At 35.3% G+C, this 72089-nt stretch overlaps 1 protein-coding gene across 2 annotated transcripts; it reads right to left on the bottom strand.

Moving 5' to 3' along the window:
* Positions 1-52685: 52685 nt before the first annotated feature.
* Positions 52686-58588, bottom strand: LOC120068536 (protein C2-DOMAIN ABA-RELATED 7-like). Of its 2 annotated transcripts, XM_039020348.2 has the most exons (5): positions 58451-58588; positions 58198-58325; positions 56959-57054; positions 55829-56163; positions 52686-52923 (listed from the first exon to the last, which is right to left on the bottom strand). In XM_039020348.2, exons 2-4 carry the CDS (start codon positions 58306-58308, stop codon positions 55849-55851), a joined length of 522 nt encoding a protein of 173 aa, XP_038876276.1. In that variant the 5' UTR covers positions 58309-58325; positions 58451-58588; the 3' UTR covers positions 52686-52923; positions 55829-55848. The 2 variants fall into 2 exon arrangements, with proteins under 2 accessions (XP_038876276.1, XP_038876275.1); XM_039020347.2 differs by lacking the exon at positions 58451-58588 and having other exon boundaries at positions 58198-58444.
* Between the last annotated feature and the right edge of the window lie 13501 nt (positions 58589-72089).

Raw genomic sequence — 72089 nt, 5'->3', positions numbered from 1 at the left:
GGGTAAATAGATAGATTGCTCCCGTAAGGGCTGATCCCGGGGTTTGAATGTCGTGGTGCCACACACTTTCTCATGATTCGAGAGGTGTCCACACATAGTAGGACTATGCTGTATTTTGAAAAAGTTAAATAACATGCAGTGGACGTATCAAGGATTCATATGCATTCAAATTCTCTAATTTTGGCAGAAACTAAAGTATGATTTTTTAAAAAGAGGGTTTTAAGATCATACCTTTGAAGAACTCTCCAAGAACTCGAATGTACAGTAGCAGCCTTCCCCAGAGATCATCGTGAACCACCTCAAAGTCTCCTCTACTATCTTCTTGGAGCTTTGGATAGAGATTTGGCACTCAAGAAAAGCTTGTAATGGTGAAGAACAGTGAAGAACACACAGCAGCCGAATGGAAAAACACTTTTCTTCTCATAGAGATTTTCTCTCAAAATTTCTGCTTTAGTTCTTCTCAAATGATTCCAAACTTCTTTATATATTGTAGATGAACATGCAAAGAAGTGAATTTCATGGCTTACAGCTCATGCTTGGAGAGAAGTTAATGGCTTTTGTATGAGGAAGAAGATGAAGATAATGAAAAAAATGCATTCTCCATTTTGTTCAACATGCAAATCCGATTTTCATTTTTCTTTTAAAAACACAAAATGATTTCAAAACCATTTTGATTAATAAAATTGAAAATTAATTTTCTAAAATTAATTTAAAAAATATTAATTTAATATCAAATATTAAATCAAATTTTACACAATAATCATCTGCATATATTTAAATCATATTTAAATATATATTCTCTTGTTCCGTTTAATTTGAACGTTTAAAATTAATTTCTCAAGCTACTTTAAAGCTTATCCATTTACGAGCTAGTAGGGGGACCTCGCAGATCTACAGATCATGGGCTCCAACGATTTGAGATTAATCGGCTAAACTTATTAGTTCGATCTAACCCCCATTCGTTAACTAATGGTACACTCCACTATAGCCCATAGTTGAACTCCCCTTACTGTAGATATATTATGTCTACTTAATAATCATAATCAATAAATAGATCCTTCACAGGTTTGTAATCATAATTAGGTCAAAAATACCGTTTTACCCCTGTGAATATATCTTGTTCCTTAAGTTCCTACTAATCCTCTAATGAACAATTCTGATTCATAATATTTATGAATCAAATCCTTTCTCTATCATGAGAAGGCGGGGTTCGGATTGTTCAAGAACTGGAATCAATATTTAAGAGAACAACCTATCTGCTAACCCTAAATAGGGAAGGAGTGAATTCCATCTTGCAAGACTATGTCCTCAGCTATTTATCCGGTCTTATCCCCAAAATGGTAAGCTTATTGAGTAGTGTTGCTGGACTACTCTCATCATTTGCAGATCAAAGGATAATCTCGAACAAACAGGAGTTCGTAGCTAGCTTAAGATTAAGATCGAGTTAACCTAGGTTATATAATAAATGAAATAGTTCGTTTTAACAGTAAACACTCGTTATAAAGAAAAGTGACTATTTTCGTGGTCCAGTCTATATGAAAACTCATTGTATAGGATGCCGCCACTCTCATGTTTCAACATGAACGATTTGTGGATCACATCGTTTGAAGCACCTTACAATTTCTTGTAACAACTACAGAGTGGGCCACATCCAATAGTGTTATCAGGATGAGATACCCAATTTCATCCATATACTTATTAGACCATTTAGACTATATACTATCAACTTGATCCTGTTTACGTCACTACATAAAGTTACAGTATTCAGACTATAGCAAAGGATGCGTTTATTGGATTTCTATAATAAGATGCAAAATCAACAAGCCATTATTATTGATAAAATAGAATGTTTAACACGAACTGCGAGTTCTAGGACATTTCCAACAATATTGTTCATTAGAGGGATCAGTGATACTTATGGAGTTAGATGTAACTATAGGGGAAAAAATGGTAAATTGGCCCAGTTGTACTTACGAGCATCTGTGAAGGGTTATCGTATTGTTGATTGGTTATATCCAATGGACATAGAAATATATCTATGGTAAGGAGAGTTCAACTGTCGGTCTTTAGTGGAATACCTGGCAGTTAACAGATGGTGGATCTCGTGGCTAAAGAATTTAGTCACCTATTCACGTACCGTTGGAGCTTCGAGCTATAGGTCCATAAGGTCCCCTTGGTAGCTCAATGGATTCAAGTTGAGAATCAGTTTTTGGGTTAGTTTGAAATGTTCAAATTGACAAGAGAGAGTTCGATTATATATGATATGATTGAATTGATTAATTATATATGATATGATTGACTTTATGTATGAGATACATTCATTGGAAGAAAATGGATATAAATATGATTTATATCTAGTGGAGGAGAAAACACTATGGTTGATATATGATATTAAACTATAAGTTAATGAATATAATATGATTATATTTATTATTATTAGTTGGATAATTATAGGATAATTGGCCGCCGTTTTCTCCGTAACTGTGCGTTAGTGGGAAGTTCTATTCGGTTTTCGTAACTAAAGAATAAAACGAAAATTGTTTTCATTTTGCAAAGATCATGGTTATTTGCTCAAGAGTAATGTGCTGTCTATCACTTAGTAAAATTAGAGACTATACGATAGCCCGAATTTATTACATGATCGCATACACGCACGTGCAATCTTCTAAATGATCGTTTACCTTTTTCTAAACGATCGTCTAGCGCTAAGCATTTACTAAACGATCGTATAGACGATCGGTGCCCTTTTACTATACAATCGGGTACTTCACCTAAACGATCAAGTATTTTGTCTATACGATAGATGTAGTCTTCTCCCATTTGCTTGATCGTCGTATACAATCTTTTTCCTCCTCCCTCTCTACTAAATCCGAACAGATCCCACTTTTTGGATTCTCACACTGAGAATACTAAGGGTTCCAAGTTCTGATGTCGTCCTCATCTCGTCTGTTCATGTGGAGACTGTTTGTGGTAGACGACCGGAGTTTGGGTGCACAATAGCTTGACGTTCCAGCGAGAGCGAGAGCACCTGTTCCTTGGAGAGAACGAGTTTTGCCGAGAAGAAAGAGTCTTCAACTGGTAAGTTTACTTGTTCTCTTGTTTGTTATTTTTAAAGCATGCCGGTAATTTTACAGTATGATGCATATCTGTTTTTTTGAATGTGAATATGGTAATTCTGTCACAACGTCTTTGGAAAGATCTGCTTCTGCTCAGAGGAACTCCTGTATAAGAGTTCCTTCACTAAATTCCTCATACCCTCTACCAAATCCTACAAAGCCTACAACCCTAGATTCTCACTCTGAAAATACCGAGGTAGCCTTCTGGTGGTGTCTACTTCCTGTTCGAGAGTTGAGTGAGATTTGTTCTTGTTCTAAGAGATAGCTAAGGCGTGATGTTCGTGTTGGTGAACGATCGTGCAGTAAGATTGAGGGAACTTGAAGAAAAGTTCTTCAAGGGTGAGTTCTCTTGATCCTTAGTATTTTCCTTTTGTAGCATTGTAATTTAGAGTTTTGCATAACTATTAGTGCTTGATTGTAAATGTGTATATTTTGTCACAATGGGGTTTGGAACAGTCTTGTTTTCCCTCACTGATCTCTTGTTAAGAGTTCCTTCACAATTATCCCAAAATTATCCATCAACAGTATCCACAAACACACTTAACATTTAAACGCATTGCAAAATACTTAAAAACCCACCAAGACTGAAAATGACATTCAATACAACAATGGAATTTGGAATATTAGAACAACCTAGCTCTGATACCAATCGAAGGAAGTCTAAATTAGAGTACCTATGAGCAGAAGTGGATCGTTGCAAACTCTATTGTGAAAGAATAGAAACATTTACAATCATACAGAAACTATTATGCATTAAAGATAAATTACAACATGCTTCTAATAAAAAATAAAGGGTAAGAGATAAAATAATTTTAAAGAACTCTTTCTTCACGTATTTCCCTAGATCAGTCACCAACGCGTCGAACAACATGAATGCAATGATCAACTAGAACATCCTCGAACATCGACGAGTAAAACTTGATCCTCGAATAGAACTAGACACCACCACAAGATTACCTTGGTATTCTCGGTGATAGAATCTAGGAGTTGTGGGCTTTGGTTGATTTTGGATAGAAGGAAGGAAGTGAAGGAGGAAACGATCGAGTAGACGATCAAGTAAGCGATCACACAATTGTGAAGTAGATGAAGTCTATTGTATAGACTCGACACTTGATCGTTTAGGCTTTGAAAAGCTATCATGTAGTAAAACTCTTTTTACTCGATAGTTTATCTGATAACGCGTAATCATGGAATGAATTTGATTTTTTTTTTTCATTTTATCCTCTTTTATAACTGTGTAGAACCACCCACTAAGGTCGGTTATTTAGAAAAAGAAATATCAATTATCATATAATTAATAAATTATAAATAAATACAATAACTAAGTTATCATATTGTATTTATAACCTATAGTTTTAATTTGAACATTTCAAACTAACCCAAAAACTGATTCTCAACTTGAATCCATTGAGCTACCAATGGGACCTTATGAACCTGTAACTTGAAGTTCCAACAGTACATGAATAATTGACTAAACTTTTTAATCACGATATCCACCATCCGTCAACTGTCGGCACTCCACTAAAGACCGACAACTGCACTCTTTGTACTACAGATATATTTCTGTATCCATTGGATATAACCAATCAACAATACAATGTTCTTTCGCAAAGCTTTCTTAAGTATAACTAAGCCAAATTACCATTTTGTTCCTGTAGTTACATTTAACTCCTAAAATACCACTGGTTCCTCTATTGAACAATAGATCATAGTTCCACCATGACTAAACCCTTCTCGGGGCAAAAGAAGGTGTGGTGCCACATTGTTCAAGCCTCGGAATCAGCCCTTAAGGGAGAAATTTATCTACTTACCCCTACGTCGTGGAAGAAGTGAATTCCATCTTGTGTAGCTGAGTTCCCAACTCCCCAATCAGACGAATCCCCAAAGTGGTAGACTTGTTGAGTCAGCGATCTGGCCAGTTTCACCTGTGCAAATCAAATGATCGCCCTCATAGGCAGGAGTTTACAACTCGCTCAGGGTTAAGGTCATGTTACCTATGGTCATCCTAGTGAAACGAAAGTCTCAATTATGAACGACGTTATATAACGAGACTAAACATCTCGTGGTCCGGTCTTATACAAACTCTTTTGTAAAGAATATCCCCGCTTACATGTCTAATACATGAATGATTAGAATTAGACCATTTGTAGCAATTTACAACATTTGTAACACCTACAAAGCGGGTCACATTCGTAGTGTCACAAGGATAATATATCCTTCCTTTATCCATATACTACAGACCATTTAGGTTATTCACTTCAGTCTATGAAATATGAGATATTTTAGTTGCATTAACCACAAACCAATAAACTAAGATCACTGGTTATCGTTTAACTTAAGCATGTATGTGGAGACATACAAGTGGATCGAGTTACAACGATAACCAGAGATCTTATTTTATTGGTTTGTGGTTAATATAACTAAAATATCTCATATTTCCTAGACTGAAGTGAATAAAATATCATATATTATAAATCATAAAATGTTTGTTCATACAAGTGTTTACAAGCTATAGGACCCTATGAGATTTAGGGCATCAACCCCAACACTTTGCTTATGCACAATGTTGTATGGACTGAAACTACTCAATGAAAAATTTATTTTTTTCTTATGTTTAAATTTTCAAGTGGGGGATTTTTGGGTGAATATTTAACTTTGTTTTTTAAAAGGAAAAAACTAAAGAGAACCAACATTTGGTTGAGAATCCCACATTGGTAAAATTTAAAAGGGAGTCTCCTTTTTGTACTCCAACCTTGGATTGTGGGTTTGGGTCCCAAGGGGTACCCATGTTTTGGAGGGAGTGAGAAGACCCACCAATATGGATTCGGTGGACGTCCGACACGTGCGCCACCGTCCGGTCGGATGGGCATGGCGTGGAAAGCGTGTGTGTGATTATTTTACAATAAAAATATTATTTATTTATTTATTTTTGTTTATTTTTTATTAAAAAGAAAAAAAATTGTTAGCCATTAACCTACTCGGTCTTCCGTCCGCACGTTCAGAGGTTGAATGCTTTTTCCTCTCTCGCGGGAGTTCAGGTCTGAAGGCCCATAAAAGGCTCGTCTCTCAGTAGTTCTCAAACACAACATTCATTTCATTCTCGATCGCTCTCCTATGTTTTTTCTTTCCTCGTTTTCGTTTTTCGAACATTCAATCAGAAAGGTGTGTGTTTTGATCGGTAATGGTGCATTTTCGATCGAGTTTTTTCTTTGGGATGTTTTATCCTGGGGACAATGTAACAGTAATTCCTGACCTGCTTGCATACCTTGGCAAAAATGTGAAAAGTCTTAAAGAGAGCGAGCTCTGCGACTCAGCCTCTAACGAGCTTTTCTTTTGTAGGTTCTGTTTCAGACCGTTTGCTGCTTCTTGTGGGTGTTGCCATTTCCAATAATTGATATTAAAACCAATTCATCAAAATTCCTCCTTGATTACTTAACAACAAGTGGATCGAAAGGAAAATTGATAGGTTCTTTGTGGATCGATCTATTACTACCTTAATACTACGAATTATAGTAGAAAATGGAATAATAATTGATTGAGTCGAAAGTCTTACAACTTTTGATTCATCAAGTTTCACTTTTGAAATTTTATGGACTAAAAGACACCAACTTCAAAGATTGAAAATATATTTTACTTAACCTAGAATTACTAATAATGAAAGAAAAAGGGGTAACGATTTTATTTTACTTTTATTAGTAAATAAACTTTGTAATATCGATTATTCAAACATTATTATGTTTTATGAATTATTAATAAAATAAAATTTGGAAATAGTTAATATAAATATTAATTCAAATAAAAAAACATTATTAATTGGATTGAAATATTTTCAAACATAATCTTTGTCAACAAATCAAAGTCATAATAAATTGATAATATTAACCAAATTTAATCTAACGATAAAAATAATCAATCATAATTAAGCATATTTTTGTCAATTTATGTTGATCGTTAATTAAAATCGGAATAAATAAATTAAAAAAAATTGGGCTAAAAAATTCGCCCATTTGTCTAATTGAAAAGCCCACTTTTATCGGGTTTTGGGTTTACACTTTCATTTGAGGGAAATTCAAGCATATAAACACATTTAAAACTTAATGCCGGCAAAAAATAAATAAAAAAGTTTAAATGTTATCATGCGCTTATTTTACAGAAGGTGCATTTCAAATATGTTTAAATCCCATAAATTTGATCATTTCTAGAAATAAATTTTTAAAAAATCCCATAAATTCGAATCTGATCTCTTTCTTCTAAATAAAATCTAAATATATGAGTTTGTTACTTTGTTTCGATGAAATTTCATATCCAATCCTATTCCAAGAACCAGAATCCATAGCTTTTTTTGTGTCCAATTTCGAACATAACATTTATCTTAGTATCGTAATGCAAAGTATAATGTACTCGAAGTTACACTAAATCCTTGCAAAGTCTGACAAATGAAAAAGAAAACGATGATTTAGTTTAATTAACAAAGTTACTTCTTCCAGGAGAATTGGATGGGTTTGAGTTTTCAAGATTTTCGATTTAATTTGATGTAATCTTCTTTATAGGGAAATTATATAATTATAGTAACGTATCAAACTTTCATAAATGAAACAGAAATGATAAGGTAAAATCAAGAATAATGTACCAACGGTCTCTCTCTCTCTCTTTTTTTTTTTTTTTTTTTTTAAATAATTTGAAAACTATATAGAATGAATTGAATTAGGTCCTAAAAAGCATAATACATTCTGTGTGTTCCTAAAATAAATGAAAGCAAATTACCTAATTTGACCACCACCAATTTCCGGCCTCCAATGAACATTTTCACATCAGCCAAACCAAACAAACAATATCAAAAGTTGTATGAATAAGTAGGTAGCTTGAAATGATATGAGATGGCTATACTCCCGATCAAGAGATCATATTTTTAAATCCTCCGCTCTTAAATTTTTCTCTTATTATTTTATTTTTCCTTATTAGTTACACTCCCATAATATATCAAGGTTACACTTTTTGAAATTCGTTTAAGTGTGATTATGATCAACTAGTTCTAGTCGTCCTTTAACTGAGCACATATACAAAATAGAATTTCACACAGATGTGGTGCTTTGTCCAACACCTTTGATGCTTAAGTTAGTAACTATCCAAAGTGATGTTGAACTTAGTACGATATATAGTTGGATTGTATATCTTTGAAAAGTGAAGGTGTTTCGTTCATTTCTTTAGCATATGTACAGCTTGTTCGTTGGCTGGGGACGTCTTTACCTTTTGTATTGGCTCGAGATTTTAGTAGGAGAGATGTAAGATATTAGTTTAAATTTATTATTTTAATTATTTCAATATAGTCAAGTTAATTTTTTTTATTTTTCTTATTGTTTAAATATAGCTAAATTTATAACTGAAGTTATGTTTATTATATTTTGTTATTTTATATTGACTAACTTAATTAGGTAAAGAAACGATTAACTTAACAACAAATGTAGATTTTTTTAAAGAAAATACTATTGATGAGTGTTATAAGTACAAACTCTTTAGAAAGTAAGTCAACTTCAATATGCGAGTATAATAACTATTCAATCATGATTCTGCTCAAAGTATGAGGGTTGTCTATATTACACCTTTTATGCTCTAAACTCTTTAGAAAAAAATTGTCTAAGTATTGATAGGGAAAGGTGGGAATGCAAAAGTTGGAAGCATAGTATACTAAAGTTAGAATTTGGTTAAGTGACCAAACTATGCTTTGGATAAAAGTTGCGATATTTAGGAAATTTGAGGAGTGGAGTGTGCATTGAGACTAGGAGGGGAAGAGAAGCCGGAGTAAAATTGGTTAAGTGTTAGTAGGGAAGGAGTAGGACTTAGTCTCTATTGGGAGCGTGAATAAGTTCAACTCATCATCCTAAAGTTGGAAGCATGGTTGATGTAATTAGACTTATACTTTGTAGACAAAGGAAATACTCATCTAAGGAACATGTGCCTATGCAACACGTTACCTCAAGGAACATTTTAGATCTTTGAGTTCATGCTTTAGTCAAGAAGAAAACTACCTGGACGCATGCTAGGTCAAGAGACAATCTTGGATGTATCTAGGGAGCTTGGTTAGACATATGAGGGGAAATTAGGGTTGGAATGTTAAGGGTTGAGAGCTGGATAAGTATTGGGCACATGGTAGGGTATCTGGATGTATGGAACAATATGTAGGATGCATAGTTGAGTACTTTGAAGAACATAACCTCAAAAGGTTGGTTTTGGATATTTCATCTGAAGGAAGGATGTGTTGGGAACATAGTTGATGCATAATAGGAGTGTTGTGGATGCATGGTTGATTAATGATGAAAATTTGGCTAGGTGTTGGGCAACCAAGAGTAGGTTCAACTCGTTTCTTTGAAAATACTTAAAGGACTATGTAGTACAACATTGGACGCATGAAAGAGGTAGTTTAGACGCATAGAAGGTTATTTTCAACACTATTTTGGGCACATGAGAGGTATAAACAAATATAGAACATTTATCTTGAGGTGAACTGCACCAAGTAACCCTAGGAAGAACACTTGGACGCATTGGGTGCATACAGGAGATGAAGGAGGGTGGCATTGGATATATACCTTAAGAGTTGCATTGGATGCATGACCTCAAGGAGTTAGCTTTAGTACATCTTGGACACATAAAGACATCTTAAACGCATAGGGAGACTGTGCTTGGACGCATGCTTGAAGAATAAAAAGGATGAGTGTGCTTGAACACTTAAGAAAAGTAAACAAGGGAGAAACCACGTGTTGAGAAGGAGGCAAAAACCAAGAAAAGAAGAAAAAGGTAGAGGTTGGATGCATGGATGAGGTTAGGCATCCAATTGAAGCAAGCTAGGAGTCGAAGCCACATAAATAGGGGTTAGAAGTAAGAGGTGGCACAAGGAGAAGAAACATTGACTAAGTATAGAGCGGACTTTGAGGTGAAGAAACATTAAGAGTTGACACTTAGAAGCATGAGTTGGTGCATGCAGATGAAGTGGCTAATTCTGAGGTGAGAATGCTTTAGGAGTTGACACTTAAACAAAATTGAAGTAGGAGCCGTCAACCAAAGATGTGAGGTAACAGTGACAAGGATGGCTTGGAAAAGTTTATAAATTCTAGAGGAGGCACTCATTTTACTTCATTATTTTGTTAAGCTCTCAAGTAAATTCAAGAGGGAAGTGTGAGAGGAAGGACTTAGGAAGTTGAGGCGAGAAAGAGGAGGTCAATCGTCGTCGACATTATTTGTCTACAAACTATGGCATCCAATTGTTGTTAGGGAGGTGTCCAACAAGCTAAGTAAGTGCTGAGGAGACCATCTTCGGGTCCAATTTTAGGGGCTATGTGCCCAACAGGTTTGGAGAAGACTGTCTCTGCACCCATTGCTGTCTTTGATTGACAAAAGCTTGGTTTTGCACTTGTTGGAGTTGGGGGAAATAGGTGATCCAAGAAGAGGCTAGGAAGCTAGGAAGGCTTGGAGAAAGAGCAATCCTTTCCGGTGAATTGTGAATGATTTATTTTCAAATATTTTGGTTAATATACTATATATGGTATTATATAAGTACGGTTTGGAAACTTAACATGTTCTTTTTAAGTGATTTATTTGGAATTAATTAGAAATTATTCGTTTTCTATTGGCTATGATTTTGAATTTAGATAAATATATTTTATCTATGGTTTGCATAAAAGCATGTTTTATATTGGAACTTATTTACTATTTTCCATGGAAATAATGATTTCATGGTTTGGATTGAAATCTCTGGTTTTGGTCGGGAAACTCAATTTTTATTGTGGCTTGAATGGAAATGGATTTCGAACCACTGGAACTAGATAATGTACCCTGGGTGTGTTTGTTGGGGTTGATGCCCTAAATCTCATTGGGTCTTGTAGTTTGTAATTGTAATGTACAAATAATTTATTTATTTAATAAAATATGAGATGTCTTATTTGACATTTAGTAGCATTAAACCCACAAACAATAAACTAACATCCAAGGTTATCATATGTAGCTTAAACATGTATGTAGAGACATACAAGTGGATTATGTTTAAGTGATAACTCAAATGGTATGTAGTAGATTCATAAGGCTGGGTACCTTATCCTGGTGATACTACGAATATGACCCGCTTTATAGATGTTACAATTATTGTAAAGTGCTGCAAATGATCTGATCCTAATCATTCATGTAGAGGCATGTGAGTGGGGATATTATATACAAAGGAGTTAGTGGGGATATTATATACAAAGAAGTTTGTATAAGACCGGACCACGAAATGACTAGTCTCATTATATAACGCATTTCAGATTAAAGACTTACATTTCATCAGGATGACCACAAGTGACATGAATTGAATCCTGAGTGAGTTGTTAACTCCTACCTATGAAGGCGACCCTTTGATTTGTATGGTGAGAGTAGCCAGATCGCCGACTCAATAAGCCTACCATTTTGGGAATTTTTCTGATTGGGGAGTAGGGAACACAACCACACAAGACGAAATTCACTCATTTTTCGACGTCAGGGTAAGTAGATAAATTGCTCTCTTAAGAGTTGATTCCGGGGCTTGAACAATGTGGTGCCATACCTTCTTTTGGCCAGAGAGTGGTTTGGTCATAGTTGGACTATGACTTATTGTTCATTAGAGAGATCAGTGGTACTTAAAGAGTTAGATGTAACTACTGGGCCAAAATGGTAATTTTGATCTAGCTATACTTACGAGCAATTTGTGAAAAGATCATCGCCTTGTTGACTGATTATATCCAATGGACACATAAATATATCTGTAGTGCGAAGGGTGCAGCTGTCGGTCTTTGGTAGAGTGTCCGATAGTTAATGAATGTTGAATAAATTAATTAAAGAAGTATAATTAATTATTCAAGTACAATTGAAGCTTCAATCTATAGGTCCATTAGGCCCTTTTGTATCTCAATAGGGATTTAATAATAATCAATTTTGGATTAATTTTAATTGTTCAAATTAAATGAGGGAATTAATTATATGTGATATAATTAATTTAATTTAATTATATGTGATATAATTAATTTAATTTAATTATATATGATATAATTACTATAATGTATTTGATACCTTATAATATAAAGTTTAGTTGAGAAGAAAAAAATATTTGAATATGATTTAAATATTAATTATGTGAATTGCATTCATATAATTGAATTTAATATAAATGAGATTTATATTAAATACCATTGAAGAGAGAAATAAAACTATAGGTTATATTGTATATGATACAATATTAAACCATAAGTTATATTTTATATATGATATAACATATAGTTATACATATATATATATATATATATATATATATATAGTTAGTTAGTTAGTTAGTTATTATATATATGTATATAATGGTTTTATTTTTAAATTAAAAGTAATTTATTAATTAATTAATTTTAATCTTGAATTTTAGGGAGGGAAATAACTTCCCTTCCCTGATTTCTCTCAACTCACGTAAAGAATGAGAGGTTACGTGAGATTTTTGTGTAGTTTTCTTTTTACAGGAGAAATTACATAGAGATTGAATCAAGAAGCATTCTCTGAAAACAAAAAAAAAAACCAAAAACTTTCTCTCCTCTCAATCTTTCCCTCTACCAAAATTCATAGAGCCCACCACCCCTATAATTCTCATCCCAAGAGAATACAAAAGGCTTCTTGTGGTGGTGTCCATAGTTTAAGGGTTTCAAGTTCGTGACAGTATGTGGCCATCAAAGATTGTTTTTTTTTTTTTCGTGATAATTTGGAAGAGGGTCTTCGTGAACAGTTTGTACGAACGCTTGTGTTGTATAATCTATGATATTTACTTCACATTTTGTTTTTTGCTCGGTTAATTGTTTTATTTGCTTTACCACAAACCAATAAACATAAATCCCTGGTTATCTGTATATGACTCAAGCATGTATATGGTGACATATAAGTGGATCATGTCTTGACTGATAACCAAAATGGTCTGTAATATATGGATATAGGAGGGAAACCTTGTCCTGGTAACGCTATGGTTGCGACCCGCTTGTGGAATGGTCGCAAGTATTGTGACTTGTCACAGATGGTCTGATCCTAATCATTCGTGTTGGGGACATGCGAGCAGGGGCGTCCTATACAAAGAGTTTGTATAAGTCCTGACCACGAAGTGTTAATGTCTCGTTATATAACACCGTTCATGTTAGAGACTTCACTTCACTAGGATGACCATAGGTAACATTACCTCAATCCTGAGTGAGTTATGAACTCCTGCCATTGAGGGTGATCCTTTAATTTGTATGGGTATGAGTGGCCAGGTCGCCGATTCGAACTTACCATTTTGGGGATTCGTCTGATTTGGGAGGTGAGAACTCAGCTGCACAAGATGGAATTCACTTCTTCCCTAAGGTAGGGGTTAATAGATAGATGGCTCCCTTAAGGGCTGATTCCGGGGCTTGAACGATGTGACGCCACACACCTTCTCCTGGCCCGAGAGGTGTTCACACATAATTGGACTATGTTGTATTGTTCATTATAGGAATCAGTGGTACTTAAGGAGTGAGATGTAACTACAGGGGAAAAATGGTAAATTGGCCCAGCGCTACTTACGAGCATATGTAAAGGGTCATTGTACTCATGATTGGTTATATCCGATGGACACAGAAATATATCCGTGGTAAGAAGAGTTCAGCTGTTGGTCTTTAGTGGAATGCATGACAGTTAACGGATGGTGGATCTCGTGGCTAAAGAGTTTAGTCAGCTATTTATGTATCATTGGAGCTTCGAGCTACAGGTCCATTAGGTCCCCTGGGTAGCTTGTATAAAGTTGAGAACCAGTATTTCGGTTAATTTGAAATGTCTAAATTGACAAGAAGAAGTTTAGTTATATATGATATAATTGGACTGGTTAATTATACATGATATAATTGGCAAATGTATGATAACCGATATAAGTATGATTTATATCAAGTAGAGGAGAAAATACTATAGTAGATTTGTGATATCAAACTATAGGATATAAATATAATATGATTATATTTATTTATTTATTAATTGATTAATTATATGATAATTAATCCTAATATCACATTTGGACATGGGTTAGTGGGCAACGTCGGTTATGGTAACTGATGGGTTAAAATGAAAATAGTTTTCATTTTTGAATCGTGCAATCAATACCCCGTCAATTCGCCCAAAAGAATTGTGAAGCGCGCGTTGGTGAAAGAAAATGATCGCTCGAGAGCCTATACGATAGTTGCTTCTCCGTTTAAACGATCGTCTATCTCGCGCTAAATGATCGCACACTCTCACTTACACGGTCTGATAGCTTCTCTAAACGATCGTATAGTGTGTCGATTTAACTAAAAAATCATACACCTTTTCCTAAACGATCGTTCAGTAAATCCTACACGATCGTGTAACTCCTCTATGCGATAAGCACTTCTGCTATACGATAGCGTTGTTTTCTCTTCCACTTGCTTATCGCCTACACGACTTGTTTTTCCTGCGTCCTTTACCAAATTCACGAAAGCCCACCCTTTGGGTTTTCACTTCGAGAATACCCGGGGCTCATTAGTGGTGGTGTCGTCCCCGTTGCAGCCGTAAGTTCGCATTGATCGTGCTGCTGCAGTCGACGTTCCCGCCGGGCGTTGGTAGATCACTGGGAAGGTTTCTGCTGCGTTGGAGTTCCAGAGTGTGAAGATAGTCTTCAACTGGTATGGAACTCTATCCCTTATGATTTTGTTTGTTTTTAGCATGCCGTTAATTAAGTTTTGATTGCATAACTTTATGTGTTGAATGTATAATGATATACTTCGGTCACAGTGAGATCCGAGTGATCCGAACACGTTCATGGAACTCTCGGTATGAGATCCTTCAAATCCATGTTGTAGTTTTGTGTTATTGCATAATAATTTAATTTTGTAATTTTGAATTCTGTGAAATATTAAAAATTAGGACGATCCACGTTTCTGCTCAGGGCCTTCAGAGGTTCCTTCAGTGTTAGCATGTCTTGAGTACGTCTAAAGGGATATTGTTGACATGTGCACATAGGACGGGTTGTATTGGGTACATAGATTTGTTTCGAGAGTTGGATGTGGTTTATTTGGAATTTTGTGATCAAGCCAATTTTTTAGATGATTTACCTGTCATGCTCATGTTTCAGACATTAATTGAATATTTCGATATTCTGGTGTTAGATTTCATTTAAAGTGATTTTATAAATGTTTTCAAACGAAAATCTATCTTGATATTAAAATGCCACTCACTGGACTTCCCAGCTCATGTTTTCCAAATGTTTTGTTCCCATTCCCCTCTAGGTAGTAGAAAGAGTTGAGTTCCAGGGTGCCGCTTAAAGACGAGGTCTGCCACATTACAAGATTAATTCTTTGTCTTAGTTGTTTGAGGATTTTGGAAGTTCGGTTGTATGTATTTGAGTTGGTAGTTTGTAAATATAATTTGTATAAACATTAAAATTTGTTATAATAATAAATTATTTTTAAGTTGAGTTGTCTACTTGGTTCATAAGTTGTGATCAAAACAGGTCAAGATGGGTAGTAAGTATAAAAAAAGGGTGATATTTGCTGTCTTCACGCATTTTTCCAAGTGAAAGAGGTAAGTCTGAGAGGGGGTGTGATAGAGAGATTGACTCAAGGCATCATTATATTGCATTTTCCAACATTTCTTTTAGTTTCTCCTTGCATTTTTCTATCTTATTTACTTTCATCCATTGAACATTTATCTTGTAATCATGATTTATGATTGATGACTTGTAGAAATAAAAATTATTATTACTTCTTAATTAGAATAATTATGAAAATTCAGTGGAAAATAACTTGAGAAGAAAATCATGCAAAAAATACCATCCTTGCGTTTAGTACATGGAAAACTAATCATTCTAAAATATTACAATTCATAACCTTTAAAAGTGCAGGTATTTGAATACAAAATTAAGAACTTATTGATAAATCTTATGATGAATGCACAAGAAGTCGGGAAAACATAATCATGCAATAAAAACAAAATCATTCACCAAAATGTAGTATACAACACAGAAGATCACAAATGCAAGGGTGGTGATATGTCCAATCAAAGTGCAAGTGAGAAGCTGATTTGAAAGAGATATGACAGAACCACTAAACTAATGAGTTGAGAAAAAGTGGCGGAGCAGGGTATGAAACTAAATGTAAAGTGTATCAGAAAATCATTAGAGAGAGCTTTGATGAATGATCAATTAAAGCTATAAATAGCTCAAATCTCACATACTATGGATTTCTACTATTCTTCTTCTTTAGTCCCTTCGACTGGGCAGTTCTTCTTCTCTCTTGGTTCTGAGGAGAAACTCTTGAGCTTTCAAGTTAGCAAAAGAGGAAGACAAGAGAGAGATCAATCTTTCATTCTCCAGCACAAGTATAGTTAGTTTAATCACGAGAGCCAAAGGAAGTAGGAAACTGTGATCAGGGGCTTGACATCTTCTTTTTCTGACCAAATTTCTTTCATCTATTTTTATTTTTCTCTTTCGAATTTATATGAAGATATTGGAAGTAACTTTGCACTTCAATTTTAATATAAATCATAAGCTTTATCATCTTTTATTCATCTATATGTTTATGTTCTCTAGAATGAATAGCTAAGTCTTTAATAGGTTGGGAAGAATAAATCAACATTCTCATAAGTTTTTGCAAAGTAGAAGTTCATTTTGTTTAATGTGTGCTTAACTCCATTGCTTGGATCCGTCTGATCAATTGGTTTAAGTAGAAATACATAACTACTTGAGAGAGTAAGTGGATATAGAAATTGTTACAATTATGGTATTGGAGAAAAATATATTTATATAAGTTCCTGACATTAACTTCTTATGTTTTCAAGAGTTGTCTCTGGTGGTATCTGTCCCAGAGGTTGTTCTTCAAGTTGCCAAATCTACAGAATATCTTTTTTCCTTATTTAACTTATTCTACAGAATATTTTATTTGGGATGTTTGCCTTTTTGGTGCTCTGCAATTTTATGTGGGTTTATTTTCCTTCATTTTGCTGGGTTATTTAAGCTTAAGTTCTCCTCCTGATAGTGTTGCAAAACATATTATTTTATGAGATCGTTGAGTACGTTTGACAAAAAATCTACTGCGTTACATCGAATTTAAGAAGAAGGTTTTGTGCTTTGTTTGTGGCGGTGTGTTCTTTACTTGCTCTTACAGTGAGCGTTTGCAGCAATGAAGGTTGTCCGGTCTTTGGGGAATCTAAGACATTGATTGAGAAGACATTCTCACGCCTTAGATGGAGCCTAAGGTATTAGTCATCGAGAAGGGAGTTCCGAAAACTTAGAGAGAGCTTTGTTAGTAACATCTCATCTTATGAACATCCTGAGTTTTTTGTGTTCATAGAAAGTGAAAATACTAAGAATAATCCTATGTCATCTGATCCCTCATATCAAACATTATTTAACAAGTGGCAAGATGACTTGAAGGTTCTTGATGTTAAAAAAGAGAGGAGTGAATCTCTAATGGCCGACAATCATCGACTTATGTCTAGAATTGCATATTGAAAACGTGAACTAAATCTAAAAAAAGCAGAGAAAGACATCAACAACCAAGTCAGTTAGAATTCCAAACTAAGGCACTAAAACTCTAGACCAAATTTTCTCAATAGGAAAAGTTTCCAATGACCATGTAGGGATAGGATTCTCAAAAAAGGGAATCAAGGATATTCAACCATCCAAACTCAAGGGGAAACAACAAATTGAGTTTGTAAGAGCATAGCTTCCTAAATCATATGGCTTACTAGAAGCTTTTTCTAGCAGTGTAGAAGACACAATTATCAGTTTAAGCAAATGTGAATATGTCACCACTGTGGAAAAAGAGGTCATAAAAGACCTTTATGTTTTCAACTGTATAGAACCCCATATAGATTCCTAAACTCTTCTTACATGCCTTCATCTTCCAGAAATAGGATTCATTGTATTCCTCGAATGAAACAAGGATGGTGAATCAAATATGTGCAGCATAAATGTAATGTCCTATTAACTTCCCTCAAGTCTTCTACTAAGGAAGATTGGTACTTTCCTAGTGGCACTTTTAGACACATGATCGAAGAAAAGAGCTATATTTCATATCCGAAACCAGTCAGCTTAGGATGAGTTACTTTTGGTGATGGGACTACCGGAAGAGTTATTGAAAAGGGGAAACTTAACTTTTCTGGTTTTCATTCTTTCAGCGATGTGATGTTAGTTGTATGGGTATTTAATGCAAAATATATGGGTATTTAATGCCCTAGTTTATTGTATTTATACTTTTTATTCTCTCAGTGTAACTTAACATTGTAAATATTGATCCATTGGAGTTTTAGTCCAAGTGGGAGTATTGTTGGGTTTTATGTCCTAAAGCTCGCTGTTTGTAAAATATAAACATATTCTATAGTCAATAAACTTATTATTGATTCTATAAATTGTATACGTAAAATTCTAAATCCAATAAACTAAGATCCACATCAATTATATGAATACTTGAACTTTATGTGGAGACATAGAGATGGATCAAGTTCGAGTAAATAACAAAAATGATCTATAGTACATGATTAGTTGGGTACCTTATTCTGTTAACACTATTGGATGCGACCTACTCTGTAGCTGTTACAAGTTATTGTAAAGATACTACAAACGAAGTGATCCAGATTCGTTGATGTACTGACATGAGGAGTGGGGGTGTCCTATGCAATGAGTTTGCATAAGATCAGACCAAGAAATAAGTCACTCTTACTTTATAATGCTGTTTACTGTATAAGACTGACTATTTCACTTAGATGACCTAGGTAACTCTATCTTAATCCAGAGCTAACTATGAACTCTTGTATAAGACTAACTATAGCTGGGGACATAGGGTGCAAGACAGAATTCACGTCTACCCGATTTAGGGATCGGAGAAATATTGTTCTCTTATATACTGAATCCAGGTCTTGAACATAGGGCCCCATCATCTCACTAGGATGAGAGGGATCTGGTTTAGTGACTGGATCACAAACCAATTGTTCATTAGAGAATCAATAGGAACTTAAGGAACAAGACGTAATCTCGGGGGTAAAACAGACATTTGACCTAGTCATTATTACGAACAACCTGTGAAGAGTCGACTTACTAATTATGGTTAAATCATGTGGACATAGTATATCAATAGTGAGGGGAGTGCAACTATGGGCTTTACAACTCTCCTTGATGCTTCTCCACACAACAACTCCTTCATTTAGAGTGAACACTGACCCCGAAGTTGATTTTCTAGAATCAATATCGGTTTGAAGTCAGATCAGATCAGTGAAATCCTCATCACTATATATAATCTCTCGTTCTCCAAAGATACTTGAGAATGTTCTTAACAGTAGTCCAATGATCATATTCAAGATTGGACTGAAATCTGCTGACTATTCACACGACATAGCATATATCGGGATGAGTACACAACATTGCATACATTAAACTCCCTACTACTGATGCATATGGAATTCGTTTCATATCCTCAACATTGCATACATTAAACTCCTTAGACAGATGAATTCCATGTCTAAAAGGCAACATTCCTTTCTTGGAATTCTGCATTTTATACCTAGTCAACATCTTGTCTATATAAGATGCTTGAGATAGTGTTAATGTTCTGTTCTTGAGATTTCGAACTATTTGGATCCCAAGAACTTACTGTGCTTCTCCCAAATCTTTCATTTGGAATTGTGTAGCCAGCCATCTCTTATCGTCAGCTAGAAATTCTATTTTATTCTCAATGAGTAGAATATCATCAACATATAACACCAGAAAGGCGACAGTATTGTTAACGATTATCATCAACATACATGAAAAGAATATCATCAATATACAAGAAAATCGTTATGTCCCAAGCTATCTACCCGGTCTTACCCCTAAATTGGGTAGACGTGAATTCTATCTTGCTCCCTATGTCCCAAGCTATCTACCCGGTCTTACCCCGAAAATGGGAGGTTTATTGAGCCGGTGCTGTTGAGCCAACCTACACCTATGCAAATCTAAGGATAATCCCGAATAAACAAGAGTTCATAGTTAGTTCAAGTTTAAGATCGAGCTACCTACGTCATCTAAGTGAAATAGTTAGTCTTATACAGTAAACAACATTATAAGGTAAGAGTGACTTATTTCTTGGTTTGATCTTATGCAAACTCATTACATAGGATGCCCCCACTCCTCATGTAAGTACTGTTAGGGTTGATACCCTAAAGTCTCGTGTCCTCTAGTTTGTAAACAGTTTGTACGAACGTTTGTGATGTATAATTTATGATATTTTACTTTACTTCTTGTTTTTGGTCAGCTGAATGCTTTATTTGCTTTACACAAACCAATAAACTTAAATCTCTGGTTATCTTTATGTAACTTAAGCATGTATGGGGTGATATACATGTGGATCATGTCTTAAGGGATAACCAAAAGAGTCTATAGTATATGGATATAGGAGCGAAACCTTATCCTGGGTGCGAGTGGCCAGTTCACCATCTCAAACCTACCACTTTGAGGATTCTTCTGATTTAGGATCTAGGAACTCAACTACATAAGATGGAATTCACTCCTTCCCCGAAGTAGGGGCAAGTAGATAGATAGTTCCCTTAAGTTATGATTTAGTCAGTTATTCATGTATTGTTGGATCTTCGAACCATAGGTCCATAAGGTCCCCTTGGTAGCTTGGATAAAGTTGAGAATCAGTTTTTGGATCAATTTGAAATGTTGAAATTGACAAGAGGGAGTTCAATTGAACTGGTTAATTATATATGATATGATTGACTAAATGTATAAGATATATTATTTTGGAGGAAATTGGAAATAAATATGATTTATATTAAGTAGAGGAGAAAACATTATAGTAGATATATGATATTAAACTATAGGTTAAGAATATAATATGATTATATTCATTAATTAATTAATTCGGCGGTTATGTGATAATTGGCCGAGTTTTTCTTTGGATTCATGCGAAAGTGGGAAGTTCGAATTCAATTCTTGTAAATGAAGAATAAAATGAAAATTGTTTTCATTTTTCAATGGGTAGAAAAGATATCCAAAAAATCGCTCACGGTGAAAATATACTATCGCTTAGCGTTGAGAGCCTATACGATAGTGTCTGTCTTTCTAAACGATTGCACACTCGCATACTAAATGATCGCTTGTGATTTCTAAACGATCGCACACCCGCATACTAAACGATCATCCGCGATTTCTAAACAATCGCTTAGCGCGACGAGCAGAACTAAACGATTGCTTATCATTTGATAGATGATCATTTAGCTAATTCTACACGATCGTGTACCCCGATCTAAACGATCAAGCACACCCGACTATATGATAGTCTTCTACTATCTCCCACTTGCTTGTTCGTTCTACACGACTGTGTTTCCTTCTTCTCTCTATCAATTCCATCAAAGTTCACCCTTTAGATTCTCACTCTGAGAATACCGAGGGCTTCGAGTGGTAGGCTCGTCCTCGATTGTTGTTTGGTCGTGCACTACTGATCGTGTTGACGACTATGGTGCTGCTAGGTGATTGCTTGCTGGGCGATAAGAAGCGTGAGGAGTTCGCTTCCGTTGGACTAAGTTTTACTGAATATTATATTCAACTGGTAAGTCTCTCGGTCTTTTATACTTTATTTGTTAAAGCATGCCGGTAATTAGTCTTATAATGCATATCTGTATGTTAGAATGTTTGTGTGGTAATTCTATCACAATGAAGTCGGAAAGATCCGCTTCCGCTCATGGGTACTCTTGTTTAAGAGTTCCTTCAAGTACATGAATGAATCTGGATCACTTCGTTTGTAGTATCTTTACTATAACTTGTAACAGCTACAGAGTAGGCCACATCCAATAGTGTTACTAGAATAAGGTACCCAACCTTAATCATATACTATAGATCATTTAAACTATTTACTCGAACTTGATCCATCTCTATGTTCTACATAATGTTCAAGTATTCATATAATAACCATGGCTCTTAGTTGATTAGATTTAGACTTTTATGTATGCAATTTATAGAATCAATAATAAGTTTATTGACTATAGAATATGTTTATCTTTTACAATCTACAAGCTTTTGGACATAAAACCCAACATGAAGGGCTTACAACTAATCTTATCAATATTAGTCAATTCTGTTATCAAGGGTTGAATGTCAATTTTACTAGGGACAGATGCATTATTACAGATGCCAAAATATTTATTATGACAGGTACTCGTTCTTCTGATAACTGTTATTTATGGTCTCCTAATGATTCTTCTCAAATTTGTCACCTATCTCTTCAAGAGGAGAAAATTTGTGGCATTAACGATAGGGTCATATAAGCATAAAGACAATTAAACAACTTGTGTAAAAAAGACTATAACTGGCCTCCCTCATTTGCAAGCCACCAGTAGCACTATTTGTGGTGATTATCAAGCTTGTAAACAGGTTCATGTGTCTCATAAACAGGTATCTCATACTACCTCAAATCATATTTCGTAACTACTTCATTTGAACCTTATGGATTCTATGTAAACTGAAAGCCTTGGTGGAAAAAGGTACATTGTTGTGTATGTTGATGATTACTTGAGATACACTTTTGTGCAATTTCTTTGTGACAAATCTAAAACCTTCTCTATTTTTCAAGCCTTGTGTATTCAAGTTTAAACAGAAAAAAAAAATTAAATGTGATTTTCATTAGAAGTGATCACGGTCGAGAATTTGAAAATTCTCAGTTCAATGAGTTCTTCACTTCTGCCGGTATTCATCATGAGTTCTTAGCCCCCATTACTCCTTAGCAAAATGGAGTTGTTGAATAGAACAAATGAACTCTTCAAGAGATCGCTAGATCCATGCTCCATGCCAAAAATCTGTCATTTCACTTCTTGACTAAGGCTTACCACATTCACAACCGTGTTGCTCTACTTCCAGGTTTCGTTAGCACGAATTATGAAATACAAAGGGGAGGAAACCTAATGTCAAATATTTTCATATATTCAACAACACGTGGTATATCTTAGTAGACAAGGACACCGGAAGAAAATGAGAGTCCAAATCTAATGAAGGTATATTTTTTGGCTACTCTACTAGTAGTATGGCCTATCGCCTTTACACGAACACACATATTGTGTTATGGAATCTATTAACATTGTGATTGATGATGTCTTAGATGGTTATTCTATCATCCTTGAGGAAGAAGAAAATAGCATGTTACCTCTTGTTAGTTCAAATGTCCTCGATAAGTTCTCTGATAAGTGCTCTAAAAGGCAAAATGAAAATAGCGAGGACATTATTGAAGAACATGAAGAGTGAGTAGTAACCTCAAAAAGGGTTCGTGAAAATTATCCTTCCATCAATATAATTGGAAGTCTAGAAGAAGGGATCTCCATAAGGAGGAAAGATAAAGTGAATTATCTTGAGATGATAAGATGTATATGTTTTACCTCCTCTATTGAACCAAAGAATGTTAAGGAGGCTCTTATTGATGTTAGATAAATGCAATGCAGGTGGAGCTCAGTCAATTTGTGAGGAATGATATCTAAACTTTTATTCCCCATCCAGAAAATGTGAATGTTATAGGGACAAAATGGATTTTTAGAAACAAATCTAATGAAAATGGAAATGTTATAGAAAATAAAGCTCGGTTGCTCAGAGGTATACTAAAATAGACTGAGTAGATTTTTATGAAACATTTGCCCATGTGGCTCAGCTCGAAGCTATCAGATTACTTCTAGATGTTTCGTGCTTACTAAAACTCAATCTGTTTTAGATCGATGTGAAAAGTGTCTTCTTAAATGGATACTTGAATGAGGAAGTATATGTTGAACAACGTAAAGGATTTATTGATCTCACTTATCTTAATTATGTGTTCAAGCTTGAAAAGACTCTTTATGCCCTTAAGCAGACTTTAAGGGCTTGGTATGAACGGTTGACTCAGTTTCCTATTAAGAATGCCTATAGAAGAGAAGGAGTTGATAAGACTCTCATTATATATATAAAAAAAAATCTAATAAGGATTTTTTCATTGTTTAGATCTATGTTGATGATACTATCTTCGTGGGATGCCTCAGAAGCTGGTTGATTTTTTTGTAGAACAAATGGAGAAAAAGTTTGAGATGAGTATGGTAGATGAACTGACCTACTTTTTGGTGTCTCAAATAAAAAAAAACTTGAAGAAGGCATATTTGTTTCTCAAAGTAAATATGCTAGAAGCATTGTGAAGAAATTTGGGCTTGAAAGGCAAAAGTCAAATGAACTCCAGCTCCCATTCACTTTAAACTAGCCAAACATGCAAATGGAAATAATGTTGATGAAAGCTTATATAGAAGCATAATTGAAAGCTTGTTATACCTCACTACCAGTAGATCGGATATTGCATTCGCAATTTAAGTTTGTGCTCGATATTAATCTTGTCCCAAATCCAATCATCTCCTTAGGGATAAAAGAATAATTAAGTATATCAATTAGACAGTTGATGATGGATTGTTGTATACCTTTTATACAAGTAGTTCCCTTATTAGCTATTATGATGCTGATTGGGCAGAGAGTTTTGAGGATAGAAAGAGCACATCTGAAGGTTATTTCTTTCTTGGAAATAATCTTATATCATGCTTGAACAAGAAACAAAGTTGTATATCTCTATCTATTGTAGAAACTCAATACATTGTAGTAGGTAGTAGTTGTACTCAATTGAAATGGATGAAACAAATGTTAAAAGAACATGATGTTCCACAGGAAGCCGTGGCTCTTTATTGTGACAACCTCAGTTCAATCAACATTTCAAAGAATCTAGTTCATCACAGTCAATCTAAACATATTGATATTCGAAATCATTTCATTTGTGATCTAGTTGAAAATAAGCAAATTATGCTAAAACATGTTTGAACTAAAGATCAACGTGCAAAATTTTTACGAAAGCCTTGGATGCACCTCAATTTGAAGCTTTAAGAGCTTGTTTGGGCCTTTACAAAATTAATTTATAGCTAATGATTATTTATTGTTGTTTGCTGGATTCGACCGTGATTGAAACGTCCAATATTGAGAATTTACTAACGACCCACATGGACTCTAATAATGTGATTATTTTAAATTTGAAATTACATTAATTGAGGCGCTAACTCATCTCAACGTGGTTGGTCATCTTATTTTCTCATGTTTCTTAAACTATCTGTGTGCTTTGTTCTGAAGAGTGTATCTGCATGATGGTGAATACTCGAAAGAGAAATTATGTTCCTCATCAGAAAATGGCCCGTTTAAACGAGAAAGCAAATTGAAAGAAGATCGTTGAAGCTGATGTTCCTATAACAAAAACCAATGAAAATGAAGTTTGCATGCAAAGGTTACATTCTCCTTCAAAAGATAATCTTGCTGCTTCTCGTTCCGTTAAGCAGAAGAGATTGAATGTCGCTTCTTCTATCCCTACTAAGAGGAAAATTTCAAGGTACTTGTATTAAATAGATCCATGAGCGTAAGCGGATCGTCCAAATTCAATTAACTATTGAAACCTAAATTTACGGTAAACATACAAGATATGTTGGAAGGTACCAATGCGAAGTGGAAGAAACCAGGATCCATAAGCGCTTTAATTCATTAATTTCGGTATAAAAGAAAACATACTTCAATAGAAATTAAATGGGTTTCCTGACATACTTTTGAAGAACTTCCTCTAAGCTTTAATTCAGTTGCAAATCTCCACAGAATCTTGTAGTAGACCACCCCAAGATCTTCCCTACTATCCTTTTGGAGCTCAAGATTGAGTAGTGGGACTCAAAATAAGCTGGAATTAAGGGAGTTTGGAGAAGCTCATAGCAGCAACCAAGTAGAAGAACAACCTTCTTCTCTTGAATTTTTCTCAAAAATTTTGTTTGGTTGCCAGCCTCTCAAAACACTCTAATTTCTTAAATATATTGCAGACATTCATGCAAAGAAATTTGTTGCATGAGATGCAGCTCATGTTTAGAGCTAATGAAGAGTTAATGTGGGTGGTTGGTGAGCTAGTAGTAGAAGACAATGGAAAATCTATTTTCCAATTTTTGTGTTTTTCTTTTCTTTTTCAATTTTATCTAAATTGACTTCATAAATCAATTTTATTTAATTAAACTGGATATATTATTAATTTTAAAAAATTAATTTTATAAATAAATTTTCTTAATAAATAATTCTTTAAACAATTTAAATAATTCTAATTAATTTAATATCAAATATTAAATTAATTTTTACATAATTCCATCTTCAAATATTTAATCATATTTAAAAATTATTTCTCCAAATTCATTCAATTCTAATTTGAAGACTGTAAATTAACTTATCACGTTATTCTAGAGCTTATCCATTTACGAGCTAGTAAGGGGACCTCGCGTACTTACAGATCATGGGCTCCAATGATCCGAGATTAATTAGCTAAACTCATTAGACCAATCTAACCCCTATTCGTTAACTAATGGGTGATTCCACTAAATCCCATAGCTGAACTCCCTCCACTATAGATATATTATGTCTACTCGATATAACCATGATTAGTAAGTTAACCCTTCACAGGTTGCTTGTAATAATGGCTGGGTCGAATCTCTATTTTGCCCTCGAAATTACCTCTTGTTCCTTAAGTTCTACTGATCCTCTAATGAACAATTGATTTATGATCCAATCAACAAATCGAATCCCTCTCAGGACAATGAGAGGGTGAGACCTCTTGTTCAAGACCCAAAATCAGCACTTAAAAGGAACAACCTCTCTACTAACCCTAATCGAGTAAGAGTGAATTCCCTCTTGCAACCTATGTTTCCAGCTATTCATCTGGTCTTATCCCAAAATGGTAAGCTTATTGAGCAGAGGCAATTGGTCTACTCTCACCGTTTACAGATAAAAAGATAATCCCGAACAAACAGGAGTTCATAGCTAGCTCAGGATTAAGGTTAAGTTACCTAAGTCATCGCTTTGAAATAGTCAGTCTTAAATAGTAAACAACGTTATAAAGTAAGAGTGACTGATTTCGTGGTCCGATCTTGCACAAAACTCATTTACACAGGGTAATCCCACTCCTCATGTCCGAACATGCATAAATTAGGATCACTTCATATGTAGCACTTTACAACTCTTTGTAACAACTACAAAGTAGGCTTCATCCAATAGTGTTACCAAAATAAGATACCTAACCTTATTCATATACTATAGATCATTTTGACTATTTACTCGAACCTAGTCCATTTGTATGTCTCCACATAAAGTTCAAGTACTCATATAATAGTCAAGGGACTTAGGTTTATTGGATTTCTAAAAAACAATTATTCAATAACAACTTTATTGAATTCTCAGAATAAGTTCTAATGTTTACAAACCACGAGTATTAGGATATAAAACCCAACAAGATATGCATTCAAAGTTAAACTACAACATGCTTTTACAAGAACTAAAGGGTTCAAGATACATTACCCTGGAAGAACCTTTCTTCACATACAACTCCATCGAACAGTCACGAGCCTCGAATAGAAAGAAAAAATTTTGAAGACCTTCTTCAAAGTACCTTGTATCAGACAAAGTAGACACTACCACAATGAGCCTTTGGTATTCTCGGGGTGAGAACCTAGGAGTTGTGGGCTCTGAATATTTTGGTTAGAAAGGATAGTTTGAGTGTGGAGAAAGAAGGTTGAAGAACACATAGAACCTTTTTGTAAACTCAATCATTTTTACAAATTATCAATCGTTGAGGAAGAAGAAGAACTTTTTTGTAAACTCAATCATTTTGTAAACTCAATTATTCCTCTTGCCACATAATCAATAACCACCCACTTGGGTGGTTGGAGAGAAAGAGGGAAGTTATTATTCAAATAATAATAATATAAATAAATATGATAATTAACTTATTATATTATATTTATATTAAATTATCTGTTATATCAAACAAGTTTTAATATTGTATCATATACAATATAAACTATAGTTTCTTTTCTCTATTTTATGGCATTTAATATAAATTATATTTATATTAAATTTAGCACTATGAATCACATTCATGGAAAATATATTTGAATCTCATTCAAATATTTATTTCCTCCAATTAAACTATAATGTATCAAATACATTATACAATTATATCATATATAATTGAAATAATTTAATTATATTATATATAATTAAATCCCTCTTTATTAATTTGAACAATTCAAATTACCAAAAAACTAATTCTCAACTAAATTCTTTTGAGCTACCAAGGGGATCTTATGGACCTGTAACTTGAAGCTCTAACTGTTCATGAATAATTAATTAAACTCATTAATTACATTGTCCACCATCCGCTAATTTTCGGTCATTCCACTGACTGGTAGTTGCACTCTTTGCACTGCAGATATATTTTTTTGTCCATTGGATATAACCAATCAACAGTACGATGACCCTTCACAAATTTCTCGTAGCTAGGCCAAATTACGTTTTACTGCTGTAGTTACATCTAACTCCTTAAGTACCATTGATCCCTCTAATGAATAATAGATCATAGTTCTACTATGACTAAACCCCTCTCGGGCCAGGAGAGAGTGTGGCACCACATTGTTCAAGACCCAGAATCAGCCCTCAAGGGAGCAATTTATCTACTTATCCCTGTTTTGGGGTTCCCTAAAGTCTCGTATCCTGTAGTTTGTAAACAACTTTGTACGAACACTAATGATGTATAATATATATGATATTTACTTCACTTCTTGACTTTCCACATTTAGATGTTTTTTTATTTTACCACAAACCAATAAACTTAATATTCCTTGTTGTCTTTATGTAACTTAAGCATGTATGTAGTGACATACGAGTGGATCATGTCTTAAGTGACAACCAAAATAGTCTGTAGTATATGGATATAGGAGGAAAACCTTATCCTGGTAACACTACGAACGTGGCCCACTTTGTGGAATTGTTGCAAATGTTGTGACTTGTCACAATTGGTCTGATTCTGATCATTCGTGTAGTGGGGCGTCTTATACAAAGAGTTTGTATAAGACCTGACCTCAAAGTGTTAATGTCTTGTCATATAACTCTGTTCATGATTGAGACTTCACTTCACTAGGATGACCATAGGTAACATGACCTCAATCCTGAGTGAGTTGGGAACTTCTGCCATTGAGAGCGATCCTTTGATTTGCATGGGTGCGAGTGGCTAGAGCACCGACTTAAACCTACCATTTTGGAGATTTGTCTGATTTTAGAGCTGGGAACTCAGCTTCAGAAGATGGAGTTCACTCTTTCCCCAAAGCAGGGGTAAATAGATAGATAACTCTCTTAAGGGCTGATCCCGAGGCTTAAACGATGTGGTGCCACACATCTTCTCATGGACCAAGAGGTGTTCAAACATAGAAGGACTATGTTGTATTGTTCATTAGAGGGATCAGTGGTACTTAAGGAGAAAGATGTAATTGCAGAGGCAAAATGGTAAATTGGCCTGTTGTAATTACGAGCATCTGTGAAGGGTCATCATACTGATAATTAGTTATATCCAATGGACATAGAAATATATCTACGACAATAAGAGTTCAACTGTTGATCTTTAATTGAATGCCTAGCAGTTAACGGATGGTGGATATCATGACTAAAGAGTTTATTCAGCTATTCACGTACCATTGGAGCTTCGAGCCATAGGTCTATAAGGTCCCTTTGGTAACTTGGATACAAGTTGAGAGTTAGTTTTTGGGTCAATTTGAAATGTTCAAATTGACAAGAGGGAGTTCGATTGTATATGATATAATTGAACGAGTTTATTAAATATGATATAATTAAGTTTATGTATGAGATACATTAATTTGGAGAAAAATGGGTATAAATATGATTTATATTTAGTGAAGGAAAATATTATAATTAATATATGATATTAATTTATGTGTTATGAATATGATGAGATCATCTTCATTGGACGATGATAAAGGAAATGGGACGGTTTCTCTTCTATTCTAATAACGGATGAATGTATTGAAAGATCACTTTGAGATGCAAAAATAGCTGACGGTGTGTTAAGCAGACGAACATTGTGTTAAAAAAAGTGTCATTGCTTAGAAAATCAGTGCCTATACAATAGTGCCTGCACGATCGCTTACATATACGACATTGCAAAGCGATCACTTATGGATTACACCTTCGTGTGCTATTAACTAAACGATCGTTTAGCTTTTCCTAAGCGATTGTTTAGCTCCTGATATTTACTAAACAATCGTATAGATGATCGCTTAGTTTTTCCTACACGATCGTTTAGACAATTGCTCACCCCATTCCTACACAATTGTTTACCGTTTCCTACAAGACCGTTTAGATGAACTCTTACTTTATCCTACACGATCATATACTTCACCTAAACGATTAAGCATATTGTCTATCCGATGGACGATCTCATCTCCCATTTACTTGATCGTTGTGTATGATCTCTCTTCCTCCTTCCCTCTACCAAATTTGAACAAAGCCCACACTTTGGATTCTCACTCCAAGAATATTGAGGGCTCTGAGTGGTGGTGTCATCTCCGTTTCTTTCTGTTTAAGTGGTGATTGTTCGAGGCAGATGGTTGGGTTTTAGACTCACTGTGAAGAAGAAATCTTCAACTGGTATGATCTCTTGATCTTTTTAGCATTATGAATGCATATTAGTATGTTTGAATGTATATGTGGTAATTCTGTCACAATGAATTGAAAAGATCCGCTTCCACTCATAGGTACTCTGATTAAGAGTTCGTTCATGGAGAAGGAGTGAATTCGATCTTGTGTAGTTGAGTTCTCAGCTCCTCAATCAGATGAATCCCTAAAATGGCAGACTTGTTGAGTCGGCGATCTGGACACTTTTACCCATGCAAATCAAAGGACCGCCCTCATAGGCAGGAGTTCACAACTCACTCAGGATCAAGATCATGTTACTTATGATCATCATAGTGAAATGAAGTCTTAATTATGAACGACGTTATATAACAAGATTAAATATCTCGTGGTTCGGTCTTATACAAACTTCTTTATATTGAATATCCCCGCTCGCATGTCTAATACATGAATGGTTAGGATCAGATCATTCGTAGCACTTTACAACATTTGTAACACCTACAAGGCGGGTCATACTCGTTGTGTCACCAGGATAAGGTAACCCTTCTTATCCATATACTATAGACCATTTAGTTTATCACTTAAAATACAATCCACTTGTATGTCTCCATATACATTTTTAAGTTACAACCATAACCACGGATCTTAGTTTATTGGTTTGTGGTTAATGCAACTAAAATATCAAATATTTCATAGACTGAAGTGAATAAACTATCATATTTTATAAATCACAAAATATTTTTTCATACAAGTGTTTACAAACTATAGAACCCTACGAGATTTAAAGCATCAACCCTAACACTTATTTCTCCTGGATCTCCTCTTTATATAAGCTCTGTAGATTCTAGTTGGGGTCTTGCTAGTGTTGCAAATTTAAGTCTTTGAATTGAAGCTTTCGTTTTATAGGTGGTCGAACAACTGATCATATGTCAATCTTAAAAATTTTGAAGCAAAAAGTTTTTTGATGTTTAGGTATTTCTTTAGGTCGTCTTGAAACTCTAATTGATTCTTGAGAAAGGATTCTCAATCTTAGGAAAACCTTAATTTCATGTAAGTGAAGTGGTCTTTATTTGAAAGGGGAAAGATTACAGTTGAAAGGGAGTCTCACACTAGGAGAAGCCTAAGTGATTACTTTCTAATACACTCGAGCTTAGAGGGAACCTATGTCTCTTTGAGAGGGAGTCTCACATTTAGGGGGAGTCTAAGTGTTTATTCATCGAGCTAAGCTATTTGTGTATCACTATATTTGTCGCTTATTTATAGATAAGTACAACGTTGTAATTTTTTAATTTCATATTAGTACAAATATCTTTCAGGGTCACACTGTCCCTAGATATAAGTGGTATATTGTTGATATGAGTTACCCAATCTTTGTGTCTTATCTTTTAAAGTTTATCTATGTGCTTTACTGTATGTTTTTGCAATTGTTGGAACATTGTAAGTAACATGTTTGTACAATGTGTTAGATAACCTTAATTTCAAGCTAAACCCTTATTTGAGATTCAAACATGTAAATACCTAAAGGGAGGAGGATAAGTCTTTCATACATAAGAAGTAACTTTGCTCATTTGTCCATAGTAGGGTTTGTTTTTATTGAGTTTATTTTCATTATTAGTCTAGAATTGCCATCTAAATTAATGTACAAAGGTTGCATTTAATACTGAAAGGGTTAAGAAAAATATAGTTTTCATAAAAGCAATATAGGACTAGCTTATACATAAGATGTTGTTTCTTACTCTAGACATAGGGCGAAAACTGTAGGACCTGAGATTGTTTTTTCATTCACCTAAGTTCTCATTAACCATAGACATATGGGTTTAATAACTTAGGCTCATAAAGATAATCCATTAAGGTTGAGTAGGTTTTGAATTAGGTTCACCATGTTTAAGTTAAGTCAACGTTGCAATTGTATGAAGGGGGACATTCTCCAACCAAATGATATACATATTTGAGTCCCGCTTTTATCGTTATCATTTAAAATTAGTTTTCACATAAACCAACATTCACAACTATTTTGCCCATCACATTGCAATCACATTCTTTAGACAAATCTTTATTATTTAGAGTTTTTTACATCAATTCTTTTAGGTTCGATATATTTAGTACCTCTTATATTACTTGCTGGCAACATGCGCTTGCACTAACAACCAAAGACTATTTACATTTACAGGACTACATATCATAAGGTGAGAGGACACTACTTAACACCTAAGGTGGGATTCAATGCCTTACAAGAACGGCCAAAATAAAAAGAGAGTGAGAGATGTGGAAAGAAAGAACGCATGCATGGAGATTTCGTCAATCGGAGGTTTGAGAATCTATGAAAGAACAAGGTTGTCTACCAATCTTACTTGGTTATATTCATTATGTCCTAATCAAAAGGAACAACTTCTCTAGGGTATGACAACTCTTTCTCATCTACATCTTGGTCACTCTCACTAGCAACGTATATTACACTAGAGAATTGTTTATCGCGACATCCATCATCTAGTCTCTTCTTTTCATTATTGGTTGTACAAAATCTATTTATTATCCAACTCTTTGTATATAAAGTTCAACCTAAAATCCAAATCTAAATGGCCAGTAGACATACGATGAACTTTAAAATTAATAAAATCAAACTCTCTAAGGTAATTAGCGTAACCATGCAAAAAAAAAAAAAAAAAAAAAAAAAAAAAAGAAAAAAAAGAAAAAAGAATCAAAGTAGCCTATCTTTTTATAGAATATTCACATAGGTTAATCCAAAAGGAAATTTAGATCATCATTGAAATGAAAATAAAACTACTTCATTCAATTAAAAAAAAAAATTGACATTATAAAGAAAAATGAAGGAAACAATAAAAACAATCGAGTCCCGTAGTGAAAATCAATCTTGCGAGATATGAGAAATCAAAGGAAATACCCTCTAAAAGAGTGCAGAGAATAACAGAGACTAAATCAAAAAATAATGGAACTGGAAAGTGCTCAACATAACTAAGTTAATGAAAAGGCACTGAATATATAATCAATAGACAATACACGTGGAGGATGTCGATTGGAGAAAGAATAACAACCCAAACCAAATAACAAACAATGGTAAGTAAAGGAGAAAATTATAGTATGATGAAAGCCCTTCACAAGGTAATTTCTCATTCCTTGCAAGCTAAGCTGGCATATGTTGAACAATTAGCTTGGTTCGTAGACTACAAAAGCATTGAGAAGGCAGAGGTTTCGTGAATATGTCGACAAGTTGATCTTCAGAGGGAATAAACCGAAGAAGAAGCTATTTTTGAGCAACTCATTCCTGAATAAAATGATGATCAATTTCTATTTGCTTCGTTCTATTATGGAGAATGGAATTCGATGCCAAAAAGGTAGCACTAATGTTACCGCACAGAAGGGGAGGTGGAGAAGACATTCAGATCCCAATTTCAGATAGAACGAATTAAACCCAAATGAGTTCAGGTGAGTAATAAACATACCTCGATACTCAAATTCAACACTCGAGCGAGAAACCACCTTTTGTTTGGTTAAAGACCAGGAGATTAGATTGTCACCAAAAAGGATACTATTGAAAAAAGGGGAAGAAGAAATAAGACAAGATTTAATGTGGAAAACCCTAGACCAGGGAGAAAAAAACCACGATAGAGAAATTTTATTAATTTTGTTACACTTTACAAAGCTCCCAGACTCAGATATAAATAGCCCCAAGACTGAAACCCTAAAAACAGTAGACACCATGTAAAAAGACAAAAAAGCCCTTAGGGCAAAAACAACATTTTTCGACACTCCCCCTTAAGTTGGGACGTAGATATCAATAAGACCCAACTTTCTAACACATATGTCAAATTTCTATCTTGGTAATCCTTTAGTGAGAACATCAACAATCTGTTGACTTGAAGGAATATAAGGAATACAGATACTGGCACTGTCTAGGTTCTCTTTGATGAAGTGTCTGTCAATCTGCACAAGTTTGGTTTTGTCGTGTTGTACAGGATTGTTGCCGATATTGATAGCAACCTTATTATCGCAGTAAAGTTTCATGGGACCATGACTATCCTGATGAAGATCAGACAGAACCTTTTTCATGAAGGAACTCTTATCCAAGAGAACCCATGAGCAGAAGCACGATTGATCCAAATTCATTGTGACAAAATTATAAGCATTCACAAACATACAAACCAATTATGTATCTACTAACAAATTACGATATGATTTAGAAATTAAATACAAAAGAAGTGAGAGACTTACTTTGAAGAACTCTTCTGTCACAAATCTCTCGCTCTAACGACCAAGCAAGTGGGAGAGTGAACTGTCTATCATATAGACTTTGTGCTTGATCGTTTAGTAACACTCAGCAGTTACACGATCGTTCAGGAAAAAACAGGCCTAATCATTTACACAGTCAGTTAGAGAAACTCGCTAAACCATGTGATAGTTTAGTAAAACTTTTACACGATCATTTAGTCAAAGGCGCATGTACACGATTATTTAGACAAACACTTGAAGGCTGTCGTGTAGTCTCTCGTGAGCTAAACGATTAGCAGTGTACTTAATGAAGTGATTCTTGAATAAATGAAAACATTTTTTATTTTATCCGTCAGTTATGAAAACTGAACATAACCTCCCACTTTCACGCACGGTTAAAAGAGAAACCACCCACATTTATCTCAAAATTGTTTTAATTATAAATAAATATAATAACTAACTTATCAAATTATATTTATAACCTATAGTTTTAATATAACATCATATGTAACATTTAAACCATAGTCCTTTTCTCATTTACTTGATATAAATCATATTTATATCATATTCCTACAATTAATTTATCTTATACATCATGTCAACTATATTATATATAATTGAATTAGTTTAATCATATCATATATAATCAAACTCCCTCTTGTCAATTTAAACACTTCAAGCTGACCCAAAAACTGATTCTCAACTTGAATCCATTGAGCTACCAAGGGGACCTTAGGGATCTGTAGCTTAAAGCTCCAACGGTACGTGAATAGCTGACTAAACTCTTTAGTCACGAGATCCACCATCCGTTAACTATCGGGCACTCCATTAAAGACCGACATCTACAATCTTCTCACTTCAAATATATTGTCCATTGGATATAACCAGTCAATAGTACAATAACCCTTCACAAATGCTCATAAGTACAGTTGGGCCAATTTACCGTTTTGCCTCTGTAGTTACGTCTAACTTCTTAAGTACCACTGATCCCTCTAATGAACAATACATCATAGTCTTTTTATGAGTGGACACTTCTCTGGTCATGAGAAGGTGTGTGGCGCCACATCGTTCAAGTCTCAGAATTAGCTCTTAAAGGAGTAATTTATCTACTTACCCCTACTTTAAGGAAGAAGTGAATTCCATCTTGTGTAGCGGAGTTCTCAGCTCCCCAATCAGAGGAATCCCCAAAGTGGTAGGTTTGAGTCGGCAATATGGTCACTCGCACCCATTCAAATAAAAAGACCGCCCTCATAGGTAGGAGTTCCCAACTCACTCAGGATTAAGGTCATTTTACCTATGGTCATCCTAATGAAATGAAAGTTTCTGTCATGAATGACGTTATATAACAAGACTAAACACTTCGTGGTCTGGTCTTATACAAACTCCTTTGTATAGAACACTCTCACTCGCATGTCTCCACATGAATGATCAGGATCAGACTATCTGTAGTATGTCACAACACTTGTGACTATCTACAAAGCGAGCCACATCCGTAGTGTCACAAGGATTGGGTTTCCCTCCTATATTCATATACTATAGACATTTTAGGTTATCACTTAAGGCATGATCCACTTGTATGTCTCCACATACATGCTTTAGTTACAACAACAACCAGGGATCTTAGTTTATTGGTTTATGGTAAATGCAAATAAAATATCTCATATTTCATAGACAACAATGCAGAAAATATCACATATTATTATATCACAAACATTTATGCATACATGTGTGTACAAACTACAGAACCCAACGAGATTTTAGGGCAGCAACCCCAACATTTCAACCATATTTCTTCACATATTCCTAGGCTCATAGGCCTGTATTATGCTTCAGCACTACTTCTAGCAATGACACCTTGTTTCTAACCACGCCAAGTAACCAGAATTTCCCACACAAAGGTACAGTACCCTGAAGTGGACTTTCTATCTATGACAGAACCTGCCCAATCTTAGTCAGTATAGGCCTCAATGCACCTTTATTCATGCTTCCTGAACACCAAGCCCTTTCCAGGAGTAGACTTTAAATACTTCAGAATTCGAGTAACAACCTCCATGTGTCTCTCATAAGAAGCTTGCATAAACTGACTAACGATACTGACTGCATTTGATATATCAGGTCTGGTATGAGAAAGGTAAATTAATTTCCCCACAAGTCGTTGATACCTTTCCTTGTTTACAGGAACATCTTCGACAGAATCTCCCAACTTGCTATTACCTTCCACAGGTGTATCTGCAGGTTTACACCAATCATTCTTGTTTCTTTCAACAAGTTTAGAGTATGTTTCTGTTGAGAAAAAGATATTCCTTCTTTTGATCTTGCTAATTCTATCCCAAAAAAATACCTCAGACTGCCAAGGTCTTTGATTTCAAATTCATTTGCCATCTTCTATTTTAACTTGACAATCTCAGCCGTATCGTCACCTGACAAAATGTTATCATCAACATAGACAATCAGAACAGCAACCTTCCCTAATGCTGACCTTTTAGTAAACAAGGTATGATTAGAATGCCCTTTGAAAAACCCTTGGGACTTAATGACAGTAGTGAATCTATCGAATCAACCTCTCGAAGACTGCTTTACTCCATATAGAGATTTCTTTAGTTTGCAAACTCGACTATTAAACCGTGCTTCAAAAGCTGGAGGTGGGCTCATGTATACCGCTTCTTCTAACTCACCATTCAGGAATGCTTTCTTTACATCCAGTTGATGTAAGGGCCAATCTCTATTTACAACAATTGAAAAGAGAACTCAAATCGTGTTAAGCTTTGCCATTGGAGAGAAGGTTTATGAGTAATCTACCTCATATGTCTGAGTAAACCCTTTTGCAACCAGTTTTGTCTTGTATCTATCAAGAGTGCCATTAGATATGTATTTAACAGTGAACACCCACTTGCACCCGATGGTTTTATGGCCTTTAGGAAGTACAACCAAATCCCAAGTTTTATTTGTTTCAAGCACTCACATTTCTTCCACAATCGCAGCTCTCCATTCGGGAACTTCCATGGCCTTATGCACACTGCTTGGTATCATCACAGTATCGAAGTTGGTAGTAAAGGCCTTAAACCTCAAAGATAGATTACTGTAGGACAAGAAACTCTACTTATAATGTTTAGTACACGATCTGGTTTCTTTTGTAGAGCAATTGGAAAATCAAGAGTAGCATCATACTCACTAAGTTTTTCTACCTATTTATCACTACAAGGCTGGCAGTGAAAACCACGCTCATCCTTCTGTTGCAAGCTTTCAATTTCTTGTGTATCACCTGATATCTCATTACCATCACCAATCTTGACTTCGTTAGAGTTCATCACATTAATCACATCACCCTCAACCACATCACCCCCAACACACTCATTATCATCAGAAACAGAGATACATTGAGTTGGTTCTAGTTTTAACTCTTGGACAACTTCCGATGGAGCAACATGGGGAACTATTTCCTTTCTAAGATTCTTCCTATAGTAAGTTATCCAAGGCACCTGTTTCGTAGGAAGGATAGAGTCACTTGTCTCAGGAATAGGCTCAAGAAGAAGGTCTATAGGAACAAAATATATGGATGTGTTAGCCTTTTCACTAGCGTTCTCCCCCTGGAAAGGACTAATGGGACAAAAAGGGTTTATCCTCGAGGAAAGTGGCATCCATAGTGGCAAATACTTTCGGGAGGAAGGCTGAAAACACTTATAGCCCCGTTAATGTAGTGGATATCCAACAAACACACACTTTTGAGCACAAGGAGCAAACTTACTCTGGTGAGGACCATGATTATGAACAAAGACGGTACACCCAAAGACCCTAATGGGAACATTTGGGAAGAGACGAGTGGACGAGAACGACTCTTTAAAACACTCGAGAGGTGTTTGGAATTTAAGCACACGAGAGGGCATTCAATTGATGAGATGAGTTGCAGTCAGTACAACATCCCCCCATAGATATGAAGGTAGGGATGCAGGAATTATGAGAGATCGAGCCACCTCAATAAGATGGCAATTTTTTCGCTCAGCCATCCCATTCTGCTGAGAAGTATATGCACAAAAAATCTGATGGATGATACCTTTCGAAGGAAAACACTCACGAAGGGTCTGATTAAAAAACTCCCATCCATTGTCACTTCGAAAAATGACGATTTTAGCATTAAACTGAGTTTCAACGGTTGTGTAAAACTGTTGGAACACAAACGTCTCTTCAGATTTGTCAGTAAGGAAAAAAGCCCATGTAAAACGGGTGTGATTGTCAATAAAGGTGACAAATCATCATTTACCAGACACAGTCGTGACGTTAGACGGACCCAAACATCACTATGTATCAAATGGAAGGGTTGGGAAGGTTTATAAGGTTGAGAAGTAAAAGAGACACTGGGCTGTTTCGCACGAATACAAATATCATAAGATAAAGAAGAAACATTCACATTACGAAATAAATGGGGAAACAAGTACTTCATATATTGAAAGCTTGAATGTCCAAGTCGAAAGTGCCATAAAAAAATATCATTTTCAGAAATAGTAAAAGACGATAACAAGCTAGTCATAGATAAACTCCTAGAGGAAGTATCATCAGAAAGGAAATAGAGCTCTCTATCATGCCGGGTAGTGCATATCGTCGTCCCCGAACTTAGGTCCTGAAACGAAACATCATCTGGTGAGATAATAACTCCGCAGTTTAAATCTGTGGTTATTTTACTTATAAGCAGCAAATTGTAAGAAATCTTTGGTACATGCAAAACATTCGGTAAAACCAACCGCTCAAACGGAGACATGTGACCTTTGTCAGCAATGAGAGCAAATGACCCATCTACTATTCGAATTCTCTCATTTCCAGCACTTGGATAATATTGTTGGGATTGATGCCCTAAACTCTCGTGTCCTGTAGTTTATAAACAGTATATACGAACACCTATGATTGTTAATATATGATTTTTACTTCACATCTTATTATTTTGCTCATTTATTTGTTTTATTTACTTTACCACGAACCAACAAACATAAAATCCCTGGTTATCTGTATGTGACGCAAGCATGTATGTAGTGACATACAAGTGGATCGTGTGTTCAGTGATAACCAAAATGGTTTGTAGTATATGGATAAAGAAGGGAAACCTTATCCTGGTAATGCTACGGACGCGACCCGCTTTGTGGAATGGTCATGAGTGTTGTGACTTGCCATAGATGGTCTGATCCTAATAATTCGTGTTGGAGACATGCAAGCGGGGGCGTCCTATACAAAGAGTTTGTATAGAACCTGACCACGAAGTGTTAATGTCTTGTTATATAACACTGTGCATGACAGAGGCTTCACTTCACTAGGATGATCATAAGTAACATGACCTCAATCCTGAGTGAGTTGGGAACTCCAGCCATTGAGGCGGTCTTTTGATTTGTATGGGTGTGAGTGGCCAGCCGCCAATCCAAACCTATCATTTTGAGGATTCGTCTGATTTGGGAGCTGAAAATTCAGCTACACAAGATGGAATTCACTCTTTCCCCGAGACAGGGGTAAGTAGATAGATGGCTCCCTTAAAGACTGATTTCGAGGCTTGAACGATGTAGCGTCACACACCTTCTTTTAGCTCGAGAGGTGTTCACACATAGTTGGACTATGTTATATTGTTCATTAGATGAATCAGTGATACTTAAGGAGTGAGATGTAACTACAGGGGAAAAACGGTAAATTGGCCCAACTGTACTTATGATCATCTGTGAAGGGTCATGGTACTCATGATTTGTTATATCCGATGGACACATAAATGTATCTGTGGTAAGAAGAGTTCAGTTGTTGGTCTTTAGTGGAATCACTGACAGTTAACGGATGGTGGATCTCGTGGTTAAAGAGTTTAGTCAGTTATTCACGTACTGTTGGAGCTTTGAGCCATAGGTTTATTAGATCACCTGGGTAGCTTGAATAAAGTCAAGAACCAGTGTTTGGGTTAATTTGAAATGTTCAAATTGACAAGAAGAAGTTCAATTGTATATGATATAATTGGACAGGTTAATTATATATGATATAATTGGCTAAATGTATGAGAGACATTATTTTGGAGGAAATTAGATACAAATATGATTAATATCAAGAAGAGGAGAAAATACTATAGTAGATATATGATATCAAACTATAGGATATAAATATAATATGATTATATTTATTAATTAAATTATTTGATAATTAACCGATTGATCCACGTTTGGACGTAGGAAGTGAGGCTGCGAAGGTTATGGTAACCGGCGGGTTAAAGCAATGAAAATGGCTTTCATTTTTCTTTTAATCGTGCATTCGTATCGTGCGCCCAAAAAAATCCGTGAATGAGCAATCGCGAGAGTCTAGTTCATACGTTCTCTAAACGATCGTATACATATTTCCTAAACGATCGTTCAGTTTTTCCTAAACGATCATGTAGCTCTACTATACGATAAGAATATCCGCTATATGATAGTAGAGTTCATCTCCTCTGTCCTCTACCAAACTCATCAGAGCCCATTCGTTGGGTTTTTTACGCCGAGGATACCCGGGTTTCTCTTGTGGTGGTGTTGTCCTCGCGGCATTGTTCATGTACGTTCAAGTCGTGCTGTTGTAGTCGACAGACTCGTCAGGTGCTGATAGACCGATGGGAGGTTTTTCGCTGCTTTGGGTTCACACGTACGTAGATAGTTTTCTTTTGGTATGAACCTTTTCCTTGTGTTTTATTATATTCTAAGCAAGCCGATGATAAGTTTAATATGCATAACTAGTTGTATGGAATGTACATCGTTTATGTTTTGGTCACTGTGAAATCGGAGCGATCTAAGCCCGCTCATGGAACTCTGGGTATGAGATCCTTCAAATATGAGATGAATTGATCAGATGATCTAGTTAAGTGATCGGTTGCTCCTAAGTCAAGTATTCATGATTCATTTCCCTTAATAAAGAAACTAAAGGACTGAGGAGTACCTGATTGGACAATAATACAAATCCCAATAGTACCTAAATCAGCGGAATTAGTCATCTGAGATGCAGCATCAACAGTTTCACTTATGAGAGTTCGGTTGGACTTAGACTTGTCATTCAGTAGGCAACATTTGCCATTTGGGGGTCGATCGTGTAGTTTCCAGCATTGGTCCTTCATGTCCCACCGTTTTTTCCAGTGTTCACATATCGGAGGAGATTTGCCACTCTAAAAGCAGCAAAGTCCATAGTAGAAACGACGGAACCATTCATAGCGCTTGTCCTATCCTCCTCTAATTGAACTTCAGAGCACACCTCCATAAGGGACGGTATCGGTCTTTGTCCCAGAATCTGACTTCAGACAGTGTCAAATCTCGAGTTCAAGCCAGCCAGGAAATCGTAAACACGGTCAGCTCCCTAAATCATTGAACACTAGACTCCGTTAACCAGGTAATTCCAGACAACTTCACGACACAAGTCCATCTCTTGCCATAATAAAGACAATTTATTGAAGTAGTACAGCACGTCCATGGTCCCTTGTTTGTATTCATGGACTTGTTTTCGCAACGAATGAAGCGTGAATCGTTCTACCTTTTCGAATAAAATTTTTGGACTGCCTCCCAAATATCTCAAGTAGATGCTGAATAGAGCATAGGTTTTCCAATATGAGGTTTCATACTATTTAACAAGATTGATCAGAGGAGGGAATCCTCCCCCTTCCAGGCATGCTCCTAAGGGTCCCCAGGGTTCAGTCTCAGTATCTCCCCGGTCAGATAATCGAACTTATGTCATCCCTCGTGGACCATTTTAACAGATTAAGACTAGGAGAAATAATTCTGGTGACTAAGTTTCTCTCCGATGGTTATTCCTATAGATTTTTCCATTGAACCAGATAAAATGTTCGCAGTAGGTAAAGTAGAGTAAGCTGTCACCAGATTTTTCGAATACATCAGGAGGTTTGAAGACAAATTTGGATGGGATTTTGTCTGAAGATTTGTCGTGTTCCCAAAGGTAGCCCCGAGCGCTGAAATCTGTTGCTGCAGACTTACTAACTGTTGTTGGATTCCAACGAGTCCGCCATAACCAACTGGCTTATGCTGAGAGGAATTAAACAGTGTCGTCATGGGATTCTTCTACCCAAAAAAGAAGCCTTTGTTGCGGGCAAAACAGGCATGGCTGGTGGCTAGACAGGTAGAATCATTTGAGGCACGGTTGGTAGGAGTGAAGCAGACGACGTCGAGTTATATGAGCCACCTGGAAACCCTGCTGACCCGACGGCTAGACCAGACGGATGGTCGAGTGTGGCTCCTCCCAATGTCGGCGTGGGTTAGACGTGTGATGAGGGGAAGCGACTTATCGGCTAGAGTGGCTGAAAGGACTGATCGACTGAGGCTTCGATCAACTGGAATGGCTAAGTAGCAAACGACTGCGATGAAGATCCAAGTTGGACGGTGATTTCTACTATGACCGGCTAAACGGCTGGGCTGCTTCTAGTCTTTTGCGGCTCGTGCGGCGCAGTCTGGCTGATTCCAATGAGCTGCTAAGTCTGCATCGTGCCAAGAATAGATCGGAGGTAACGATTGACAGCGGCCTGAATTGCAGTACTAGTTAAATTTTCCAATGGAGTCCCATCACCTGCTAGGGTTGACGATTGAATTTCTTTTATGCCAGCTAAGGTTTCATCACCTTGCTCTAATACCATATTGAAAATTAGGCAAGAAGAAAGAAGACAAGATTTAACGTGGAAAAATCTAGACCAGGGAGAAAAAAACCACGATAGAGAAATTTTATTAAATTTGTTACGTTTTACAAAGCATCCAGACTTAGATATAAATAGCCCTAAGACTGAAACCCTAAAACAGTAGACACCATGTAAAAAGACAAAAAATCCTTTAGGGCAAAAACAACATTTTTCAATAGATACCAAAACCACTGGTACTACGTCGATCATCATGACAACTAGCCCAAAATTGGCATCAGTATAACATATAAGTGATTGAGATGACGATCTACAAAAAGTCAACCCGAGAGAGATGGGAACCTTAAGATAGTGCAATATTTGTTTAACTTGCCAATGTGAACTAGCAAGAGAATGTAAAAATTGGCAAACCTTATTAACAATAAAACTCAAATCAAAATGAGTAAGGGTACAATAGAGTGATGTAGAATGATGCACCAACGATGATGCGATAAAGAAATAGATCAATTAGTAATTCACTCTCATTTAAAGAAAGAGTAGAGCCAGACATCATGGGCGTAGCAATTGGTTTAGCATTAACCATATCAGCATGTTTTAAAAGATCCATAATGTATTTACTTTTAGAGAAAAAAAGAGAATGTCGAGACCTCTTAACTTCAATGCCCAAGAAATAAGAAGATTGCCCAAATCTATCAAAGTAAATAAACCATTCAAGAGAGATATAAACTGGTCGATAAAGGAAGCATGGTTTCTAGTAACAAGAATGTCATCCACATAAATTAAAATAATCGCCATTATATTTTGACAATTATATATAAACATAGAAATAACAGACGTGAAGTAACAAACCCCCAATCAACCAGATGCCTGCATAATGTATACATCTTCAACTAGATCATCATTCAAGAAGGCATTATGAACATCTAGTTTTTTTTATCGGCCAATCATGTTGGACAACAAGGCTAATGACAATGCGAATAGTTGTATGCTTAATGACGGGTCAAAAAGTCTTAAAATAATCAATACCATAGTCCTGATCAAAACCACAAGCAGCAAACCTTGCCTTATAGCGTTCAATGTCTCCATTTGGCTTTAAATTTCAATTTGTATACCCATTTACAGCGAATAATTTTATAGTTCTCATTTGGCAGAACCAAAACCCTAGTGTTGTTTTGTATTATAGCGGAAAACTCTTGTTCCATGGCATTTTTCCACTCAGGCACCTGAATTGCATCCTTGTAATTAGGAGGTTCAGCTAAAAGGGAAGAAGAGAGAGGATGTTTGGTTAGGCAAACACGGGGTTTATGAATACCATCTTTGGCCCTAGTGATCATGGGGTGTAGATTAATTGGCAGATTATGAGTAGGAAGGGTGGGTTAAGTAGGGCCAGAAGAATTTGAGGCGTTTAGGGCTGAGTCTGGAGAGTTAGGAATTTAAAGAGGCAATGAAAATGAAAAGGCAAAAGGGAAGAAATAAGACGAAGCGTTTCAGCTGCTTTGCCCTTGGAATTTTTTGTATATTATTCCTTGCCTTTGGTAATGTAATTACATAGGTATTAAATAGCCAATACATAAGAAATAATAAAGAATGAAAGAATATATTTGTACAATTCTGATTGGTTGGGATAAAATATTCCTTCTAACAACTTTTCCTTCTAGAAGAATGATGATATGGCCTGAGTGTGCTGACCGGGTGGCTGACTGTTTGTCCATGTGTATTGCTGACTTGTTTTTCTCTAACATCCCCCCTCAAATGAGAGGGTACATTAAGTACACCGAGTTTGGAACGAAGAGACTGGAAGTGAGAATGTGTGAGAGGTTTTGTGAAGCAGTTAGTCAGCTAACTTGCCGAAGGAACATACCGAACATCCAAGGCTCCACAAAGAACATGATCTCGTACAAAGTGAGTATCGATCTCAATGTGTCTTATTCGGGCATGAAACACAGAATCGGTGGCGATGGCAGCAGTACTTAAGTTGTCACACCAGATGATTGGTTTGACAAAAGACAACATCCCAAGTTCCGACATCAGTTGATTAAGCCATATGACTTCAGAGGCAGTGTGTGCTAAGGCCCAATATTCAGATTCAGTACTTGATCAGGCTACGACTGTTGCTTTTTGGATGACCAAGAAACTAAGTTGTTTTCAATGAATATACAGTATGTTGCAACTGATTTTCAATCATCGATGTTGTTGGCCTAATCTGCATCTGAGTAGGTAGAGACTGATAGGCCGGAGCTTGGTTGAAACAATAGACCAAAGTGTTTGGTTGCACTGATATATCGAAGGATGCGTTTTACAGCTTGCCAGTGAACATCAGTTGCTTTTTTAAGAAATTGTCTTAAGTGGTTGACTATATAGGCATGTCCGGTCGGGTTGTGGTGAGGTACTGCAATGCTCCAATTGTGCTTCTATAGATAAAGGGATCCTCGAGAGAAGTACCATAAGTAATAGATAAGTGTTTGCCAAGAACACTGGGATGAGGTAGGCTTTAGATTTGTGAGTTGTAAATGGTGTAGAAGGTCATCCACATATTTTTCTTGATTTATGATGAGACTAGAATCAAGATAGTGAACTTGAAGGCCAAGGAAATATGTGAGTTGTCCCAAGTCTTTAAGGGCAAAGGTGTTATCCAACGACCGAATGAGTTGATTGATTGTTGAGGGATCATTACCAGTTACAATAACATCATCAACATAGACCAGAAGGAAAATGATAGAGGACTGCTTGTTGTAGATGAAGAGAGAAGAATCAGGCCTTGAGTTTGTGAATCCTCATCGAAAGAGCTCCCTTGTGTGAGCAGCATTCCAAGCCCAGGGGGCCTGTTTTAGGCCTTAAAGGGCTTTGTCAAGCTTGCAGACATGATGTGGGTAGGATGGATGAACATACCCGGAAGACTATGTCATATACACATTTTCTTTTAAAGTTTCATTCAGAAAAGCATTATCGAAGTCTAGTTGCCGTAGACTCCATTCATGAGAAGCAGTAATGCTGAGAATCACCCAAATTGTTGAAGGCTTGACAACCGGACTGAATGTCTCAAAGAAATCTATGCTCGGGTTCTGGTGAAATCCTTTTGCCACAAGTCGTGCTTTGTAGCATTGAACTAAACCCTCAGAGTTGCACTTGATTTTGGAACCCATTTGTGCCCCACCATGTTCATGTTTGGTGTAGGAGTCATAAGCCACCAGGTCTGGTTTCTCATTAAGGCAGCATATTTGGCATCCATGGCTTGCTTCCAGGGAGAAGAAGCTAAGGCATCTTGGGTTCGAGTAGGTTCTGTTACTGACCAGTCAACAGAGGATGAAATAGTGAGGATTTTTGGTTTGAAGATACCAACTTTCCCTTGGGTTATCATAGGATGAGTGGGTAAAGGAATAGGTTTGGTTGATGAAGGATTTGTAAGGTTAGGTTGAAGGTGTCGGGTGAAGGAGGCAGGAGGTACACGATCGAGTGGTGATGATATTGGTAAATGATCGGGTAGGCGATCAAGTATAGGTGAACGATCGTTTAGAAAAGTATTTGGTAGACGATCGGGTGAGGAAGAGACAGGTAGATGATCGTTGGGTGTAGTTAAGTGATCGTGTAGGTAATCGGGTGTGGGTAAACGATCGTTTAGTGATGAAGGAGGTGAACGATCAGGTTGGGTTGATATTGTAGACGATCATGTAGAGATGGTGTTGGTAAACAATCCTGTAGACGATTAGGTAAGGGTAGGCGATTGGTTAAGCGATCATGTTGGGAGGAATTTGGTATACGATTGTGTAGGCGGTTTTGAGAGGTTGGACGATGGGTAATGAGTAAGTGATCGGGTGATAAATTTGGTAGGCGATGTGCATTTGGTAAGCGATCGTGTGGTAAGGAATTTGGTATACGATCGGGTAGGTGATTTAGAGAAGGTGAACGATGGGTAGTAGGTAAGCAATCGGGTGATGAATTTGGTAAGCGATGAGCATTTGGTGAGCGATCGTGTGGTAACGGATTAGATACACGATCGGATAGATGATTGGTGATAGGTAAGTGATCAGTTGGATTTTATGGGCGATCGTGTATATATGAGGTGAACGATCATTGGGTTTGAGGTAGACGATCATGTATGCGATCATTCTGTGGGCAGGGATCATGGGCTGGAAGGATGGGTAGAGTGAGTTTGGGTGAGGAATTGAGCTAGTTTTTGGGATTAGAATGAGATAATTGGGTGAAAGGAAACTCATCCTCATTGAAGGTGATATGCCGAGAGATGATGATCCGACCATCTTTAGTCAGACATTTGAAGCCTTTGTGCTGTTGACTGGGGCTTAAATACACACATTTTTCTAAGTGAAAGTTGAATTTGTTGTGTTAAAAGAGCCGGAGGTATGGAAAGCAAGCACAACCAAAGACCTTGAGCTCTGCAAAATTTAAGTTCTTGTTAAAGAGAATAGAGACAGGGGATTTATCTTGCAGTACCTTTGTTGAAAGTCCATTTATGAGCATGGTGGTTGTAAGGAAAGCATCCCACCAAAAACTCAAGGGTAGGCTGGCCTGTGCTAGCAGTGTAAGGCTGGTTTCTACAACATGTCTGTGTTTTCTTTCTGCTCGACCATTTTGAGCAGAAGTGTAAAGGCATGATAGCTGGACTATGGTTCCTCTTGAATTGCATAGCTGATGAATTTTGGCATAGTCACCTCCGTTATCAGATTGCAGAGCTTTAATTGTTTTGTTAAATTAGTTCTAAACATAAATAAGAAAGTGCTAAAAAGCTTCCAAAGCACCATTTTTTTTCTCAGGGGATAGATCCTAGTGTATCTGCTATAATCATCGACAAACAGTATGTAATATCTAAATCCGTCTGATGAAACAATAGAGGCAGGTCCCCATATGTCAGAGTGAATCAGTTTAAAAGGTTTGAAAGTATGGCTGTCAGACTTAGAAAATGGTAGACTATGAGCTTTATCCAAGAGACATGATTCATAAAACATATTCTTTTCATTACTTTTAACTTTCAGATTACAAGCACTAATGATAGAATTCAAAATTTTCATTGAAAGATGTCCTAGACATCTATGCCAGATGGCTTTAGATACAGCTACATTAATTCTTGTTGTTTTTCCAGACAAAACTAACGCAGAAATGTTCTTATTTATATTCAAAAGCCTTCTGTCCTCATTGTTCTGATTTTTCCACTCCTCATTCCTTTCCACAGCTACTTGATCCAGGTGATACAACCCATCCTTGAGGTTTTCTTTCTGTAGAGTTTGACCCGTACGATTGTTTTTAACAAAGCAATGAACATCATGACACTCAAAATAGATGTTATTACCTTGGGCTAACTTAGATACACTAACCAAGTTCTTTGTAATTTCAGGAACACACAGTACATTTTCAAGTATAACAGTGTTCTTTCCATCAGATAACAAGGTATTACCAATACAAGATATTTGCAGTTTATTTCCATTTCATACTATGACTTTCTCATTACCTGAGTATTCCCTTGGATTGTTCAAGTTTGCATAGTCAGCAGTAGCATGGTTTGTAGCTCCACTGTCCACATACCAATTCGGATCCACAACTGTTTCTGGACTAGCAAAGGGGTTGGAGTTTTGGGCAGCTATAAATACAATGGGGTTGGGTAGGATATTGTTACCAGGATTTGAGCTCTCTCCTCCCCTGTTCTGTCCAAAATTCCCAACAAACTCTTTGTTAAAACGATTAAAGCACACAAGGGTTGAATGTCCATATTTACCACAAACTTGACAGGTAGGTTTGTTGCCACGTCCACGACCTCGTCCTCGACCATTGTTGGAGTTGCCATTGCCTCCTCCACTTTGCTGGTTAAATGAATGTCGAGAGTTGGTCTGATGATAGTTGTTCATCTGCCTGGATTCATTGGAGTTTCGACTTTGAGCCACATTCATAGTAGGCACAATGTTGCTGGGATTTCTTTGCGCATTTTGGTGTTCCAATCGTTTCTCATAGATGAGGAGCTCGGACTGCATATTCAGTCAAGAGATGTATGGTTTGTCTTGTATGACAGCGATAACCGGATTGTACACTTCCTCCAGACCGAGAAGAACCTGAGAGATCAAGCATCGTCTAGGTACAGGGCTTCTAGCCTGTCCTAAGTTATCGGCATTAGTTTTCATAATGCGTAAGTAGTCTTCCATTTTAGAGTTACGTTTCTTGGTAGTCTGAAAAACATGGCGAAGAAAATCCTCCTATCTCTTGATTGCACACCGAAGAGGCCTTGGGTAGCTTCCCATAGATCCTTAGCATGGTTGAAGCATAACAGCTGCAAGGCTACTTCAGGGGTCATCGAGTTATAGAGCCATCCGAGGAGTAGGAGATCCGTTGTGACCCATTGTTCGAACAAAGGATTGACTGTTCTGGAACGAACAGAGCTCGACGAGGCTTCATTGGTACTTTCGGCAATGTCCACACCTTGAAGGAGATTGGAATCTTCATTCGTTGCTGAGATGAATTTCGGAGGACATGGTTTTTCACATGTGAGATGGCCTTCTAATTTGTAGCTTCTTAGGATGGGTAATGCAAGGGTTTTCCATAACAAATAGTTGTTTCGGTCGAGTTTCACTGTGGTTATCTAGTTCAGCAATTGATTCAATAGTGGATTGGTGAAAATGGTAGTGGTTGAGGAAGACGAAGCATTTGAAGGGGCATTGGCCATTAATAGGCTCTGATATCAAGTTAGAAATTTAAAGAGACAAGGAAAATGAAAAGGTAGAATGGAAGAAAGAAGACGAAGCGTTTCAGCTACTTTGCCCTTGGAATTTTTTGTATATTATTCCTTGCCTTTGGTGATGTAATTATAGAGGCTTTAAATAGCCAATACATAAGAAATAATAAAGAATGAAAGAATATATTTGTACAATTTTATTGATTGGGATAAAATATTCCTTCTAACAACTTTTTCTTCTAGAAGAGTGATGACATGACATGAGTGTACTGACCAGGTGGCTGACTATTTGTCCATGTGTATTGCTGACTTGTTCTTCTCTAATATAGAGGTGGTATGGAAAAATTAGAGGAATCAAAATTGGAGGAAGAAGAAGCAGTAGGGGAGGACGAAACAGAGAGATTGGGGTTAAAAGGATGAAGATTTTGTACTATGGGTAAGGAAGAGGAAATAGGAATGGATGGTGGGGGAAATCTCGCTCATAATCGACCTCTTCAAATTAAATGGTGCAACTTAATTCGAGCTCTTAGTTAGAAGGTCAGATATATACTGAAACTCAATTCGACTTTCGCAGAATTGAACTCCACATTGATCATGAAATTTTAAATTTCTCTTCTATAAATGGATGAAAAATATAAGTCTCAAATGGGATATTTTTGTCTCATTGTAATTTAAAGGTTTTGTTAACAGTCATATTTAGTCATATTTACAAATTGTAAATATAATGAGTTAAGCTATAGTTCAAGTTGCTACTTAAAATATTTTCGGAAAAAAAATTGCGCTACTTAAAAATAGTTTTTTTTGGACGAATAAATAAAATTATTTTTAGATTTGAAATTTGAAATTTAAGGCAACGTGTCATGGATAAGCACAAAGAGAAAAGGATTCCGTGTATTGATACCTTTTTATAATTATTATTATTCTTTCTTCTTCAGAAAAGTTGCTCAATCAAATCTAAATTATGACCAACCATCTTCACTTTCAAGTTGGAATGTTTTACACGGAAAAAATCTTTTCAAATGATGTTGACTTTTTTCTTTTCTCCTCTTATTTCTAGAAAAACATCAATATATATAGTAAAAGTTTAGAAATTCTATTAATTTAAACACAAATATTTGCAAATGTATCGATTCATCTTCTATTATGCTCATTTTAGAAAAATTTTATGTAGAACTTATAATTGTATCAATTACACTTTCATAAATAAATTAATTTAAACTTTTAGGTAGAATTTTCTTCAAAAATTGTCAATATATTTACTATAATTGTATATTTTATTGAATAAATAGTTGAAAAAATTTACACGATTTTGAAAATTAATGTATAAATGATTTTCAAAGGTAAATTGTAAGGGTCTAAATTAATTGATTTATGAACAATTAAGAGTTTAATTGATTTAAATTATAAGTTTTACAGAGGGTGCGATTTAAATTCATCTTTGTCCTTTTTTTTAAATGTTAATCAAACATTCTTATTTTAAATAATTTTGAATCCATGAAATCAAACACTTATCTATTTTATTATCTTTTTTTGTTTTTTAGGGAAATTACATTTTATTGTCAATCATGAAATTATTTGTAACTTTAAAAAACAAATTATTTGATTGATGTAGTGGATCCACATTCCACAATTATTAATTATTTCTCAATTTACTTTCCATTTTTAACTAAAATAATTTTGATTATTTTACCTGACTGGGCTTTTGAGTTAGAAGGCCCAAAAGAAAATCAATGGGTTGAACCATTTCTCCAATATAATTGGGTACTCTCTTATAAATACTTATAATAGTATAATATTTATCTGAAGGGAAAAAAAAACTATTTTTACCACTATGGGTGTGTTTGATATATGATAAAAGTAGAGAGTTGAGTTGGTAATTATTATCTTGAGAGTTATATTATCTAGGGAGTTAAATTGTCTGTGTTTGTTGTGTAGAGTTGAGTTGAATTTTGTTGTGTAGAGTTGAGTTGGTAATTATTGTTTTTTTTGTGCAGAGTTGAGTTGTAGGATCTGATGCAGTTTTTTGGGAATGAGATTAGTTCTATTTTTTTCTGTTTGTTTTTTATTTCATTTTTTTTTAGTTTTATGCTTTGCTATTGTTGATTAATTTTTAAATATACACGTATTTTTTCAAATCATTTATGACATAAACTAGACAATCTCCATTTTTTTTTCTCAATTTGTAGAACATAATAGATTATTTTTCATATATTCTTTTCAAAAACTATAATAATTCTAATTTTCTTCAATCGGTAAAACATATCAACAAAATATATTTCATATTGTTGCTCAATTAATTGGTATATTGTATATATATATATATTGAATGTTTGTATATATATTAAAGGTATATATATTTCATATTGAATGTTTGTATGTATATATATAAAAAAAAATTCACAAAATATATGTTCTTTTCGATACTTATTGTCACACCCCGCCCCAGACCACCTTCTTAGCCTAGAGAAAGGCGTAACTACAGCAGTTACCAACCCTTGGGCTGACACTTACTGCCTAATAACTTTTACGGAATAACTCTGATACCAATTATAATTCATATGCAATGGGACGTCTTTAGGCCCGCAATTTATTAACTTAGAAACATAATATGTTTAGAGTCATTACAACACTAGATTTACAAGTCCCAAAATCCACAAACCCTAGTCCCTATATGAACAATAGTAACATGTGTACAATATTAACAGTAACCACCTAGCAAACGATTACAAGTCTTTTGGTCCTTTAGTAGTAGAGCAGGCGCAGAGCTATCTTCAGAGGATTTGACCGCTACCTGTGGGGGGAAAAAACAAAACATTTGAAAACGGGGTGAGCTTACGCCCAGTGAGTGACCGAGAAAACATAGTAAATTCTCATGCATAATTTCAGAAGATAGTTTTATCTGAAATATAATTTAATGCAGCATAAACAATTTCCAAGCGTAATGTATATAAAACTGTTTTAAACATAAAACAGTAAAATCATTTCTCAAATCAAAGTACTATATAACGGGTAAAATAATCCCAACATCGATTGCTAGTCTAGAGAGAACCCTTTTGTTCAATCTCCAACTTAGTTCACCTGTGGCCACATTAGGTACTATTTTGCTCAGATACCTTCTCCTTGTACTTCAGTATCGAGCTATTAGGATACCTTCTCCAAACGTACTTCAGTACCAATAGATACCTTCTCCTTGTACTTCGGTATCTAGTTGGGTGGATGCATTCTCCTTGTATTTCGGCAACGTATTTTACCAAAATTATTTAACAACTTTTCTCTTTAAAGCATGTACAGTATAACACATATACAACATGGATTTAAAGTTGGTAACGCATGCTGGATAAAATACATACACATATGTAGATAGTTTTGCAACAGTAGGCATGCATTCAACTCACAATTCAAACTTGCTTGGAAACCACTTCATAAAACTAGTAGGCATGAGAATTATTTTTACAAATATGCTTCTGTAAATGTTGTAATTCAAAACAGCTTAAAAAATGTTTTAGTTCGAAAACATTTTAGCCACTCATCTCGATTTCTTAGGAGCTTTTCACTCTAGTAGCTCCTCGGGCTCCTTTTCACCCCTAGAATCCAGATTCAACTTACAACTTAGATTACTCATAGTTCTGAACTTTATTTTGAAATACTTCCTTCTACAAACTTATTCTAAAATTTCAAGAAACTTACCCTAAAATTTCAGCTCAGAACTCCTCGTGGTTTAGCCGGAATCACAAAATCTTCAAGACTGGCTTAGACTGATTCGACAGTCTGGCCCTTTTGCCTTCTTTTCAATCTCCAGCCTGGTTCCTTTGAGTTTTTTCCTCTGGCAGTCCTACTCTGAAAACTATACTTCCAGAGCTCTCAGATGGCTTTGGAATCACTCCAAACGCACGAGTAGATTAGGAGATCTCCTCATCCAAAATTAATATATTCTTCTCAACCCTCACTGTTCTCCCTCTCCCTTATGAAATTTTTGATTTTGTGATTTGAAAATGAAATCTGTGGGCGTGACGTTCGAATGCAGCACCGGACAAGGCGTGGCTGACGCACAGGCTGGTCTCGCTCTCTCCACTCTCGCTCTCTCCAACTTTCTCGCTCAAAATCTCGCTTTCTCCACTCTCGCTCTCTCCCACTTTCTCGCTGAAAGCTCTTTCCAATCTCGCTCTCTTCCACTTTCTCGCTCAAAATCTTGCTCTCAATGATCTCACTAGTCTCGATCTCAATGATCTCGCTCTCAACGATCTCGCTGATCTCACTATCAACGATCTCGCACTTAACTCATACTTCTCCTTTTGCCACGATGCAAGTCTACCCATGTGTGTGCTCTGCATTTCAACAGTCGACATTTCTAGCGAGATTTCCTTCTAGAGCGAGATCCTCATCACAAAATTAGCGAGATTTCACTTGTCCAGGGTTGAAGTTTCGACTTATGTACAACCCTTTATACATATTGTTTCCAAGTTTTTCTTTGTTTGTCGAGTTATGTATGTCGAAACTTCAACCTATGACAACCCTAATATACATATTGTTTCCAAGTTTTTCTTTGTTTATCGAGTTCTCAACTTCGACCTCTACATTAATCCAATCCTCAACCCTCAACTTCTAGCAAAACAACAATATTTATCTAATATAAAAGGTCTAATATTTCTCTAATATAATAAGTTTTGAAAACAATCATATTAATATAAAAGGTCATAGTTTTGAGGGGATAAAAAAGGAGAGTTTTGAGTAGGTAAAAAAGGGGTTAAATAACCCATAAGTTTTCTTTATGGGCTTAACAAACATGGGTAATAAATATCCACCCCAACTCAACTCAACTCATACCCATTTATCAAACACCCCTTATGAAAGTACAAATATAGGGATCTTTTTTCTAACTAATATTGTAGATTTTATAACTTATTTAAACTTACTATTGAAATATTGTAGTTTTTAATCCTGCACGCATGGAGACAACTTTTCACTCATTCTCATCTCTTTCAAATAGATTAAAAACTGCAATATTTCAATAATAAATTACAAAACTATTATATATCAATAATCAAGTTTAAGAAAATATAATATTATTTATTAAAAAAAAAAAGGCCCAAATATAGTATAATAGCAAATTAAAAACAAGCCTTCCAACATACTTTTTTTTTTTTTTTATCATATAGGTCTAGGGATTCAAATTATAGACCTTTTTATAGCTAACACATCCGTATGTCCTGATTTTGGTGCATTCGAATGTACTTAACACTACGCATTAAAAAATCTAACTTTTAATAACTTGATTGAATACGTTTCTTTATACTTTGTTTTCAAGCACAAGAATTGGTAATCAAAATAACCTATCTATGATAGTTTCTTTTAATTAATTAAAAAGAACAAATGCTAGAGATTCAACCCTCATATGGCCCCATAATGGAAGAGAGAAGCTATGTTTTAACCATTTCCTACAATAGTTTGACATGTTTTTTCTTTTACCCTTGAAATAACTGCCAACATACAACCATAGTAATATATATATATGATTACAGGAAGCAGTTTAAATTTGCTAAGAGAAAACCCAGCTCAAACCACTCCAGCCAACTCAGAGTTATATTCATACTACAGACCTAGGACTCTAAATCTAGTTTCAGGTCAACAAGGCAAATATCTTTATTGTATTTCACATAATCTACAAGTGATGGAACTGGGAAATTTATTAGTAGTACCTGGTGCATCAGCTAAGAAATCAGTAGTGGCTCGTACCCCCGACCGGCAAACCCTTGGCACCAGGAACGTCAATCCATTCGAGTTGAATTGCCACCTCCCCACATTCTACATTCTTCAACCTCAGGAACATGTTCTGTACAATTTTCCCCTTGTGCCAAACACATTGGCTCTCATCAGCTAAATTGTTTGTTCTGCTTGGATATACTCTCTTAACCACACACCCATCTGGGAGGCTCTCCAGTCCCATCTTCAAACACTCGATGTATGGTTCGATGTCGATCTCGGCATCTCCCATTTTGTCATGGTCTGTTAGTGTGTCTTTGTCAAACACTGACTACAAAAATGGAAAAACAAGAGCATAAAGCAGTAAGTTACAACAAGCTCATTAGGCCTCATTTTCTGCATTGTAAATAGAATATATCTCCTTTCCTCATCAGATGGTTGGCTTGAAGCTCTTATTCCTAATAATTGAAGATTAAGAAGCACAAACATGGATACAAATACAAGATACGCTTACGATATGATACGGCGATACGCCAATTAATTAATTTATTTATTTATGATAATTCCCAATTAATTTTTGTAATACTTGTTTTAAGTTAGACTAAAGTAGATTTAAGAAGAGAGTGAAGAGTAAAAATGAAGAAAAAAATCTAACAGCGTCGAATGGTGGTTGAGCAATTAGAGTAAACAACAAGGAAGAAGTAGAAGATGAAGATTAAAGAATGAAGTTGAGGATGAAGGGGAGGGGGTGTGAATCATGATTTTAGGTAGTGAGAGAGAAGAGAAGAATGAAGATTTATTCACCTTTTTCTGATTTTATTAGTTTTTTATATTATTTTTAATCTATTTTATTTTGGATTGCTAGATTTAAGTGGACTTTTAAATAAAATAGGTTGTAATTGGGCTTTTTAAGTGGTTGGGCTTCAATTGAAAAAAAATGATCCAACATATCCCCTTCACGTATCTAGAAGGGGATACCCGTATCTGAAACTTAAAAAAAAAAAAAAAAATCAGATACTTCGAATCACATATCTAAACGTATCCATATCAGATACGTATCGAATATTGATTCTCTGCACAATTAGAAATATTTGTGCTTTCTAGATTGACGAGAAATATTACTTACTAAACCGATTCGAGTCCTCAGATCTGCAATTGAAAGAGTCAACTCATCATTCCATTCAGGATTGCAATTATTTTTCACCACGCGGGTCTTCAACCTCTGCACCAATTGGAAGAATACGGAAAAAAAAAATCATTTTAAGATTCAAAATAAAAGGCTCAAGGGCATCAGTAAGGTGGGCTTTGGTTCATTATTTTGAGAGCTTAAGTTTCCATAGTTAATAAGGAAACCTAGAATTATGTGTTTAGAGACTAGCATTAGAAACTTAATTCTATGTGTCTTATGTTTGGTTTATAAATTTCTCTGAGTAATAATCCTGAGATGAATCTCAAGACTTGGCAACATTATCATTTCATCGGTTACGCGCATCGTCAAGCTCTAAGATAAAGCAATCCGATGTTTCGATTATAGCCTTAATGTCCCAACCCGACACTCACACGAATCAAATGCCTCATAAAATTAGACCAAGAGTAAGTTGGACCCACTGATATTACCATACATTTACATATTCTCCCTGGCAAAAAAGAAAAAAAAAATGATGGCTCAAAGAATAATCAAGTAAATACCAAAGTGAATTGATTCAAGAAAAGCAAAAAAATGAAATAAGTTAGGCTACACAATTCTACATGTCTTGATTTTCTGCTTCTTCCAATGTTACCTGTTGTTAGCATTCACAAAACGCCTTTTTGCCAAAACCAGAAGCAAACTTTTCATCGAGAGTTAAAAAGTTAAATAAGTATTCAAAGACACGAACTTCCAACAATCGTATCGAAAAATAACAAATAATAATTATAAATAAGCCTCCATTTTAGACAAATATCAAAACATACCCAACTAAAAACCAGAAAATTTGTTTTAAAAAAATTACAAGAAAGCCTCGACGATCCACCCCCTTTTAAGCTCAGAACAGCTAGGCTAATAAAAGGTCATCGACAAACTCAAAATTGAAGCGATATTTAATTCCATTTCACAAAGTGATACCAATCAAATCAGTTATCTTAATCCTTTCTTTTCAAAACTATTTAAGCATCTTCTGTTAATCTGAATTTAAAAAGAAAAAAGAATCTAGGTCAAGGAAATGGACGGTCATTCAGGGGAAGAAGGGAACAGAGAACCACTGAATAATGAATAAACCTAAAACGAGCTACATTAATACGCACTGCTTCAACAAACTAAGGCAGAAAACAAACTTCAATCTCATAAACAACAGAAAAATTCGAGTAAGAAATGAAATCCAGATACCTGGTCGCCCATTGAGACGACAACATAAGGATCGCTGCTACGGGAATCACGAACAGCGAGATTAATACCGCGCAGCACCCGAATTCGAAGAAGACCCAAAAAGTGTTCCATCGTGGAGGAAAATAGACCTCAATCGAGAAGATAATGAGATATAAATAATTGCAGTACGAACTTAAAGAGGAAATTAGACTTACAGGGAGTGGAAAATCAGAGTTTCAAAACCCTAACGGTGAGTTAAAGAAGAGAGAAATACAGAAATGAAGAAGAAGATTGAAAAAGCGAGTGGGTCGGAGCTCTGGAATTTCTTTGTGGTCGACCGTCGTTGTCGCCGCGCTAACTGTAGTTTCGCCGGTCAGGTCCTTTTAATTTAAATATTTTATTATTATTTTTCTTCTTCTTTTTAATAAAGATAATTTGTTTTAACAAATAATAAAGGGAAAATTAAAAGTTCATTTTAAAAATTATTTAGGAAAATATTATTGTTTTCAAACTATTTGTAAATATACTGTTGTTTTTTTTTAAAATAAGTTGAGGGTTGAAAATTCGACCTAGATAGGTTGAATTTTGAACCCTCGCTCTTCCTTTCATTTGTACGTCGAACTTTGAACCCTCGACCTTGCCCTTCCTAACAGTCTGTTTAATTATGAGACCTTCCTCTTCAAAAGATCATATTTCTAAATTTTCATAAGGTCCCCCTTGAATTCCTTCCAAAGCTTGTTGAATAATTTTTACGGATTCTGTCATATCAGCAAGTCTGACTAAATAACGAGCTAATGAATCTCCTTTTTTTTGCCACTGAACATCCCAATCAAATTCGAGAGCGAGATTATGAGAGAGAGAGAGCGAGAGCGAGAGCGAAAATACCGTATAAATTTTTCCTTTTTTCTTTTTTAATTATTACCATTCAACCTTCTTCTTTCTTTCTTCCTTTCTTTTTTTTTTATTTTTCATTTTATAAAAACAATTTCTAAAAATATTTTATTATTTTATTTAAACTCTAAAAAGAATAAATTAAAAAACATAGTAACTCATAAAAATAAAAAAATGTAAATTAAATATCTCATTTATATAAAAATAATTACAAAATTCAATGTGTTCCACAAGGCGGACGTCATCGATTTCGAGCTGGTTGTCGTCATCGACTTCGAACTTGAGGTTGCTCGGGTTCTTCTTGATGTTGCTCTGGTACCTCTGCAGGCGCTTCATAATATAAATATTCATTATGCTCTCCACGACCCCGATCATGTCCATGCACGTATGAAGACGAAGGACCAGCCTCTGAGTCATAATGTCCTAAACCAAATGCTGGCATTATCATTATCGGACTAACATAATCAGTTTGACTCTGCGTCTACATCATAGGGGGCAACTCTTCCACATTATGTGCAACCTCATCAAACTCATCCTCTTCCCGAACATGTCGTCTACATCTAGGAGCTGGTGGAGGAACAATAGGTATATTGTACATATAATGAATTTCCTCCATATAACTTTGGTTGACACTACATATAGTAAGAACCTGGTTCAGATCATTCGCAACCTCACGGAGTCTACTGTTGTTCGATCTCTGTGAATTATAAAATAATTAGACAATATTTAAAATAAATTTAAATTAAAAATAATTAGATAATATTCATTCATTTACCAGATGACCCACAGCTGTTCCCGTACGAGTGACGTAGCGCCTTGTGATATTATTATATCAATTAATATATTCTGGAGTGACATCTGTGTCAAACTGTTCAAGAGGAACCCCACTGCAATAAACCTTGCACGATAGTGTCATCACACTACCAAATGTGCAACTTTTCCGGACCAATCTCCAGTCCTTAGGTCAGTATCATGCAGTACGGGTTCAGTATTACAAGGCGATGGGACATCCTGCTGAAAACCGAATTGTCTCATTACCCTGTCAGGAAGATGCCACTCACCAATGTGAAAATATATGAGAGGACTCATCGTCCACCATATGTTTTGACCATTCGTACAAAAATTAGGCAAAGTATGCATAATAATTTTGAACGGCTACCAAATAACCTGAAACACATAATATTATATTAGAGAATATTAAAGACAAATACAATAAAAAGTGAGCAAAATGACTTAATTTATCTGAAAACAGACTTCCACCCATCATTTGTAGTATATATGCTCGCGCATATCTTATGACGGTTTCCTCGTCTGATCATCTGTGAGCTCACGAAATTGTGTTCCTAACCATATTAAACTTAACCTCGATCCTTTAATCTTGTCGGCAGGTGGGGTCGCACCGAGGTATAGTTGACAAACTTCTAACTAGTCATCATACATCATTCCGTTGACCGGCTCACCGTCAACAAGTAACCCCAACAACACTTCTATGTCTTGTAGAGTGATAGTGCACTCTCCAATAGACATATGGAATGTATGCGTCTCGGGTCTCTATCTCTCGACCAAGGTTGTGATCAGATGCCAGTCCAACTGAATAAATCCTAATCTGGCAACCCCATAGAATCCAGATGTGCACAATAGCGGTAGTATTCGAGGGTGGAGCGTGATAGTGCGCTGGAGAACTACCTCTCGACGTTTGCAAGATATTTCTCCAGTAGTACGATCTCGCCATACAACATATGATCGATGAATGGACTGATCATACAAAATATCGGGATCAACATGTCCTGGGTTAAAGCCATGATCTGGAAAAAAAATATATTAAAATTGACTATAATTGAATAGTAGAGAAAAGTGTGAGGGTAAAGAATAATGTAAAACTTTATTGATTACAATAAAAAAATTGAATATACAATAAATTATTATAAAAAAAATTGAATATACACTAAAATGAATATTATAACAAAATTATTTATTTTTCAATCCCAAACTATCTGGAGCCCGTCTTAGTAACGAAGGACACTTCCTTCGATTATGTCCTAACCAGTTACAAAATCCACATCGTTGTCGAGTAGCTGGTTCTGTCCAATCCATCTCATTGTGATAACGTGAACGTTTCGGTCTACCAGGTTTTCTTAACAACGATGGATCATAATGTAAGACGGGCATATTAGGGTGCGTGATCCAGTAATCTTCATGCGGTACAGGTTGAAATTGAGGAGAGTAACATTCAGCATACGTTGACAATTTGTAGTAGTCCTCAATAAAATCTCCGTAGTTCATGTTAAAATGTGAGCAAACGGCCATAAAATACGAGAATGGAATACCGAATGCTTGCCACTTGTTACATGAACAGTATGGACTTGTTTAGCCTCAATATTTGAACGTTTCCTCCTTTGGCATTGAGATTATAACGTCCGGTCTTCACATGAAACACACCTTCGTATGATTGTACTTCATGTTTACTAGATCGTGCAGCCCATTTATTTATTTTTTCATGTGCATACCTGGATTTTTACTCCACTTAGCATTATAAAATATGTTTGAAATAAATTATTAATAATAATAATAATAATATTACCGAGTGTATTTATCTTGATGCTCCAATGCATCCCTTATTTCTTCTCTTCTTTTCTCGAAATAGTTCACGCATTTGAAGAATGTTATCTGAGCAAGAGCATTTATAGGCAACATCGAGCTCCTTTGAGGACTCCATTTATGCACTCTGATAGATTTATCATCATCCACCCATATCTGAATCCTCCATCATGTGCTTGAGTCCATTACTCTAAACTAATGTTGTAAAAAAAACTCAGATAACTCCGATTTATTCCTTTGATATCTTCAATTGCTTTGTTGAACTTTCGAATTTGAAACTGACACCCGGCACGATAAACATAATTTTTCAATGAATTAAATTTATACTTTTTATTGAAGTTGCTGACGATATATCGTAAGCAGAAACGATGGTGACATTTCGGTCCCGTCCAACCATTTGTTGGGTTGTTCACTGTTGCAATTATACCAGCATGTCGATCTGAAATTAAACACACCTCTTCGTGTGTTACAATTTCTCTCAGGTGTTTCAGGAACTATCCCCATGAGTCTGCGGACTCTTCATCAGCAATGGAAAATGTAAGTGGAAGTAGATGGTCGTTCGAGTCAACTGATGTAGTAATAAACAGTTTTCCTCTATATTTGTCGTACAGTGTGTACCATCTATTTGAATGATCGGCCGACATTTATTAAAAGCTTCTATACAAGGACCAAATGCCCAAAATACAGAAGTTAGGATAACATGGCCTTCAGTAAGCGTTTCTTTAATTCTCCACTCTACACGTGTTCCGGGATTGGTCTGCTTAACCATATATAACCACGTGGGCAACAATTTGTAAGACTCATCCCAATCATCGAACACTTTAGCTAATTCTTTTCTTTTTCCCTCCCATATCCTATGGTAAGGAACATGATATCCAAACTTTGATTTGATGTCGGACTGCAGTTGTGCCACACTAATAAATGGTTTTTCTCTTATAGCGTCACAGAACTCCAGTGCAATCATTGATGAATCCAATTGCACATGACTTTGACTTAGTTTTAAATAAAAACATGTATGTTACTCATCACACTTAGTGATCTCGAACAAGCCATGCGATTTTTCCTTTATTGCACGAAGTCTCCACTTGCAACCTTCCTCCCACTTCTTACACCGAATTATCCAAATCATCGATGTAGATTCAACAACCTCGTATGGTGCGTGACACTTTATTGCAAAACATTTGACCGCGTGTTGTAGCATTTTCTTGTCTTGACAAATCATTCCTTTATACAATTGCATATTGTCAACGTCCACAGGAGCTACAATTGGGTCATGTTCCTAAATGCTATCCAATACATTCATATCCAAATCATTGAATGTAGTCTTATGTTCACGACCATCAAAATCCAACTCTTCAAATTCGTCGTTTCTATTCTGAAATCTCTATACAGGTTGTTAGCCGTCATATCTTCATTATCATATGGCGATGCAACTGACTCCGGATCAAGATCGATACATTGAGTTGGATCTTCAAACTGGTTAAATGATGTATCAGGATCCATCCCTATCATATTTACATTTACATACAAATGCACTACATTTGGCACTGGCATTGCCATTGAGGACATCAAGTTCATAGCCTGTGCATTCGAAATAGGGAATGACATATATCTTATTGATCCTGATGGTTCTAGATTGGGATGTCTATATATTATTTCTATTTGATTTGCTCTCATATCTACACTAAGTTACATCCCAACCATTTGAATGAATTGCTTAAATACAATTCCACGGTTCACATTTATGGTAAAACTCCCACTTGGTGGTTAGTCATACTCAACTCCATTAATACCATCAATCATATTACCATTTGTAAATAACAAAAATCCCAAGCATTTGCCAGCCATTTTCTTAAAAAAAAAAAAAAAAAAAAAAAAAAAAAAAAAAAAAAAAAAAAAAAAAAAAGACAAACATCACTTTTTTGTATTATACTTTTTATAAGAAATATATTAAAAAATATTAAATTTTTTAGTTTATAAACATAAACTTTTTAAGTTTTATGAACATCAACTTTTTAAACATAACAATAAATTAAACTTTTTATAACTATTTTTAAACATAACAATAAATTAAACTTTTTATAACTATTTTTAAAAATAACAACAAATTAAACTTTTCAAATTAAAATGAGGTAAACTTTTTAAAACTATTTTTTCAAATTTAATACAAAATAAAAAATTAAATTAAATTAAACTTTTTCAAACTATTTTAAACTATATTTTCAAAGTTAATACTAAAAAATATCAACTTATCACAATAAACATAACAACAATAATTTTCATATGAATAAACTAAAATTTTCAAACTATATTAAACTTTTTAAACTATACTAAACTTGTTAACTATCACAATAATTTTGTATTAAACTATAAATATCAACTTCTTAAACATAACAATAAACTAAACATTTTAACACTATAAATATCAAAGTTAATACTAAATAAATCAAATATCATAAGAATAAACTAAACTTTTCAAATATCATAAGTTCAACTCACAGATTCGACGGTAGTTCTCTTTTTTCCTTCAAAGTGACAACGTTCACCTTTTTTTTCTGTTATCTGTTATCTGACAACAATTACAAAAAATTAAAAAAAATAAAATTTATAATTATTCTTAAAAAATAAAAATTTAGTAGAGTAACGAACCAGTATAGTTATGTGAGAATAATTTGTATTAAACGAAATACAAGAAGAGAAATGGAAGTGGAAATGGAAATGGGAGGAGAGAAAGATGATTTCGAAGGCTTATTTTCGAAGGCAATGAGGGGACAGTGAGCTATAAAGGGGCAGTGAGCAAATTAAGGGGAGATGAGTGAGCAAAATCAAGGGCATTGAGTCTTCAAAAATTATCGAGGGAGTGATTGAGGAAAAATGAAGAGGATGGTGGTTTAAAAGGATGTAGGTCGAGTGTTGACGAGTTTAGAGTGGTTGAAAAGGAATTAAGACTATGGCATAGGGGCATGAATGCGTCAATGAATGCATGGAATCGGAGCAGGGGAATCGGATAATGTCAATGCATGTAGGGAATCGTGCAGGGGAATCGGAGCAGGGGCAACTTGGTGATATATATGCACTTTTTCAAACTTATGGAAAGTAAATAAAGTGAAGACGATTTCCATCTCGCTCTCTCCTACAATCTCGCTTTCAATCTCGCTCTTTCCTACGATCTCGCTTTTAATCTCGCTCTCTCAATTTCGCTCTCTCCTACAATCTCGCTTTCAATTTCACTCTTACAATCTCGCTCTCTCTTACAATCTGTTTCACCCACTTATCTTCCTTGTCAAGGGTTGAAGTTTCGACTTATGTATACCAGAACTTCAACCTTCGACAACCTAATATACAAAATTAGCGAGATTCCCTTCTAGAGCGAGATCCTCATCACAAAATTAGCGAGATTTCCTTTTCTTTGTCGATGGTTGAAGTTTCGACTTATGTATATCGAAACTTCAACCCTCAACAACCCTAATTTACATATTGTTTCCAAGTTTTTCTTTGTTTGTCGAGTTCTCAACGTTCAACCTTACATTAGTTGAATCCTCAACCCTTGACTTCTAGCCTCGAAATCCCAAAACAACAATATTTCTCTAATAAGTTTCAAAACAACAATATTTCTCTAATAAGTTTTGAAAACAACAATATTAATATTAAAGGTCCAATAATAAAGGTAATTTTAAATATGTCAAATAAAGATAAAATTTTTCTTTTTAAAAAAATTCGCAAAATATAGGAACAAAAATAATATTTTAATTTTCTCTCCCAGAGTGAACAAGGAATGGGTTACATTATTAGTAGCATCCTTAGTTCAAAAGGTTGATAATTTCAGCATTGACTTAGGAGTACCCCTTTTTTCTAGAAGCAAGTCTAAGGACTTTGGTTACATACTCGGACAAAATCTGGAAAATGTTTCAAGGCTGGAAGGAGTCATTTTTTTCTATTGCTGGAAAGGAAGTACTAATTAAGAGCATTGGCCAAATCAATACCAACATAAGTTCTATTGGGCCGTTGGGGAAAAACTTTGCTTTCAAAAAGCTTTAGGTGGCGGGATGTAAAAGGCTTCAACAAGGCTCTTATAGCCAAACAAGTTTGGCTTATTTTAAACTCTTCATCCTCCTTGGTAACGAGTAATTTGAAGAGTGTTTACTTCACAGATGGTGAGATTTCATCAATTGTTTTGGGTCGAATCCCTTATTCTTCTTTGGACAAGTTTGCTTTTGGAATGAGACATTTTAACTTGGGTATTTACTACAAGGTGGGCAATGGCGTTTCCATTTCGGTTGAAACAGAGACTAAGATCGAGTAACTTAGTCATCGATTTGAAATAGTCAGTCTTAAATAATAAACAACATTATAAAGTAAGAATGACTTATTTCTTGGTCTGATCTTATGCAAACTCATTACATAGGACGCCCCCATTCGCATGTCTCCATATGAACGATTAAAATCACATCATTAGTACTAAATACAAAGTGGGTCGCATTCGATAGTGTTACCAGAATAAGGTACCCAACCTTATTTGTATATTATAGACCGTTTTGGCTATTTACTCGAACTTGATCCATCTTTATGTCTCCACACAAAGTCCAAGTACTCTTGTAATAGCCATAAATCTTAGTTTATTGGATTTAGTCTTCACTAGTGTAATTTACAGATTCAATAATAGTTTTATTGAATAAATGATCAATAACATCCTTATTGCAAATAGAATATGTTTAATATTACAAATTGCAAGTTTTAGGATATACAACCCAACAATATAACACATAACCTATAGTTTTTATATTGTATCAAATACAATATAACCTATAGTTTTTAATTCTCTTAATCATTTGTGGTATTTAATATAAATCACATTTATACTAAGTTTAATTATATAAATCCAATCCATATAATTAATATTTGAATCATATTCAAATATTTAATTCATCTCAAATAAACTTTATATTGTAATATATCAAATGTATTATATTAATTATATCATATATAATTAATTTGAACAATTCAAATTAATCCAAAATTAATTCTCTATAATCCCAGTTGAGCTACAGAGGGGACCTTATGGACCTATAGATTAAAGCTCCAATGGTACTCGAATAATTAATTAACCTCCTTTAATTAAATTATTCAACATCTATTAACTGTCAGTTACACCACTAAAGACCGAATTGCACTTTTCACATTACAGATATATTTCTCTGTTCATTGGATATAACCAGCCAACAGTGCAATGAACCTTTTGTTGGGAATATCCTAAAACTCGCAGTTCGTAAATATTGGAAACATATTCTATTTATCAATAAAAGTATTATTGAGTTGTTCATTCAATAAAATGTTATTGATATTGTATTCTATTTTAAAATCCAATAAACGAACTCATGACTATAATATGAATACTTTAACTTTATGCAGAAACATAAATATGGATCAAGTTTTAGTTTATAGCCAAAATGGTCTATAAGTATATGGATGAGATTGGATACCTCATCCTGTTGACACTATTGGATGCGGCCCACTTTGTATATTGATACAAATGATGTGATCTCAAAATTATCCATGTGGAGACATGTGACTGGAGGCATCCTATGCAAAGGATGTTTTCATAAGATCGGACCTTGAAATAGTCACTTTTCTTTATAACGACCATTTACTGTTAAAACTAACTATTTCAAAATCGATGACCCAGGGTAACTCGATCTTAATCCTGAGTTAACTATGAACTCCTATTTATTCGGGATTGTCCTTTGATCTGCATAGATGAGAGTAGTCCAACAACACTACTCAATAAGCCTCCCATTTTGGGGATAAGACTGGATAGATAGCTGGGGATATAGTCCTACAAGATGGAATTCACTCCTACCCAATTTAGGATTAGCATATAGGTTGTTCTCTTAATTACTAATTCCTGGTCTTAAACAATGGGGCCCCACCCTCTCATGATCGAGAGGGTCATGGTTTATTAGTTGGACTATAAACCAATTGTTCAATAAAGGTTCAGTGGGAGCTTAAGGAGCAATATGTATTAGAGGGGTAAAACGGTAATTTTGACCAAGCTGTAAATAAAACAACTTGTGAAAAGTCAACTTCCATTATGGTTAAAATGGACAGAAATATATCTATAGTGAGAAGAGTACAACTATTGAGCTATAGTGGTGTGTCTTGGTAATTAACGAATATTGTTTAATTCGAATTAAAGAGTTTAGCCAATGAATTTTTAAATCGTTGGAGCTCATGATCTATAGGCTCATAAGGTTCCTCTACCAACTCATAAAATTATATCGATTCCCCTCTTGTCAATTTGAACATTTCAAACTGACCCAAAAACTAACTCTCAACTTGTATCCAAGCTACCAAGGGGACCTTATGGACTTATGGCTCAAAGCTCCAATAGTACGTGAATATCTGACTAAACTCTTTAGTCACGATATCCACCATCCGTTTATTACCAGACATTCTACTAAAGACCGACAGTTGAACTTTTATTACCATAGATATATTTCAATGTCCATTGGATATAACCAATCATTAGTACAATGACCCTTCACAGATGCTCGTAATTATAGCAGGCTAATTTATTGGTTTGCCCCTGTAGTTACATCTTGCTCCTTAAGTACCACTGATTCCTCTAATGAATAATACAACATAGTCCTACTATGTGTGAAACCCTCTCGGGCCATGAGAAGGCATGTGGTACCGCATCGTTCAAACCCTGAGATCAGCCCTTAAGAGAACAATCTATCTACTTACCCCTACTTCGGGGAAGGAGTGAACTTCATCTTGTGAAGCTGAGTTCTCAGCTCCCAAATCAGATGAATCCTCAAACTGGTAGGTTTGAGTCGGCACTCTGGCTACTCGCACCCATGCAAATCAAAGGACCGCCCTCAATGGCAAGAGCTCCCAACTCACTCAGGATTAAGGTCATGTTACCTATGGTCATCCTAGTGAAGTGAAGTCTTAGTCATGAATGGAGTTATATGACGAGACGTTAAAACTTCGAGGTCAGATTTTATACAAACTCTTTGTATAGGACGCCCCCGCTCGCATGTCCTCTACATGAATGATCAGGATCAGACCATCTGTGACCATCTATAGTATATAGATAAGGTTTCCCTCCTATATCTATATACTATAGACCATTTTGGTTGTCACTTAAGACATGATCCACTTGTATATCACTACATACATGCTTAAGTTACATAAAGACAACCAGGGATATTAAGTTTATTGGTTTGTTGTAAAATAAAAAATATCTAAATGTGCAAAGTCAAGAAGTGAAGTAAATATCATATATATTATGCATCGTTCTTACAAAGTTGTTTACAAACTACAGGACACGAGATTTTAGGGCACAAATCCCAACATGACTGCTCCTCGGTAGAATCTATTCTGACTCACTAATGTATTGTTGCAAATAAATTCAACTTTGGCATTAGATTAATTTTTGCTAAAATTGGATTGAAATGCATGACTCTAATAGAATATTGTTTATTTTTCAGCAATGTCGTACTCAATTATACAACTACTAGCTTGCGATAAATTCAACGGTGAAGGGTTTTCAAACTAAAAATCAAACATAAATACAGTACTAGTGGTTGACGATTTGAGGTTCGTTTTAACAGAAGAATGTCGTCCTTTTCCCAGTTCAAATACCAAAATGTTCGGGAAGTCTATTATAGATGGGTTCAGGCTAACGATAAAGGTAGAGCCTATATCTTAGCAAGCATATCTAATGTGCTTACTAAGAAGCATGAAGCCATGGTTACTGCATGCGAGATCATGGCTGTTAGAACCAGAGGACATGCAGCGGAAGCACAACGGATCAATAAGCATTCTAATTCATTAATTTTGGCTATAAACTTAAGCATGCTCATAAACTAATAAGAGGGTTTCATGATATACCTTTGTAGAACCACTTGAATCTTGATTCCAGCTACAAATCTCCTCCAAATCAACTTGTGAACCACCGCAAGGCCTTTCCTACTATTCTCTTAGTGCCTTAGATTGGGACTCAAAATAAGCTTGAATAAAGGGAATTTGGAGAACAAGACACTGTTGTACCATGGAAGAAGACTTTCTTCAACCTCAAGTTCTTCAACAAGAACTTATCAAGTGCATCAGTTGCATGCTCGATTCCCAGCCCAATCTTCTCTATTTATTGCAAGACCATCATGCAAAGAAGATAGCTGCATGAAGAGCAACTCATGCTTGGAAGATTGAATCAAGAATAGAGTGGAGAATGAGTGAGCATCTTAGTTTGAAAGTGGAGAATTCCCACTTTTGGGATTTTCTATTTTCATCTTTTTCCAATTTTGAATTTTAAAATTGATTTCCAAAATCAATTTTTGTTTTCAAAATTGAAAACTTTATTAATTTTACAAAATTAATTCATAAATTAATTTTCTAATAAAATTAATAATAAATAATTAATTAAATAATTTAATTAATTCTAATTAATTTAATATCAAACATTAAATTAATTTAACACAAATTCTTCCATCATGAATCCTATTCATGAATTTAATATTTAAATCATATTTAAATATTTATTGATTCTCCAATTTCGTTTAATTTCGAAATTAAATGCGTAATTATATCACATATAATTACTACTAATTTGAACATTTCAAATTAACTTATCATGCTACTCTAAGACTAATCCATTTATGAGCTAGTAGAGAGACCTCGTGGACCTATAAATCATAGGCTCCAACGCTCCGAGATTAATTGACTAAACTCTTTACACCGAATTAACCCTCATTCGTTAACTACTAGGTCACTCCACTAAAGCCCAGAGTTGCATTCCCCTCACTATAGATATATTATGTCCACTCGATATAACCATGATTAGTAAGTTAATCCTTCACAGGTTGTTCATAATAATGGCTAGGTCAAATGGCTGTTTCACCCCCAAGATTACCTCTTGTTCCTTAAGTCCTATTGATTCTCTAATGAACAATTGGTTTGTGATCCCATCAAAAAACCAAGTCCTTCTCGGGCCAATGAGAGGGTGGGGTCCCTTGTTTAATACCCTGAGTCAACACTTAAGGGAATAACCTCTCTACTATCCCTAAAAGCGGGTAGGAGTGAATTTCATTTTGCACCCTATGTTCTCAGTTATCTACTCGTTCTTACCCCTGAAATGGAGGTTTATTGAGCTAGCGCTGTTGAGCAAACCCTCACCTATGGAAATCTAAGTATAATCCTCAATAAACAGGGGTTCATAGGTAGCTCAAGATTAAGGTCAAGTTACCTAGGTCATCGCTTTAATCGTCAGTCTTAAACAGTAAACAGCGTAATAGTCATGTAATAGTCACTTATTTCATGGTTTGATCTTGTACAAACCCTTTGCACAGGATGCCCCCACTCCTCATATCATAACATGTATGAATTAGGATCACATTGTCTGTAGCACTTTACAACTCTTTGTAACAACTATAGAGTGGGTCGCATCTGATAGCGTTACTAAAATAAGGCACCCAACCTTATTCATATACTATAGATCATTTTAACTATTTACTCAAACCTAATCCACTTTTATGCCTCCACATAAAGTTCAAGTACTCGTGTAATAGTCATGGATCCTTATAATTTATTGGATTTATTTCTAAAACGAAATAAGTACTTCATATATTCAATAACAACTTATTGGATTTTTAGAATAGGTTTTATTATTTATAAACCACAAGTTTTAGGACATAAAACCTAACAATGGCGTTGCTGCAAGAAATGTTTGGGCAACCGTCTTCTTCAGTACGACATGATGTTATTAAATACGTCTATAACTCCCATATGAAAGAGGAGACCTCTATTAGAGAACATGTCCTGGACATGATGGTCCATTTCAACATTGCGAAAGCTCATGGCGCTGTCATAGATGAAAAGAGTCAAGTTAGTATGATAATGGAATCTCTTTCGAAGAGCTTTCTGACATTTCGTACTAATGTTGTAATGAATAAGATTGATTATAATTTGACCATTCTTCTGAATGAACTACAGACTTACCAATCCTTGATGAAAAATAAGGAACGTGAAACAAATATTATTTTACAGAAAAAATCTCTTAAGGGATCTTTCTCTGGAACAAAACCCTTAGAGAAAAAGAAGTATGCTTCTTCTTTAAACGATAAGAGTATCCAGATGAAGAAAAAAGAAAAAAGGAAGAAGAAAGCCCTTGCAAAGAACAGTAAGAATAAAGCACCAAAAGGAAAATGTTTCCATTGTAATGAAGACGACCATTGGAAAAGCATTGCCTGTAGTATCTTCTTGAAAAAAGAGCTCAAAAGGCAAACCAAAGTATATCCAATTTACTTGTGGTAGAAACATGTTTAGTGGAAAGTTTTCACTTAACCTGGATACTATACTTAGGCGCCGGTAACCATATTTCCACTTTTCTTCAGGAAACTAGTTCCTGGACGCAGCTATCAGAA

The sequence above is a fragment of the Benincasa hispida genome, chromosome 12 (assembly GCF_027475165.1).
Source record: "Benincasa hispida cultivar pf3 chromosome 12, pf3_genome.v1.1, whole genome shotgun sequence".
Taxonomy (NCBI): Eukaryota; Viridiplantae; Streptophyta; class Magnoliopsida; order Cucurbitales; family Cucurbitaceae; genus Benincasa; species Benincasa hispida.
Note: the sequence above shows the minus strand (reverse complement) of the source record. Positions and strands in the feature narration are given on the sequence as shown.

Bases quoted from the DNA above. Each gene is read 5' to 3' on its own strand.
- LOC120068536 (XM_039020348.2), bottom strand. From the start codon at position 58,308: ATGGAACACTTTTTGGGTCTTCTTCGAATTCGGGTGCTGCGCGGTATT. The intron at 57,055-58,197 runs GTATCTGGATTT...CAATTGGTGCAG, and splicing joins TCGTCTCAATGGGCGACCAG to AGGTTGAAGACCCGCGTGGT. The intron at 56,164-56,958 runs GTAAGTAATATT...CCATTTTTGTAG, and splicing joins TGAGGACTCGAATCGGTTTA to TCAGTGTTTGACAAAGACAC.